This window comes from Gymnoscopelus microlampas (genome assembly GCF_963454915.1).
Source record: "Gymnoscopelus microlampas genome assembly, chromosome: 5".
Classification (NCBI taxonomy): domain Eukaryota; kingdom Metazoa; phylum Chordata; class Actinopteri; order Myctophiformes; family Myctophidae; genus Gymnoscopelus; species Gymnoscopelus microlampas.
This window is the reverse complement of record NC_139942.1, coordinates 35,078,184-35,143,395: the sequence shown is the minus strand read 5'-3', so window position 1 is coordinate 35,143,395 and position 65,212 is coordinate 35,078,184. Positions and strand designations below refer to the sequence as shown.

The window sequence follows — 65,212 nt, the reverse complement described above, 5'->3', positions numbered from 1 at the left end:
GTTAAATTGTACTGTTGTATTAGATAGTTATAAATTACAAAATGACATCCCAGGAGAAGTAACAATAGTCAGGCGTAATAGCAGTAGTCAGTAGCAATATAGAGTAAGTGGTTCACCTTAGACATAAATATTGTGATGTGCATGTTACAGTCTGTAAATATGGAGCGTCCTTGGAGGACTCACAATGCCCCCTCACACACAGCCTGTTAATGTCACAATGGCAGGACTGAGTGTTGGACAAATTGACCTCAGCTGAATGAGCAGGACAGTGGGAGGATGCAGTGCCCAGTATGGGCATCTATACCGCTACCTTTGATGCCACTGGTTTCAGTTGGTGCTGGGTCTCCTCCTGTCTCTGCTTCGACATGCTGTGCATTCCAACCAATTATCGAGCCCAAGGTGGAACAGGTTAACACTTTTAACTTTGATGCCTCCTCCAATGGGATATAGCTGGATTTAAAACAGGGAATAGGGGTGGGGCAACCCCTTAAAAACCTGTATATACAAAGCAGACATGAATCAACTTCAAACTAACCCACTGAGGTAAACAAAAAGTCTTTTTAAGAAATGCTTTTTATCCTCATCATTGTTTCATCTCTCAGCGACATGTATTCACCTACCTGGATACTTGAGATGGGTTTCCATAAGAACACCTCTACATATTTCAGACTGTCCCTTTAGTCGACTTAAATTAAATGGCATCCCTCAAGGGATGTTTAGGAACTCATTTGAAGAACTAGATGTGGTAACCTCACATACTTTGAAAGATGATGAAAGCGATGTTCTATGCAATCTCTCACTCTCGTTTGATTTTCCTTGCTCTCCATGTCACCCTCTTCTTTTCTTTTCTCTTTCTGAAAACAACAAAAACGATGGAGCTTGCAAAGAAACAGATTTCACCCTCTTCTTTATACCTGTAAACCTGTGATGTGACAATAAAGGTGATTAAGAGCTGTCAGAATTGCAGCCGGACCTAATCAATCAGTTGAGTCATAATAGCTTCCTTTTACAGTACCCATATTGTTCTTTGTAATTTACTTGTACATTGAAATTGTATCATGCATTTATTATTATCGTTCATATCGTTCATCATATTTTTCTGTATGTCTAATGCTCCCCCCGCCCCCAAACACATATCACTCTGTTTACACACACATTTGCACTCAACGGATCACAATGGAAATACGCTCCCAGACTTTTTTGTGTTTTGTCCTTTTGACAGATATGTACAAGTATATGATCATATAGAAAAAATATCAATCAATCAATCAATCAATCAATCAATCAATCACCTTGCCAGTACATACTTCTTAAGTTATAACCAGCAATTCCATTTCTTCTAAGCCTGAGCTACACTTAGTTGCAAGCAGTTGTCAATTGTCATGCACCGAAAATAGCCGATCTACTAGCTCATCACAGCGCAGAACGACGCATTGTGAGCTTGTAGATCAGCTATTTTCCATGCACATCATGGTACACAACTAAGTATAAATCAGGCAGTATACTTTGCTATGCACCCCCCCCCCCCCCCCCCCCCCCTTTGAGGAAGTGAGTGCTTCAAGGGCTTGTCTGAACCATCTGTCACGGATATCTGTCCCCAGATATCTCCCAGGACTCCAATGGCCCACACAGATGCTGTCCTCTCCATCAAGGAGCGATAGTGTCATATACAGTCTTTGGCACCATTTAACACTGTGAGGAAAGTGATAGTTCACCTCATTACTTTTGCTTTGATAAATTGTGCCGTCATAATACACGAGAACAGTCTTCATGTAGAGAGGCCTCAATATGCTGTCAAACATTTCCTCATGCGCCCAGGGCGGAGTGCAAAATGTTATGTAAATCCCCTTAACGACCTTTTCAGGCTGCTGACAATCGGCATACAAAGGTGATTGGCAGCCGACACCGTGGTGCACATTTATCCTTTGCCCCAGCCCGTCTTTCTCTAGGGCGCCCCCTACTGTGAGAGGCATGGGGTAGGATGCCCAGTGGCATTCGCTGCCAATGGGTAAAGCCAGCATGGATCCTCTCATGGCAACGATGTGGGTCGTTGTAATAATGTTCGGTTTGTTTCCTCCTGTGCACCGCCTTTGGGAGTTTGCCCGACCCATAATCCAGTACATGAGGCCCAGAGGGAGGCCTCCCATGCCTGTCCATCCGAGTTCCAGCCTCGCCTGGCCCAATCTGGCCTCATTGTGTGTTTCATAGGGCAGCCTATTGGTTGCCTAAGGCCCGTTCCATAACATGTTCTTATTATCATCAGAATTAGGATTATTGTTGTTGAGTAGCCTTGCCAGTGGACTGATGCATTCCATACACAGTATGAACTTAACGAAATTGGAAGCCCATGCAGCTGTACAGATGACAAATCTCCTTGTGCGCGCACACCCCACACCACACACGCACATGCACACACAGGCAAACACGTACACACTCAAACACATTCACACATTCACAGACACGTACAGCAGACAAGGGTTCCCAAGCCCCTTACTGAGTGTTTTTTATCCTTACCAGGCCTCATCTCAGAGGGGAGTAAGGCCCCTACTGTGACCCATGCCCACTTGGGTATGCAGGGGCTGTTTGGACCCTTGGCGGCCTTCCTCCATTCACACACTGCAGACAAGCCTTTCTCACTGCTTGGTCACCAATACATTCACTTTGATTTGGCCATGACTGACTCAGCGACATGAATAATTGGCTGATGACCTAAACCCACAGGTTGCCTATAACAATTCCCAAAGAACATATTTTCACCACTGTAGAGAGGCTTACAGTAATTGCCCAAAACATCACAGGCTTACAGTACCTGTCTGTTTTGAGACACCAGGTGGGCGTAGGGGTCATGGGGACACGGGTGATATGAATAAAGCGACTGCATGAGTGTGTGCATGTGCGCGCATGCGTATTTGTGCTAATATTGTATGTGTGAGAGGATGCTAAGGGTGTACGAAGGGGGAAGCATCCGAATTTGTGTGTGTGTGTGTGTGTGTGTGTGTGTGTGTGTGTGTGTGTGTGTGTGTGTGTGTGTGTGTGTGTGTGTGTGTGTGTGTTCGTTGGGGGGGGGGGGTGCATAATATATACACCCCCTGCTTCCTATCAGTAGCTCTCTGGCCACCCATCACAGCTGTCAGTGTCCAGTGACATAATGAAGCTGAGAGGAACAATCTGTTGAAATGGATACCACCGCTCTATCTGCCTGTGGATTATGGAAAATGGGGATTTAGTAGTACCCTTCAGGAACTTTACTGTACCTTTGGCTGACTGCACGGTATGTACTTTTGTGGCGATAATGTCTCTGAAGCCATTCTAGTTTTGTAAGTGTCCACATACAATGGAAAAGGCTGTTCATCTGTATTCCAAGTATGATATCTGTTGTATTCTAAGTATTGAGAATTGTTGACGTTATTTTGTCAATATACAAGATGTGTTTTTGTAATTTTGTCATTGTAATAATGGACTGGGTCCATCTCTCATGGTTCAGTGCTTCTTATTTCACTGTGTGGCTATTAGTGATGGGGAAGCAAGGTAGCAAGAAAAGGAATGAAGGACTGACAGGATGCAGAGCAGGTGTTTCCCCTAACCCAACCTGCCAAACCCCAAAACCTGCACCTGTGCTTTAGCTCCCTGCATGATAGAGATCTGTGGCGGGGGGGTTGAATCATTTGTTCCTGTTGGAGGCAATATCTCTTCCAATCAAACAGCACTTTGTTGTTAGATCCGCTTCATTTGTCTTGTAAACTGGGCTTACTAAAGTGGCCCTAGGCATGGGCTGAACTGTAGTATCCTCCACTCTGTAAAATCCATAGTGTTATTTTGACTCTGAGAAGGTGTAAATGGATCCGTAGGGGTCAATTTTTACACCCTCATCAGAGTTACTCAGAATTTTGCTGTGCAAGCATAAGCAGTGACGAGTCACAGAGCAGTGCAGTGTCGAGGCCTTTCGTCTGCTGTCTATCACTTTGAGACACTGCATGTGATTCCACTGCACTATGCAAAATAGTATGAAATGTAGTATACAACTACAAGCCATTCCATGTTCTGAATTAAGAGCGTGCAAATCCCTCGGGTGTGGTGAGCTTGCCTCAATACAAGAGCCAAACAGATTGCTTAATTTTTAAATGCTTGTTGCAACATATTTTATGTGTGGTAGTACACATAAGTTAAGATACTTATTGTAAGTTGCTTTGGATAAAAGAGTCTGCTAATGCTAAATGACTGTAATGTAATGTAATACTCAATAGTGCCAGAAAATTGTTGTTTTAGGGTAATCTCTTTTGGCGTTGAACGATCCTTGCCTTGCACTAGAATATATTTACCAAAGTGACTCATTTGAATGTTATGGAATTCATTCAGCTGTTATTTCAACCATTATGTGGACAAAACTGTGTGATTCCAAGCACCATCAAGGTCATCAGTGTGATTTTAGGCAGATATCAAATGAAGGACATCAGTGGGCATGGGCAACTGGGTTCCAGGACTAGATTATGTTTTGTCTCTAGAGCCATTTGTATAAAGTGACTTTCCAAACTCTTCAACACTGTATCCGTTTTGGGGTGCCTTGTCTCTAATTGAAAGAGAGCAGCTAGACACAGCTAGTCACAGCTAGTCACTAACCCTAACCCCCACAGAGCTGGGGAAAGGACACATGAACATGTCTTTCATTTTAAATGGACTCTAATAGTGCAGTGTTTATGATGACAATCACTATGGTTGTTTTTGCAACATGCTTTAGAACCCTGATGTAGATAAAACATAGCTGCAGTTAGATAAAAAACTAATTATTCACCTGAAACTTTCCTGACAAATAGGGCATCGTTGTTTGTAATTGACCCCCCACCCCCATCCAATAATAATGTAAGAGGCAGGGTTGAATGAAAATCTAAGAAACAAAATGACATAAATTCAGTGCATGGCACATAATTTAATTATTAAATTAAAATTTAAAAAATCATCTAAAAGCAAAGGAATTACCTCTCCGAGCAAGCACAAGCTGCACTTGTGTACAAGTGAAGTTGCTGTGAAAATATGCTGAAAGCTTTTCCCCAGGCATTTGGCAGGGCAAAACCACAAATTATGGTTCCACAGTGAGATGGCATTATGAACCTTCACTGTGTGGTCCATTACCCACCATGGACCCTTACTCCTTCCCTGCTGATCCCTCCCTGTCCCTCCTACCCTCCCGCTGCCCCCTCTGCTGGGGGTGGCAGGCATAGTTGACCCTGGTTAAAATTCAACTGACCCAACAATAAGATCCAGTTAGACTTTTCCCTTAATGAACTGGTCATGAATCAAGAGTGGAAGTGAATGCTGAAGGGTTTGAAAAGAGCCGTCTGAATGAATTAAAATAAATTTAAACTGCAGCATTTTTTGTTATTTTGAGAATATCACACACAGTATAAAAGAGCAAATTTGAAATTTCATAGCATAACACTTAAAAAAAATCATAAGCAATTCATTAAACATTGAATTAATTCAAACATTCATCTACAGTGGTTGAAGGTGCTCTCCCTACTCTCCTATTGAGAGATTTAGACCGTAGTGTCAGGTATGACACAATACTGGTTGGCGACTAGCCCTGCCTGAAGCTCATAAGTGCGATATCTCCCCTGGGCAAATGGGGTTTCCATCTAGACTGTTCCATATAGACAAGACAAGCATCGGGTTTTGTTTGTGTATAATTATTTAATTAGATTAAAAACACAGAACAGTTCATCAGATTATTGTGCTTTTATTGTAACCGTTACCCCACCCATTACTACCATTGCCCTTACAACCTCCTGTTAGCTCTGTCTTTGTGAGGAGACGTGTATTTGGGAGACAGCGTTGTGTGAAAAGAACAGGATTGCTGGGTTTCTGCCCTCCTTCCAATGTTGATGGACCATGACAGTAACACCATAGGTCAGGATCTCTCTGGTTGCTATACCAGCATCAGTTGACATGGTCTATGTATAATGGTTATTTTCCTGTCTGAGGAGGCGTAGGCAAATATGCAGATGAAAAGATACAGTCAAAGATGTTATGGCTGTTTGCCCAAACCTAGGTAACTGAGAAGATTAAGTCAGTGTTTGATGCTGGCTGCCATTACCACTGAAAATATGATACGATATTGGATGCGTTTGTGTCTGCAGTGATTGTCATATTTTGCAAACAATGCTACAGTGGCTTGGTTTTATGCTCTGTTGACACAGCCAACCTGACAATTTGTTTGTAGTTTAGTCTTAAAATAGAAATATCCTCAGTGCTGGCAAGTACATTTACTCAAGTACTTTTACTTTACTAAATCCATTTTTCAATACTTTAAACTTCTACTGTCTCCGCTACATCTCAGAGCCAAATGTTGTACTTCGTAGATTTAGATTATTATTGCAAAACATACAGAAACAAATTAAGTCCTATTTTATACTTTGCTTGTAGATCGGCTATTTTCAATATCACTACTTTTGTACATTTTCTCAAGTAACATTTTGAATACATTTATTTTACTTGTAACAGAGTTACTACATTGTGGTATTGGTATTGCTACTTTTACTTAAGTAAAGAATCTGAGTACTAGTTCCACCACTGAGTATCCTCTTCTATAGGAAGGATGATAGAGCCATGGTATCCTCAAACTCTGTCTGTCTGTCTGTCTGTCTGTCTGTCTGTCTGTTTTTCTCTCTGTCTGTTTGTCTGTCTCTGCCTCAGTCTGTCTGTCTGTCTGTCTGTGTCTCCCTCTCTCGCTCTCTTTATGTCTGTCTGTCTGTCTGTCTGTATGTCTTGTGTGTGTGTGTGTGTGTGTGTGTGTGTGTGTGTGTGTGTGTGTGTGCGTGCGTGCGTGCGTGCGTGCGTGCGTGCGTGCGTGCGTGCGCGCGCGTGTGCGTGTCTCTCTCTCTCTCTCTCTCGGTAGACGGTAGAGTGTGGTCATGTTGACTCCTGCCCATAGAGGGCGGTAGCGTCCTAGTAGAGGACCACGGAAGTTCCAGTGGAACGTCTGACGTGTCAAATGATCTCCGTCCATTTTCTTGAGGAAGGAAACGCCTAGAAGAGGAAAAGAAACGACAACAACTTTGTAAGAGAACATTCTTTTATCCATATGTGTTGGTTTAGAGACGCTTTTAGGTGTTAAAACTCGACATACCTCTTATAGAAATAAGAGTGAGTTTAGTGGCATTGCCGGTGAAGGCCAGGCTCTAATAAAACACTTTTATGTCTCAGAGCTAGCGCTAGCATAGCTGGTGGATGAGGCAGACCGGGTTGTTTTCATCTGAACAAACTGCTAATATATAATGCTATTTGAAAGTTAAAGTGCATTAAAGTGGCCGTACTGTGATATGGTACTGTGTTAAATCACTGTGTTTTTCTATGAATTAACGGTTGTTCATCCATCGTTATGAAGAACTCGGCACAACTTGACCACTTTAAACGTTCCATCAAGGTGGATAGCCTTAGCATTAGCGTGTGTGTGTGTCCAGCCACTGATGGGCTGGGCCTGAATGTCACTTTTTAATGTCCAGACAGTGTTGTTGATGGACGTAAAGAACGAGGATATACGCTCCGTGTGGGCGAGGCTTCATGTATCGTATTTAAAAGTACACTTTACATTAGCCCCTACGGAACCTCTCCCTCCGCTATGAGCTACATAGCGGAGGGAGAGGTTCCGTAGGGGCTAACTTTACATTAGACTCGTGTATTAGTCCAGTGGTTCTCAATCTGTGGGTCGGGACCCCCAGGGGGCACCCACATGATTATTTATTCTATTTTATTTTGGGGGCGGGGGTCCCCAGATGACAGTGAAGTGACAATTAAAGGACCTTTAAGACATAAAAGAAAGAAAAGAAAAAGACCATTACTGCATCAAAGGTAATCATCAAACTATACTATTAAAACTGGTAAAACATTGGCCAAATTATCAAATAATATAAGAAAGAGGTAAAAGTTGTGAAAATAGCCGATCTACAAGCTTGCGAGCTGTCACAATATTTATCTGTGGAACTGAGTCAAACTAAACGTAATGCCTCAACTCCTACAATTCCAAGTGCTTGACAGGGTGGGGGGTCCCCAGTTCACAGGATTATTTTGGGGGGTCGCGGTCTGAAAAGGTTGATAACCACTGTATTAGACACTTCAGTTCACAGTGTTGTTAACCTATGCTCCTCCTCATAGGTAGCTCCAATCGGAACCTCACCCTCCGCTGTATAGCTCCGAGATGAGGTTCCATATCGTTCTCTGCCGTTCGGCTGAAAAATGTCCGCACATTTGCCACTTTACATGTTTCTTACCCCTTTCTGCACATCGTATCCAAAAAGTAAAGGTATTCTGAAATGATCACAGATGTTTGAAATTTTAACTCACCATAAAATCTAACAAACGAGTTGAAAAAAGCACTTTATTCGCCTCTCTCCTCCGCCGGTTACATGTTTTTAAGACATTGCGCAAGAGTTGCGCCCATAGAGATAACATTACTGATTCCCCTACTGGTCAAATGTTGAATTGCATCTTCTAATGCATAATATTATTGAACCGGCTGAGGAGAGAGGCGAATAAAGTGCTTTTTTCAACTCGTTTGTTAGATTTTATGGTGAGTTAAAATTTCAAACATCTGTGATCATTTCAGAATACTTTCACTTTTTGGATCGGATGTGCAGAAAGGGGTAAGAAACATGTAAAGTGGCAAATGTGCGGACATTTTTCAGCCGAACGGCAGAGAACGATATAGGACCTCATCTCGGAGCTACATAGCGGAGGGAGAGGTACTATATGGGGCTACCTCATAGGTTGATTCTCAACCTTGTTCATTTCAAGGACCCACAGTTTGATATGTTTTTTAAAAAAAAAGTTATCTCTGGGACCCTGATCCTGTGTTTATTTAACACTGTGTACAATGGAACCAAATGGACCCTTACTGGGTCTGTCATTTAGCTGGGGGGTCCCTGGAACCCACGTTGAGAGCCACCATTTTAAATAATATTTGTTGTGTGTTTTGAAATATCATCGCTGTTGGGCAGAAAGAAACATTGTATGTCCCAAACTGTTACTTTTCAAGAAATTGAAAAATGCCCTGTTGCAATAGATCTAATGTGTTGTTATTAGTTAGACATACGCTCTTTTTTAACACTTTCATTGGTTAAATATTTATAAAATCCACAGACACATTTAACCACCTTCACTTTATAGCAAAAGTAGCTGATCTACAAGCTCACAAACGCGTTGCATCTCGACACGTTGTGAGATTGTAGATCGGCTATTTTCGCTACTTTTGTATGACACTGTAGTATCACGACACGAAGTAGGGCATTCACTTACGAAAAAACAAGGTTTCTGCACAACATCAACAATATGTTATAAATGTCTGCCCACACTCCTCTTGCATGGCTCTCTGGTTGAAACGGCACGTCTGCCTGTGTTTCCCTTGCAGGTTTCTACCAAAGTTGTCTCCTCTCAGTTGCCACCATGGGGAATATTTTTGCAAACCTTTTTAAACTGCTCGCTAAGAAAGAGATGAGGATCCTCATGGTGGGCCTGGATGCTGCTGGAAAGACAACTATTCTGTACAAACTCAAACTTGGAGAGATTGTGACTACGATTCCCACAATAGGTACATTGATCAATGTAAAGTAGAGAAACTGAGAGGACAGAATCATTTGGTTTACATCGGAACGGGTATCTTTGGTAGTAGTGTTGTTTTTGTTTGTTGCAATGTTATAACAGCATGATGTATGTGTTTTGTTATGATTCATATTATTTATTATTTCACTGCAGTGAATGTTATGTTTGTGGTTGTCAGGCATGATATGCAGAGATTTGTCAATCTTGTCTATTCTAAGGATATTGAGCAGCGTATTGAAATGCTTTCCAGGCTTTAATGTGGAGACGGTAGAGTACAAGAACATCAGCTTTACCGTGTGGGATGTTGGCGGTCAAGACAAAATTCGACCGTTGTGGCGTCACTACTTCCAGAACACACAGGGTAAGTTTTGTTACGGTCTGCGGTGACGACTACTGTAAGGTAGTTGTTGCCTTTAGCCCATTAAGACCTGAGGGAGTTCTTAAAAATATTTTCTAAATCCTAACCGTTTTTCAATAAAAAAAAAACGAACAAGATTTTTCAAAAATAGCAGATCTACAAGCTCATAGCGCGGCACTCGGTGCCGCGCTATGAGCTCGTATATCTGCTATTTTTGAATAGCCAAAGCAATCTAAAGTGACACAGATGCGTTCCAGGTCTTAATGGGTTAGATGAGACATACAGTATCACAGCGTTGTACATGTATAGACATTCACACCTTACTTAATTGTTCATTCTTTCTTTCTTTCTTTTTTCTTGCAGGTCTCATCTTTGTTGTGGACAGCAATGACAGAGAGCGAGTTAACGAGGCCCGCGAAGAGCTGATGAGGATGTTGGCAGAGGACGAGCTACGGGAAGCAGTGCTATTAGTGTTTGCTAACAAACAGGTAAGTCATATTTCCTCATGTACTGTAAATCTTTCACCGTGTACAAAGGGCAATCCTGATCATGTTTTGTTCATATTTATATTCTTAGGACCTTCCAAACGCTATGAATGCTGCGGAAATCACGGACAAATTGGCACTTCACTCCCTCCGCCATAGAAACTGGTACATCCAGGCAACCTGTGCCACCAGTGGCGACGGTCTCTATGAAGGACTGGATTGGTTGTCCAATCAGCTCAAAAACGCAAAATAATCACCCACTGTCCTCAAATATTACCCACTATTTTCCCTTGCTCTCTACTCATCTGATGTTGCAAATTGAGCTACTTTGTCCAAAAAAAGTACTGGAAGCTGCTCTCACTTCATCTCTAATTACAACACAAATATAGGCCCAGGGGTAATCTGCTCTTGTAAAGCTGTCAGGTTTCTTATTTAATGTAAATAGACATTTGGTCATTGGGCAGCTTATTGCACACAACACCTAACATGGTTACTTCTCTTGGTGGCCTTTGGGCAGTCATGTGCAGTGTATGAGAAAGGGAGGCAAATAATTTAAATGTACCAGCTAACACGGGCCCTAGACCTCATTGTAACCTGACAACTTCCTTATGTCAGCTTGTATGTAAACTGTTGATTTGTACTGTAAAAGGAGTGTTTTACTTTTGGGGCACAAATTAAGAATTTATTATGACTCTATTTACATAACACTGATGCACTACTTGCAAATACTATGGTTACGTTTAAATGCCACCAGTATCAAGCCCCAAAATACCATTAGCAAACACTGGCATTAACTTGTCATACTATCTGTACTGTGAGATTAGTCAGTCTGATTCAAGAACTCCTGTGAACACTTACCAGCTTTTGTTATACAGTATGTTAGTGGTTAGCTTGAATTGAGAAATGCTGCCATGTTTTCTCATCTACCTGCTTTACGATTTACAGAGAGGCTGTCTGTACAGGCAGCATTCGATTTTTGTGTTCATATGACAGTGTCTCAGGTTAATCGTGTTATGCCTTTGCAATATACCTGCATTAGCAAAGATGCATGATGTGGTCTATTGGTCTTGTCGGACATGCAAATGATTGTCGTCATGGGACTTGCTAAGTGATTGTTTACATCATTAGGCTGCACAAGAACTCTTATTACCCCACTGTTTGTTGGAGAACATTTAAAACTGTGGACATGTGACATTTTAACTGCCCTATACTGTAACCTAATGTATGTACTGTGTGATGCAATTGTAACAAACAGTTGCACGCTGTGATGTCCTAGTGTCCTTACAATAGGCTACATAAAAACATGCCTTTTTATTGAGAACTGACTAATGCAATCCATGTGGAAGAAGGCATTTTGATGGCAATACCAATTCAGTTTTGACCTAAATGTTGAGCGTAGTGCTAGTATTCATAGTTTTGTTGCACATGTCCTTGGGGCAAAAAAGAAGCCATACCTCTGCCTTCTAATCCAAGACACATGTTGCCTATTTGTTTTGTATTTTTATTTTTCAAGCTTCTTATTTCAAGGTGTGTGAGTGTTACTTCACTCTACTGCTCTGAAAATGTCTTAGTGATGCATTAAACACTTTTGATTGATAACTGCCTATATGTTTGTTGAAAACTGTACGTTAATCTTAGCCGACTTTGTCTAAGCATTTTTATGTCAAGTTACCTTAGCCTTTGTTTTGTGAGAAAAGCACTGTAATTAAAGCGATTGGATTTAACCGTTAAGCATTTTTGATTTTCATTTGTTATATTGTATGCAATAAAATGTATTTGTGAATCTCATGTCCTCACTTTGTAAAGCATCTACAACTTGGCTGAAACCTTGACATTAAAAAAAGTAAAATGTGTATTTAATAACTATAGCCCTAAATACTTGCAAATACAAGCTAAAAAATATCTTGGTTTGCAAACAATGCAAACAATCTTTGAAACTCTTGGAAGGGACACCAGGTTGAAAGTTGAATGTGATTTGATGTCTTATGTTGAGCTAGTTGGTAATTGAACAATCTGCCATGACATTTTTTATCATTGCATTAACTGGGGCTGTCACCCTGTGACCTGAGATGAAATTAGTTATCCCAAGGTGAGGGCACTGTATTTGTGTCAAGAATGGTAAATGTGGATCATTCAGCCTGGGTGTAGTCTGGTATAAGCATGCACAGGCGCCAACACAGGAGGTGGGGTTGGGGGTGCAATTGGGGAGCAATCTAGGACAACGTTCTTTCAGGTTAATTAGGCTGCTATGGTTAACGCAGCCAAGCCTATAAAACATGGCGGAAGAGTATGGTGGTCGTGGAAAGGGAGGGGGAAAGAGTCTTGGGTCCCTTACAGGGTGGCTTTGTCTGGTCTTCTCTCCTGCTGGTCCATCAGCCTGGTTTGTGTGTGGCGGTCCTAACAGTACTCGGCCATATAAAAGGACCAGCTTGGTTTTTTGCACTCTTCTTTGTGAATGCCTTGCTCTTTTTTAGTGCACCCCCAGGTGCCAGCCTGCAGAATGCCCTCTTTCAGACCATTTCAAGGCAAATGCAAACACTACACTCCATTATGACGAGTGGAGTGCATTCCAATGGTATCTCACCAGCCAGGGAGCCTAACCTAGAACGGGGAGGGACAAAGGACCACTGGCCTGATAGAGAAAAGAAAAGGGACCAGGAGCTGCAGAGTGGTGTGAGAGGCACAGTGGGAAGGACGAGAGGTGCTAGGATGGAAACCATCAGGGAACATCTGTGAGGATTTTCAACAGATGGCAAAAAAAAAGAACCGTTGTGCATGAGTCCATATGGCTAAAGGTGGTATTATGCAATTAAGGGACGACACCTGAATCGATCAGTACTACTAATCAGTGTGGTTTATGATCTATTCCAAAACAGGTTTTGCTGCACTTAAATGAGATGCTAATAATAGGTGGAATGTAAAGAAATGTCTAAAGAAATGACAAATACTTTGTCCTAAGCAATGGTAATTTACTTGTTTTGCAAAACATAAATGTTGCTCAACTTATCCTTTGATTAACAAACTCAAAACATCTAGCATCATGATACAAAAAACATCAAATTCTCACACCATTTCAGACATATGTGTCCAACGGTAAATAAACAACCAATAAAAACAACCTGCAGTAAAAAAAAAAAAACGGGAGACATCTGTGTGATGCAGTTAAAAACATTTGCTGTTCATACAGATTGTCCCATTTCCATCCAGTCATGTGGGCTGTCCAGGGCAAATGAGGTCCTATGTAGGCCAGTCAGGCTGCTGTGGAGCGCTCCATCCGCGTGTCTCTGATGGGGGGATGGAGGGGAGGGCTAGTCGTCCGAGTCTGTGTCATGGCGCCGCCTGCGGCTTTGTGTGGCAGCAGCAGGGGCTGCCTTGTGGCTGGCACGGTTACGGGGGACAGGGGACCCCCTGTCGGACGAGTCTGTGTCACGCCGCTGCTGGCGACGATCGGAGGGGGAGCGGTGGCGCTCGGCCTTTGCCCCCCCCCTTGAATGGCTGTCATGGGGTCTGGCTCCACTCTGACTGTGGCATGATGGATTATGATGATGGTGGTCCTTTCTATGCCTGGAGAGTAGAAAGAAATAAACCATCAATGATTGGGACCCGGCGGGGGGTCGAGTAAAGTTGGTGGGAGGGCTGTGAGTACGCAGCTTCCTGAGGGACTTGTTGCGACACTCACAGAAATATCAATGGCCGTTGCAGATTAATATGATTCATTTTCCTCCACAGCAAAGTACAGTTAATAAGTAAAGGTTTGGTGAATTGAACATTTCATACACCTAACACCACTGGTGCATATGGCTTCTATAATCACAAAGTCTAGGCTTTATTCACACATACAGCAAACAAAATGAAAAGATTCAACTTGTGTCTCTTCCTGCACAACTTGTGAAAATAGGTTATGGTCTAATAAATTATATGATGCTACAAGTAGTTGTCTGACAGTCTATTGGCGCCCTCTAGTGCTCTTGCGTCATCATGCACCACCAGAAGTTTGGCTTATTTCAAACTCCAGGTTCTTCCAACTGCAATGCAAAGAAATACACCACCTCTTTCTATCGTCATCGGATTCTGAGGAGGAGGAGTCTCTTCTTTGCCTTTTCTTCTTTTTCTCTTTCTTCTTTTTCTCTTTTTTGCTCTTCTTTTCTTTCTTCTTCTTTTTGCTCTCATGCCTGAAGAATACATTTAAATTAAAGAAGCAAGTGCATGTGTTGAGAGTTCAACTGCTCGCCGCAGCCACTCGCCTTATTCAAAATGTTCAAAAATAGCAGATCTACACGCTCACCGTGTTGCGTTGAGCTGGTAGATCAGCTATTCATTTTTAAGGCATTCATTTATGAAACAATATGGATAAAAGGTTTCTGCCAGATAACAACGATATGCAGGTGCCTTATGTGTTCGATATTATTCTGCATGTACTCACCTTTGCTCCATCACCTCTGTTTCAAGACTCTCATCCATTGTTTTGGCTGAAGTTTCTGAGCGACCTTCAGTCTTGTGGTGCTGTGAAGAAAAGCACTCGTTTCAGCTTAGGCTGTCGAATGACTAATTCATGTATAATTATTACTGTGACATTGTGGGAACATTCATAATTAGGGCTGGGCAATATATGTATCTTATACCGATATTCAGGGATATCACAATATCATAATATTGTGATATTAAGTGTGTCTTCCTGATTTTAAAGGCTGCATTAAAGTAAAGTGATGTAAGTTTCTGTCTGTTCCATTATTTGCCTTTCCCACTATTTTATAGGTATTACTATTGATTATCAAAAATGTAACCGTAAATATTTTATGCAAGCACCAATTATGACCCCAATTGGCCTGATGGGGACCCTATAATTAACTCCTACGCTGCGTGTCTGATTTACAAGAAACTTGCAATAGACATCAATCTAGCTTCACAAAACAAATCTGCCTCAAGAACTACTGCATGATGCCATTTTCTGTCTCCTCTTAAACTATGGGTCCTGTTGAAGATAATTTGACAAGCAAAGGTCTTGTTGTAAAACTCTTTTCAGCACCTCAGACAGTGACCAGTGGATCCCTCTTTAGTGGGATTGTGTGCCACGCACAGTTACGTGGGCCAGGAGACCTGCTTTGTGACTTCCCAACCTCCCTTTTCCCCTTAAACTGTTAGAATTAAGGAAATTAAGCTTTTAATTGCAAAGAAAATACAGCTGTCCGTCTACTGGCATTTGCACCACAAAAGGTCCCGCCAATAGAGCTGAATATCATCTACTTGCCAAGTCTTTAGTTGACCATGTTGTAAAATGTTTATCACCTATTTGGAATGTAGACAGTTTCTAGCCCACGGACCTGTAATTTGCATACTTAAATGCAAACAAATTATGCATCCAATATCTGAACAACACTCAGGTATGGGCTTTTAATTTCAACGGACTACCTTCAAACATGAACTATTCCTATAATATACACATAATAATAATGGGTGCCTGGTGACTGAGCCAGTTACCATATGCCTCAAGTGCACTATGCAAGGACCAGGTTTGAATCTGACCCCCAATTTGTCTCGTATTTTCTGAAATTAACCCATTAAGACCTGAGGGAGGTCCTACAAATGCCTTCTAAATCAGTAGGTCTCAAACTTTTTCGAGCCAAGGACCCCCAAAATGATATGTATTTGGCCGCGGACATCCCCATCTGAAAATGTTTTGTGCCGTATATATATAGAATGCAAAATGACAGATGCTTTCCTGGTTTTAATGGGTTAAGCATAGAATAAGGATAAGGATAATTCCTTTTAACAGGTCGTTCATGAAAGTCCTTGCGGTCTTGTTTCCAATGAGAACCTGTGAGCAATTAGGGGTTAAGAGTCTTGCTCAGGGACAAATTTCATTTCATCGACACATATGCTGACCTGGCCTGGAATCGAACCTGGGGCAACCAGGGCCTCTGGCTCCCTAGGCAGGCTCACTATTCCCATTCAGCTATGGCCGCCCCAATGGCTGCCAAAAATATAAACATATAAACATATATATCATAATACATTACATTTTAAATGTCTGAGGACCAAAAACTTACTGTGAAAACTGCCAAGCCAAGTTTAGCAGCCTCCTTCTCTTTTTCCGTGAGCATCATTTTCCGTGACCCTGCACTGTGGACAGAAACATACTTGTAACATAAGTACCCTACAATCATGGTCCATTCAAAGAAAGAACCCCCTTCTCCTCCTCTTGAATTTCAAGACGCTTATTTTTGCTTGACTAAAAAAGAGAACAATAATCAGGGGTTGACACTAAGATCTCAGAGGCACTTGCCTGTCGGGCAAGTACAGGTCATGTTCTACTTGCCCAAAGGTCATCCCGAAAAGTAAATCCTTGCTCTTGTAGAATAAATGTGTTAAATCCAATCGATAACTGCTGAGTGGCGACAGTCACTTTGAAAAACTGAATGAGTGCAAGCTGCTAGTTGTAAAAGGCAGCATTGTCCTTCATGAATAGCCAATAATATTTAATGAAGACCGAATGCACTTGCCTGTCGGGCAACCTGAAAGCAAACTCCACTTGCCCAAACGTTTTATTTAATTGCCACGTGCAGTCGGGCAACCGTTAGTGTCAACCCCTGAATAATTGACAAATGAACCGCTGCTTGTGCATAGTGCATAAGCATTCAAATAATCTCCTCTGATGGAGGTAATTTAAACTATTAAAACATTAGTCTGTGATACTTGAGATTGAGTTATTAGTTAATTTGTAAAGCTCACTTCATACACAGGGGCAATTAAAAGTGCTTTATATACAAAGTTAAAACAGTGGGGGGCCAGGCCTGGGGGACTAGCAATGCAACCAAAATGTCAAAAAATCCTATGAAAAAGTTTTAAAAACAACAATCACCCAGAGCTTCCCAGGCCTGAGATACGGTCCACGTCTCTCTCTTCACCATCAGGCTCTTCCCTCCTACATACATCTGCAAGGTCCTGGTATGGAAAACAGAAAAAGTCAGACTTGGGTGATGGAAAGAAGGGAATTAAAATCAAAGCAAGCATAAATGACAAAAGGGAAATACCTCTTTGGTCAGGCCAGTGGGTTTTCTCCTTACATTCTTGTGCCCTCTAAAGAGAAAGGGGAATATACATAACAGTGATTAATATGTGTGGGTGTACACATTATTACACCTCATTTCTTCAACAATTATTACACGCATAATAGTCATGACACTTACAAGGCAGCCATCAAAGCTTCCTGCTCTTCGGCTTTCACAGCAGCAATCTCCTCTTCTCTGGACAGCTTCTTTACGCCACCTTGTTTATCTCTAGCATACCATGTCAAGTCTTTGCCCTTCTGCCAGCGCCCTACGGGTGCCATTAACGAGTTCCCTAAAAAAGAGATGGCAACACATTATGAGAGGCAAGTGCTTTTGATTAGAAGAAGCATTGTATAGTCCATAATAACCAGAGAGTGCACATTCCCTAAACGCAACCTGTTGAATTCCTCATCACTGTGTTTAAATGCATTGGTTTCTGTTGCACTTTGCCTCAGGTCAAACTTCATAGGGTGCACTGCACATGAACAACAATCATGAATGGGGTGTATGCTCCATTGCTCAATTTGCACCATAGACTGTATAGATTTGCACCCAGTAGTGCATTGGTTCTCAAAGAGGGTCCGGGGACCCCCAGGGGTACTTGAGGGGGTTCCAGGGGGTCCCCAGCTAAATGATGGACAGGAACCAAATGGACCCTTATGGGTCTGTAACTCTGAGAGTGTACAAATGGAACGGGTCCATTTGGTTCCATTTGTACACTCTCAGAGTTAAATTAACATTGGTTTTACAATGTGAATTGGGGTCCCAGAGGTATAAATGCTATTAAATGGGGGTCCGTAGCCTAATGCATGTCAAACTGGGGGTCCTTGAAACTAAAATGGTTGAGAATCACTGCAGTAGTGTATTCACGTATAAACTATTTATTGCGCTCGTGTTTCATAGCTATCTGCGCGTGCACGGAAGTAGTGCTGGTTGGCATGATCAAATGCAAGAGGACCAGGCCAGCTGCTGGTGGTGAGATCTATCGGGTCAGCTTCTATAGATGCCAGTCGTGTCACAGGCAGCAAACTTCATTCAGTCAACAAGTCGTGCAGAGTTTGAGGCCCTAAAATCGTTGTGATGCGTGACTGGTGTACAAACGGCACTGAAGCAGGTAAGACAGATAATGCCTTGTGATGACTGCTCTTACAAATGGAACTATCACTGCCTTTGGTTTGTCTTTCTTTATCTGCCAACAGCTGGCCAGCATTAGCCGGTGCTAGCGAGTTCAGCAGGGCTAAGTGCTAGCCATAGGTGCTAACGTCAACTTCCCATCAAGTTCCACTTACCCAGGTAGTTTTCTCTGTGCTTGTCGACTTTCACGTCGTCCCAGTTGAACTGGTCCTGTCCTCCCCGGACTCCTCCGGACCTCGACGAGCCAAACATGTTCGCGTCGCGTTAGATACCGTTCCTTTACACACGTGTAACCACAGACAGACCGTACTAGGTGCCACAGTGCTAGCCCGCTAGCAGGCCTGCTAAGCTAACTTGTCTTTCTCTCTTCAGTTCATCCGGGAAGGAAGGAATCTCGCGAGTTCCGAGATTATTCGGGATCTAGTCCATGCGTTTCTGCCTGTATTGCCATGTCTGCTTATTATGAGCGACTTTGGGCTTGTTTTTCTGTAAAGGTGCTTGTAAATAAGTATTAGTAGTTGCGGGTTGCGGTCTTTTGGGCTTGTTTCTAAAGTGTAGTTGCTTATTTTGGGCTTAAACCAGTGGTTCTCAAATATTTTCAAATCAAGTACCCCCAAATTAATGTGTTTGTCTCTCATCTGAAAATATTTTGTGCCAGGGACCCCGTACCAGATTTGTCTTGTTATTATAATGTTTCAAAATGTTTCACTTTTCTCAAGAATTTGAAATGGCAGATGATCTACAAGCTCACAACGCGTCGCGCATATCGGCTATTTCCTGCCTTTGTATCTTCTTTTGGGGTTTTCATAGACCCGGTTGCTTATTTCTCTCGCAGAACCTGGTAACAATGGGTGTCTGCGCATGCGCGTCAGAACGATGATGTTTAGTTTAAGTTCTCCTTTACCCACCATATTTAGAAATCTTATTTACCAAACACGTTTACTAAACCGGCTGAGAGCTTATAAAAGCCATGGCAGTCAGTCCCGGTCCAAAACATTAAAACAACTGCAATACAACAACATAGCTAGGTAAAAAATAGAAGAAAACATTTGTTTTAAAAGTTATGTTCTAGTTTCTTTTCCGCTTTCGGCGTTTCTGAAAACCCGCATCATCATCCGCATCCTAGAAATGAATCAAATGCGAGCGTGAATCAATGGTGTTAATAACGATGAAGCCTTGGCGATCAGACCATTTGATCACATGTAGTTTTGGTGGCTTTTGTGTGTTTTCAGTGGATTGTGTACTAATCGGTACTGATGCTGCTGTGGCTCTGATGACGTGATGACGTTAGACTCGGTGTGTAATGTAATGGCTCTCACAAGCGGACTGGGCGCAGGAGAGAGACACACACTCATCTAGGAAAGGAACGCGGCCAAAGCCTTGGATTTATAGAAGCTTTAATGTTCATGTACATGAGATACATTTCCACTCGATTCTTCTCAGGTAGGAACTGTCTGGAAGGCGTTTTAGTTGATGTTATTTTTCCAATTCAACCATCATTGTTATTGTTATTGCAAATACGTAAACTAGCAATTAATTCTGCTGTCTGAGAAGTACTGATTTTTTTAAACTGTTCAATTGATAATATATATATGCCCGATAGGCATGTTTGCCTTTTTTTTTAGCGAATTGTTTGCTTTCTGATTAAATGACAAAAAAGCATCCGAAATAAAACTGTCCGTGTTATTCTTTAGAACTATAAATGGATGATTTGGAGTACATGGCTTAGGTCTCACTATTAGATCTAACTCTGATTATTCTGTCACAACTATCTATTCTATACAATGGAATGGAGAGCTTGTTTTCACAGTTTTTGTTGAGCATATTTTAAGACATTGTCACCTGTATACCTTTTTGTCTTGTGACAAAATTGCATCTGTATGCAACACACTTCATATTAAGTCCTAACAGATTTCACATGAAGTGAATTACAGCAAATTTCTAAATTGGTTACAGCCTAAGATCAGTAGCATACCATTCAGTGCACAGGTTTGGTGTAATGTAAGTCATGTCTTGATTCTAATTGGTACCCATATACATAAACTCATCAGTCACATGTCCCACATTTTCTATAATAGAGCCCTTTGTCAGATTAGAAACGTTGAGACTGACTGTGAAATGTGTGAGAATTAGCAGTAACATTACAGCTGCATTTTTCTGGAGCCGGGTCAGGTCGACGCTTCATGTCAGATTTTTTTAACAGTATGTTATTACCTCTTGGCCTAGCTCATGTTTTCATTAAGCTCAAAATGAATGTGCACTCATAAATCTTTAAGTGCTGCAAAACATAGTTTAGTTATGGTTACTGTAAGTAAAACGATGTTTATGGAATTGCTTGCATGCCATGTGAGCCAGAAGTGTTCAGAAACAAATGCTGTTGCAAATGTCTTGGAGGAATGATGACTTGAGAGAGTGAACCTTATTGGGCATGTGATTAGTGATCACTGATCAATGTGGGACAATGTTGTGGATCCATCCATCCCTCCCTCCCTGAACATCAAGTCTTCCCTTGTGACATCCAAAATCTTGGAAGGGGAAATGAAACCTGGTGTCACAACTATCAAGCCAGTTATAGCTGCCTCCTTCTCTTCATTCACTATGACCCTGCACTGTGTGGAAAGAGCATACTTTACTTGTACTATAAGTGCCCTACCAACAATCATGCTCCATTAGAATTAGGAAGCTCTCTCGTCACTTGAATATCAAGAGGAACATTTTGCTTTAGTAAATAATAGAAGATACAAAGCGGGGCGAATGGAAATAAATCAAGTACCGGCGTCCAAAATAGCAACTGTGATGTGAATTTGAGAATAGTGAAGCAACTTTTCATTCCTCAGATTTCTCTGTAGGGAACACTTTACTTATTGAGGACATCATTTATAATTATAGTGATCAACAGAACAGGGTTCCGTAAAGGATGAAATTGGCTTATTCTGAATGAGGCGATTCCACCCTTATGCACACCCTTATGAACAGGGCCTTATGAAAGGGCTTCACCTTGCTGTTTAGGGTAAACAATCAAGAGGCTTTGGAGAAGAATGACACTGTCACTTGCACCTGCAAAACCTTGCAACCTCACTGCATCTTATCTGTTTTGCTTGGAGGCACAGCATGGTTTTAATGCATTGATTTTTAGAATTGTCTGAGATCATGGCAAATATCATGGAAGCCCATTTGTTAGTAGCAATAGACAGGTTTCCTGTTAGTAAACATGAGAGGATATGACCGCGCAGAGGAGGGGGTAGCCTATAGAGGGCGCCATTACCCGCAGCAGCTCTGGTCAAATGTCCATTCATAAAAGAAATGATCTTCACCGGGTTTAATGAAAGTAGATTAAATTATGCAGTTTGTAATACCTTGTTTACTCAATAAAAATGATTTGTCGGAAGTTGGATCTGTTTGTATATAATAGCAGCATTATGCCTATTATGCCTATAATAGCAGAATTATGGCTATCTAACTCCCGAACACAACAACAGAGTGAACGGCGCAACAATTCGTTTCCCCCGAGCATGCGCAGATTGCGCATTCTGCTCTGTGATGACGTCGCGCGGAAATCCGTCTATTAATAAATCACATTTAAGATTTTATTTTTTTATGTGAAGTGTGGACTAGTCTGAAAATATATCTAAGATTTCTGTCTGATGACATTTCTGTCATGTCATCATCAATTGCTTTATTTTTGGAGCTGCATCCAAAACTCTGATACCGGACTTTTATGTATAGACATAAGTAGTCTTGTATGTTTGACTATAAGGCATAGTATCAGTGTCATTACAGTTCTTATGTATAGGCCTATATAGCTCAGTCGACGCATAGCCTGTTCATTAGATTTATTAATGTTGTGCAATATTATTATATGCACAACTGCAAATCAATAACCTTACTGTCTATTAGCCAATAGAATTTGGTATTTTTAGTCTTCCAGTGTCTTTGGACGGACTATTTAGTTTTATGTTCTCTAAGCACTAGTTTTTATGACATTTAAACACCTTCACAAAGGGCCTTTCTTGTAAAATTGGATAATTATTATTCAATAGCCATGAGAATTTGAGAATTCAGATACATTTGTATTGCCAGGTAGGCTTATATTTTCATTTACAGTATGAGGAATTCTTCTCTGAGGTTGATGCAGTATACTGGATGATTGAATGATAAGAAATATTTACACAAATTCTACAAGTCAAGAAGATAACTGGTGGGAGGGGTCACTTGTATGTAATTATCATCTAGTGTGGGTTGTGGGTTCTCTCTCTCTCTTCGTCTTGTCCCCGCCTACACGGCATGCCACAAAAAGCTAGGTTAAACCCTCCATGTAAACATATACAATTCCCAAGCTCTTGAAAAATACCATCCATACATCTGAGATCTGCCTGCACTTTCACTCACTTCCCTACTGAGTAACGGTAAGGACAATGCCTAGAGAAAACACTTATAACTTAATTCTTCAGGCTACTGAAAAGCTTTAGTGATTTAATTAAGTGATTCAATATTTTGGAGAGGCAAAAGTTGGAAAAAGCAGTACAGACTTATTTTTTGAGAATCTGTTTTGGAAGACAGTTGAATATTTCTAGTAGGGCAAGATACAGTATGTAGGCCTATAGTAAATGGTTTGATATAAAAGTTGCACTGTCAGGTCGGACCCTGAGACTAGTGTGTGTTTATTGATTGTAAGAGGAAGTGCTTTTGTTACTTATATCTGTGTAAGGTTAACAAACTTTTACCTATAAGAAAACAGCTGATGAATTGGCTCTGATTTTCCTAACCTTGCAGTCGTATCTTGGCACCATGCCGGGTTGGGCTGCAAGCCCAATTAAGGGTGTAAGTATTCCATGACAGCACCTTGTTAACAAGAGGACCTGGCTGTGTCTGCTGGTCTTATGGGAAATGATTTCCTGCATCAGTGATTGTTCAGCAGTGCAACCAGTATTTGGAAACTGCTGACCATTTTGTAATGTTGATTGTGTTGATCACACATGATGAATAAGCATAGTCCAAAAAAGACAAGGCCGTCATTGCTTTGTGAATTTGTTCCACCTCTTTTTCCTTCTCAGAGAAAGGGATTGAAAAGTATGCTCCATGACTCATGCTTTTGTGAATATGGTCCAACTCCGCCCACATGTTTTAAGATTCCAGTGTTTGTATTTTTCCTCCCATTGCCCAGATTCACTCTGCTCTCTGCTTACATCCACTTTAACCCAGTGTCTCTCTCTCCTCTCATCAAGCTATGGCTGGTCCCAGGCCTGTGGTGCTCAGTGGCCCGTCAGGGGCAGGGAAAAGCACGCTGGTTAAGAAGCTCATGAAGGAATACAATGGTGTTTTTGGCTTCAGTGTGTCCCGTAAGTGTGCCTGTGTAAACTACGATAGTACTGATGCAGATGGCGATCTGGCCAAGTCATGTTCTTATGAATATATATACAGTACAGTATATATTATTAGCCTGTAGCTTACTTGCCTCGTTGATCAAGATCAAGTCTCTGTTTTTCAGTGAACTCGACTGCCCGGAAAATACATGATTTACAAATGTCAGGATGTTTCCTGTTCAAAACTACGAAAATCTATAAGCCAAATGTATTTTCATTCCTCAGATACAACAAGAAATCCTCGACCCGGCGAAGAGAATGGCAAAGGTACGTTCTCCTTATTCTTCTGTGACTCCTTAACTCCTTTCTAGTCATTCCCCTTTTGGCTCAAGATTTGTGTGTCTTGTCTATTTTGTTCTCATCTCAGATTACCATTACGTTACAAGGGAAGTTATGCAGACTGCAATCGACAACGGGGAGTTCCTTGAGAACGCAGAATTCTCAGGAAACCTGTATGGGACTAGCAAAGCTGCTGTGCAAGATGTCCAGGCCAGGAACCTCATCTGCGTACTGGACATTGACATGCAGGGTGTGAAAAACATCAAGAGGACAGACTTAACACCTATCTATGTGTCCATCCAGCCTCCGTCCATGCCCATCCTGGTAAGGACATGAGGACATGCAGTCTCTGTGGATCCATGTCAGTGATACAAGATGTAGTGTTTCATGTATATAAAAGGATATACAGTAACTGTGTAGGACAGAAGTGGTAGGGTATTGTTACAAGTATTGCAGAGCTGTCATGGATAGCTATTGTTTTCTATGTAGGGGTTGCAACTATAGATTATTTTCCTAGCAATTATTCTATTGATTAGTTTTTCGATTAATAGAATGTTTATATATAGAATGCATTGATTAACCACTCAAAGGGCATTGATTAACCACTCAAAGGGCAAGCACACTTTGGTAGAGGTTTGGGTTGTGTAGTCACCTTGCCATGATGTAACTCCTAAGGTGGGCAATAAATCAAAAATAGTTGCTCCATTGATTAGAAATTGATCATTCTAAATATATTCCTCATTCCCTTAAACATTGTACAGCAAAATGGCTCTCAAAGTCATCCTTTAGCCCGTAAACGAATGCAAACAAAGCTGATTCTGACAATATAGAACTTCTGAAAACCCGGTACTGTTTCTTTTTAGATATATAAAAATGTCAACTTCCTGTTGATTTAGCTATTTTATTCAAATCCATTAGTTTGATTAACTGTTGAACCCCTTTTCTATTGATATGGGAGATTTAAACACAATCCTTCTATTTATTTTCTTCTCAGGAAAAGCGTTTAAGAGACAGAAAAACAGAGTCAGAGGAGAGTCTCCAAAAGCGTTTACATGCAGCTCAGGTGGACATGGAGATAAGTAAGTGCGCAAAAGTTATTTAAGAAATTGATGCGTCAATTGTTAGACTGTGTTACTGAACCATCCTGCCTCTCCTCCCAGGTAAAGAACCTGGCTTATTTGATGTTGTCATTGTCAATGATAACTTGGAGGATGCCTATGGGAAGTTAAAAGATGCTCTTCTTGAGGTAAGTTACCAGTGAGGATAGCCAAAACACATATTTGATTTATTTGATTTGCACAACAGAATATATATATATACATACGGTATGCATACTAGTTCTTTCCTGGGAAAGATGACAGACAGTTGTTGTGCCGGTGAGATAAGAAACCCTAGGAGGGCTTATATTATATTCCAAAACTCATTACTTGAATGAAAATGCAATAAAAATATAATGGCTTATAACATCAATGCGGGATACATGCAGTTTAATGTACAATGAATAGGGCATTTGAGGGATTAGAATTAAGACGAGCCATTATGATGTTATGAGCTACAAGACGGTAGGAATGAAACGGGAAGCTAAATTATGTTTGGTTGCGGTTTAATGAATTGGCAGGAAGTTCTCTCTGCCAAGTCTTGTTATTTTCATTGCCAAGTCTTGTTATTTTCATATTTTGGGACAACTCTCAGTGCATTATCACGCTTAAATCAAGGCCACTTATCAAATAAAAAAAGAGGCCGTTTCTTTTTCTACTTTCGTAATTGAGGGGAGGAAAAAAAGCCTCTGGACAACTACTTTCTACTGCTACAGTTTGCTTCTGTTATGGTTACATGCAGTTTATTATTCCATAAGCATTGATTAAAACTGATTCAAACAGTTGACCAGGATTATGTTTGAGGTGTCCCTAAATCCGATATCAACACACACCTACCAGCCACAGCCAAGCAGAAAATGTGAAACAAAGTTTTATCTCCCCCAGGAAATAACCAACGTCAAGAAGGTCGACATGTCTTCATAGAGAAGCGAGGGTCCTGAGAGTCCTCAACCCTTTTTACGGCTTCTCCTTACAAAACTGCAGCAGGCCTCCATTCCAGCTCTGGACATTCCGTCAGGTGGTGGTCAGTGAAGTTCAGACAGCATCCTCGGCAACACATTTTACAGATTTCAGAAGAAATAATGTAAAATCATAGTGGAACACTTTTTACTGTATCTAGTTCTTTGACTGGTTTGGGTTACAAGGTTCTAATTTTTTTTTTTTTTTTTCACACAAAACTTTAATGATTATTTTATGTGTAACTCAGATGGTCTTTAGGATGTATTGTCTTCATCATTTTGGTCCTGTCAAAGTATGGTGTTGCTAAACTTAAAACGGGTAGTCATGTACTGAAGTCATTCTGTCCATTTGCCGTTCTGGCCTATCTATGGATTTATCACAAGCAGGGGTGCAATGCTCACTGGACGGCCTTGCACGCTGTGCCGGAACCTATTTGACCAGGAGCACACGCAGGCACACGCATAGATTTAAAACTACTTTAAATTCACACCTCAACAAAGTTTTCAAAGGCTCCCGACTCACACCTAGCGAATTAACATAGGAATAAGCCTAGATGCATATCAGGGTTAGGGTTAGTAACCAACAAGTAAGAAGAGGAAACTGTATATCTCACTCCCATCAACTGGATAAACTGGTCTGTTAGGTTAGGTCATAGTTTAGTGACAAAGAGTTGTGCTACTTTAGGTCATAGTTAGTGACAAAGAGTTGTGCTTCTTTAAACATCAGAGCAATTCTGTAATGTATTATCAGTCACATTATGCTGGTGGTGTTGGATTCCATTGTAGTGAATATTACAGGTTGTATTAGCCAGATGACCACAATGGTTTCTGTAGATGGTAATATAGCAGTGAGAATCACGGTTTTGTTTTAGTTGACATTGGATGTTCTTGAGACTCTCACAAATAAACAGGGCTTTTCTACAGTATGTGGGCATTTAAGGCAGCACCGTAATGCAGGGCTTTTTATACTTTTACCGTCCCTTTAGCTGAGTCATCTTAAATTCTAGAGCAAATCTGAAAGATTAATGTATATGATCTCAGGAACATGACTCCTATTTGCTCCCTGAAGGTAGAAGTGTAAGTCTAAATACTGTTGAAATAACTGGATTCCAACTAGTGAATAATCTGTGGTTGTACAGACCTCGTTTATAAATTGTCATAAGATATGTAACTCTTTCCATAATATACTAGTAATGTGGATGTGAGGCTGGCTAAAAACTAAGTGATGATGTGCTGTACTGTAGTAGGATAATATCTAAGACCTACTGTAGGTGATAAAGAGAGAACAAAACTGGGATGTTGAAAATGTAAAACAAATATGTAATGGCCACCAATCTTCAATAGGGATCTACAACATCATATAAATTACATGCCTTTTTTAAGACCAGATGTGAACAGTTTAACTCCATTATTTTATAGTTCAATTGTATATTTGTAAAACTTTTATATTGTATAATTTCTTAAGTTATGTTAAAGTTTAAACTGTACAATGTAATGATATCCAGTGGGTTGTTTTTGAGCACTTGACACAATAAGAAGCTTTTTCAAGAAACCGTGATATATGTAATTATGTATACACACACACATAAAGGTATATGAGAACCGATATACCCTATACATGTATATGAATACCTTATACACACACATGTATAGTTAAATCAAGCACACAAGACAAACGCCACTACTTGAAGTTACACTATACCCTTTAATTTCCCATTGAGGTAAACGCTACTGTCCCTTCAATCTATTAATTTCTTCACCTTTTTGATGGCTTTTATTTTCAGCAACAAATTATTGAGTAGATTTATGTCATTGTCCTGACTGTATTAATTTTACATTTTAATCCATTCATTCCTTTGTGCAAAGATGTCCTTGTTACCCAATGTTAACACCCAACTACTTTCTTATGTAAAGCAGCAAATGAAATGCTTGAACATGGAAATGTTACACCATTATCTTAGGTGCATGTCGTCTTGTTAGATTAACTGTGACTTTCCCAGCTCTTACATTTGTTGTGAACAATGTATGTCATGTTTATCTTTGAAGTGCATTAAAAGTCCAGTAGTAAGACTGTTTATGTATGGTCACTGTAGAAGAAATGGCGCGTGTGTTACGGATCTTCCCTGTCACCTACTGTATGGTGCTTCCCTGTCTCCTATGGTGTTTCTTTCCCTGTCATGTTGCGAGCTTGTAGATCTGCTATTTTTATAAATGAATTTATTAGACTGTGTAATATTGTGTGTGTGTGAGACATGTACCATACCACTGTACCACCGTGGTTCACACTTAATCAGTTCTTATGCACGCTCTTCAGTTAAAGATTAGAGCCAGGTACAAAAAAGCATTGTTGGATTTGAAACAAGACGTTTCTGTTAACAAAGCACTGCATTTTTTCCCATGCTATAGGTACAAAGATGATTCTTGTGACAACTAATTACTTACTTTAATAAGATTTAGATGCAAAGTGAAGATGAGCCAAATGGTGGACTTGGACCAAGTTTCCAGGGACCTTGTGTATCTAGGACACTGCCTTATCTCCAGCACCACAGAGACTTGGAAAATGTTTGTGAAAATGTTCAAAATAGTGGATGCAAACCAAGGACCTTTTTGTTTATAAAAATCGGAAATATCTCTCATGCTAGAAGCATGGGGGCCTATTACACGAAAGGAGAATTAAATGAGCCTGGATTTAAGTCAAATCCTGGTTTGACAAAGTCTGGTCCGTACAGCCTGGTTTATTCCGTTCCATGAACGCCAAGCCAGGCTGAAAAGGAGCGACTTTGTCGAGCTAGGCTGTGTCGAGCCAGGATGGTAAAGCCAGGCTTCACGTATTCCTATAAAAGACCATGAAAGTCGATAGCAGAATTCTTGAACTTGACCAATCATGGAGCCCAAAACCAGAGCGGCGTTCTTCTCTGTGGCTGAACAGCAGCACTGCAGCAGCTCATGGAACAGTGGTGTTCCCAGGAATTACATTTAGGGTATGTAGGGGGGAAGTACTCGGAGAAACATCTCGGGGGAAACAAGTTAACAACACTACACACACTGACTACAAAACATTAATAAAAACAATATGCAAGTATAATCAATCAATCAATTCTTCAGCGGTGGTCTCTTCATGTTGTAGTTTAGTAATGAATGGCTCAAGCTGCTCTCAGAGCCCCTTTTATGCCAGGTGAGTACAGGTGATGGCGTGGCAAAGTATTAAAGTAGTAATATATACAATTTATATTGTCCATAAATATGTAATTCAGTTAGGCTTAAACATGAGGAGTGTATAGTGAATATTGGAATTATCGCCTACTAATCTACAATGCGATAGCCTATTATATGCGCCATGCATCCAACCAATATGTCTGAGTGTGCTCAGGAATGTGTCAAAAACAAAAAAATCTCCATGAATTCAAGGCTTCATGGAGTGTGTAATCGATAGAAAATAAGTATGTATGGGTGAACTATTCTTTTAAGCGTCTTGTTCAGGGACACATTACTGAGGCCTGGGATCGAACCTGGGATTTATGGCTTGACAGGCAGGCTCTCTAACCATTCAGCTATGGCCACGTCATCAGTAGTGATTCTAAGGCAGTTATACTCTGTAACAGTAAAGGGGTTTCAGGGGAAACCAGCAAAATGAGGAATAATATAATAAAAGACTGTCTTGCTAATAAAGCGTCATGTCTTTCATTTTCTACAATGTATTTGATATTACCTTTATATTATTTAATAAATTATGAATTTCATCCTCTATATATTGTCCAGCAACCTTTATGATAAAGGCGAAAAACAATAGTAGACCCGTAGGAGCCAAATTGCTCAGATGTCAAGGATCCTGTACTGGGATTCAATCCCATACCTTGCGGTCTGAAGTCAAGAGCTCTTCCAACAGGGCTAAACAAGCACACTGACCTTCGTACATTGGCATCACATGAACGTGATGGGTCATTCCACCAAATGAATTAAAGCCATTTGGCTCATGCACTTTACAAGTGGGCTTATTGTCAGCAACAGCCAAGAACACAGGAGTCTATCCCTATTACAGCACTAGACCCCAGGGAGACAGACACATGCTGATTTGCCATTTCCAGGATTTTATTTCCAGGATTTGACTCAAGACCCAAAAGAGTCTTGAGTCGAACGCATTAGATCCAATTAGACATCAAATTTCTCTTTTGGGCCCTAAGTCCCAAGACTCAAGGCCCAAAAGAGAAATTTGATGTCTAATTGGATCTAATGCGTTCGCGGGAGTCATTGGTTCGACTCAAGACCTTGAGTCTTGGGACTCAAGGCCCAAAAGAGAAATTTGATGTCTCTTACAGGCTGTAACCATCAAAAAGTCAGACCTCGTCGCAAAAACACGCTGATGGGATTACTGGAAATGTATCAAGAAGACTAAAATGTATTTCAGATGTCCTGGTGGAAAAGTGACGCATGTGCATACTCTCTATTGATTTTATCCAACTGTTAGGGTTGTTTTATATATTTTGTTTAAGACTTACAGTAGGCTACCTTGCCCCACTGGAATACAGTGACTGATATGAATTAATAATACTAGACCATACCCGGTCGGCGCAGCGCATCCGTGGGGGGATATGCGCACATGATCTGGCAACCCGGGAGGCAGTTCGTCCCATAGCTGGGCAGCCCCGTAACCATGGCGACAGTGTTTGACACAAAAACGCTAATAAGAAGCTGAGATTTGATTAAATTGAAAAACGGGCTTCACAGTTGCGTTCAGATGGTAATGGTCAATGGCTGTGTGCAAAATCAGAGCAATCGGTCCAGCCAGTGAGGAGAACCGGGTATCTTCACTCACGTACTCACCACTACTACAGAGGTTACTAGAATTATAGTATGACTAGACCATACCCGGTCGGCGCAGCGCATCCGTGGGGGGATATGCGCACATGATCTGGCAACCCGGGAGGCAGTTCGTCCCATAGCTGGGCAGCCGCAGCTATGGGACGACATTCTTTGACACAAAAACGCTAATAAGAAGCTGAGATTTGATTAAATTGAAAAACGGGCTTCACAGTTGTGTTCAGATGGTAATGGTCAATGGCTGTGTGCAAAATCAGAGCAATTGGTCCAGCCAGTGAGGAGAACCGGGTATCTTCACTCACCACTACAGAGGTTGGCGACAGTGTTTGACACAAAAACGCTAATAAGAAGCTGAGATTTGATTAAATTGAAAAACGGGCTTCACAGTTGCGTTCAGATGGTAATGGTCAATGGCTGTGTGCAAAATCAGAGCAATCGGTCCAGCCAGTGAGGAGAACCGGGTATCTTCACTCACGTACTCACCACTACTACAGAGGTTACTAGAATTATAGTATGATAGTATGATGACTAGACCATACCCGGTCGGCGCAGCGCATCCGTGGGGGGATATGCGCACATGATCTGGCAACCCGGGAGGCAGTTCGTCCCATAGCTGGGCAGCCGCAGCTATGGGACGACATTCTTTGACACAAAAACGCTAATAAGAAGCTGAGATTTGATTAAATTGAAAAACGGGCTTCACAGTTGTGTTCAGATGGTAATGGTCAATGGCTGTGTGCAAAATCAGAGCAATTGGTCCAGCCAGTGAGGAGAACCGGGTATCTTCACTCACCACTACAGAGGTTACTAGAATTATATAGTAAGGATTATATAGTAGGATGACTAGACCATACCCGTCGGCGCAGCGCATCCGTGGGGGGATATGCGCACATGATCTGGCAACCCGGGAGGCAGTTCGTCCAGCTGGGCAGGCCCGTAACCATGGCGACAGTGTTTGACAGAAAAACGCTAATAAGAAGCTGAGATTTGATGAAATTGAAAAACGGGCTTCACAGTTGCGTTCAGATGGTAATGGTCAATGGCTGTGTGCAAAATCAGAGCAATCGGTCCAGCCAGTGAGGAGAACCGGGTATCTTCACTCACGTACTCACCACTACTACAGAGGTTACTAGAATTATAGTATGACTAGACCATACCCGGTCGGCGCAGCGCATCCGTGGGGGGATATGCGCACATGATCTGGCAACCCGGGAGGCAGTTCGTCCCATAGCTGGGCAGCCGCAGCTATGGGACGACATTCTTTGACACAAAAACGCTAATAAGAAGCTGAGATTTGATTAAATTGAAAAACGGGCTTCACAGTTGTGTTCAGATGGTAATGGTCAATGGCTGTGTGCAAAATCAGAGCAATTGGTCCAGCCAGTGAGGAGAACCGGGTATCTTCACTCACCACTACAGAGGTTACTAGAATTATATAGTAAGGATTATATAGTAGGATGACTAGACCATACCCGTCGGCGCAGCGCATCCGTGGGGGGATATGCGCACATGATCTGGCAACCCGGGAGGCAGTTCGTCCAGCTGGGCAGGCCCGTAACCATGGCGACAGTGTTTGACAGAAAAACGCTAATAAGAAGCTGAGATTTGATGAAATTGAAAAACGGGCTTCACAGTTGCGTTCAGATGGTAATGGTCAATGGCTGTGTGCAAAATCAGAGCAATTGGTCCAGCCAGTGAGGAGAACCGGGTGTCTTCACTCACGTACTCACCACCACTACAGAGGTTACTAGAATTATAGTATGATGATACTGGACCATACGTAAAATGAAGAATACGTTGTGATGTCGGTGACATTTTATTACAAATGAAAATAAAAATAAGAAACAGTGCAGTAACAATACGTTTTCGTATAGCAGCAATTTTGCATGTACAATATAAATATAAATGTATGGTCTGTCGGGCGGAAACCTCATTATGGCCAAAACTGTTACTTTTCAGCATAAACATTCTAAAGCAACGAGGTCTACCTCTTCTTGGACGTTGTATGGACGCTCGTCCCAAAAACACACTGCCCCATTGTTTTCGCTGTCCGAGGCCGCCGGTTTAGACCCGGGGCAGGGTGTTTCAGTACGACGGTCTCGCGTAGCTTTCTGCGTGAAGTGGGCGGACGCCTTTTTAGGAGACCGGAAGCAGGTTGGAAAGCTACGCGAGACGCGAGACTATGCAGATACGGGAACTAAACGGGAGATGGTGTGTCTTGCCGATTTTTGGTGGGGAGAGTCTTGTTTTCTTTTCGTTTTTGGCTGAGTGTGTTGTTTTTTGAGTGTGTTCAGGTGCGTTAGCCTGGCTCTACCCCTGAATCGCTAGCCGTCGTACTGAAACACCCTGCCCCGGGTCTAAACCGGCGGCCTCGGACCGCTAAAAAAAATGGGGCAGTGTGTTTTTGGGACGAGCGTCCATACAACGTCCAAGAGAATCATAGACCTCGTTGCTTTAGAATGTTTATGCTGAAAAGTAACAGTTTTGGCCATAATGAGGTTTCCGCAATTCCGCCCGACAGACAATATATTTATTACGGGGCCAGAGCTCAGCTCTGGACCTGTTTTGTTATTGGCAGTATTCTGTCACTTCTTCTGCCACTTTTCGCAGTTCTGGCTGAACCGTGCAGTCGCTTTTTACGAAACTCGGCCATATGGTAGATGGTCATGAAAAACGATCAAGAAATAATTCTCACAATCTTTCGTCCAAAGGTGGCGCTATAGCACTCAATTGAAAATGGCAACTTTGAACAGGTACAACTCATGCCCTGTTTGACCTAGAGCCATGAAACTTGGATACACATATGCGTCTCCTCATGCTGAACAACTTTCACCCTCTGACTTTTGACCTCTGACCCTTAGATCTCCCACCATTTTGAATTATATGAAAAACAGTCATTGGCTCCTAACTTCTGCATTTTTTCACTTATGGAAAATCCGCTCCCTATTTTATGTCAGCAGAGGTCCAAAGTTCAAGTGTTAAACGTTTCGTGCAGATTGCTCCAAAATCCCAGGATTCCATAGATTTTAACTATTGCAGTTTTATGAAAATTATTCATCTGCGCCTAAAACATACATGCAGACTCACATTTCTTTGAAACTTTGCAGAAATGTACAGGGTCATTCCAAATATCACTGAAACCAATCTTACTCCAATTGGCCAAAAGGGGGCGCTATAGCAATTTTTTGAAAAGGCAGACTTTAAACAGGCATAAGTCATGCCTCGTTTGGCCGAAAGTCGTGAAACTTGCTTACACATGTGCCTTGACTCATGAGGAACACACGTATCGATTTGACCATTAAGCTCCGCCCTTAGATTTTCCGCAATTTTGAGCAGTTTGAAAAATACTTGTTTTTGCCAGTTCTGGCTTAACCGTGCATACGCTTTTTACTAGGGTTGTCCGATATTGGCTTTTTTACCGATAACCGATATACCGATATTGTCCAACTCTTAATTACCGATACCGATATCAACCGATACCGATATATGCGGGGATTATTGTGATTAGGGTAAGCTCAAATTTCATATCACACACACCATATACAGTAAGAACTCCTGTAACTTATTTATAAAGCAAGAATTTTTTTTTTTTTTTTTTTTTTTTCAAAAACCAATACCGATATTTTCCCGATATCAATTTTTATGCTAATATCGCCCGATAATATCGGGAGGCCGATAATATCGGACATCCCTACTTTTTACGAAACTCGGCCATATGGTAGATGCTCATGAAAAACTACCAAGAAATAATTCTCACACTCATTCGTCAAAGGGTGGCGCTATAGCACTCAATTGAAAGTGCCAACTTTGAACAGGTACAACTCATGCCCTGTTTGACCTACAACCATGAAACTTCAATACACACATGCGTCTCTTCATGCCCGACAACTTTCGTGGTCTGACTTTTGACCTCTGACCTTTAGATCGCCCACCATTTTGAATTATATGAAAAACAGCCATTGGCTCCTAACTTCTGCATTTTTTCACTTATGGAAAATCCGCTCCCATCATTATGTCGGCAGAGGTCCAAAGTTCAAGTGTTAAACGTTTCGTGCAGATTGCTCCAAAATCCCAGGATTCCATAGATTTTAACTATTGCAGTTTTATGAAAATTATTCATCTGCCCCTAACACATACATGCAAGACTCACATTTCTTTGAAACGTTGCAGTAATGTAGAGAGTCATTCCAAATATCACTGAAACCAATCTCACTCCAATTGGCCAAAGGGGGGCGCTATAGCAATTTTTTGAAAATGCAAACTTTAAACAGGCAAAAGTCATGCCTCGTTTGGCCGAAAGTCGTGAAACTTGCTTACACTTGTGCCTTGACTCATGAGGAACACATCTATCGCTTTGACCAGTAAGCTCCGCCCTTAGATTGTCCGCAATTTTGAGCAGTTTGAAAAACACTTAAACCCAGGATTTTTCAGCTATTTGCGTGAAACTGTATCATCTGTGTCATCTCCTTTTTCACAGTTCCTTGTCTGTTGGTCCAATGGCGTCTCCCTTAAATGAGTGCCTCACAATCTCAAGGTCGTCAGTTCAAGCCTCACTTGCAGACTTCATTTAAGTTGAATTGCAAACAACATGACTGTATCAATGAATACATGTGCAAATGGTAAAGATAACCTGAAATGCATATTTGAGAGTACGTTTTTCAACGTATGACATACTTCATTCTGAAAATAGCCGATCTACAATCTCAATCTATTCCGTTTCTATGGCGCTCTCTCTCTCTCTCTCTCTCTCTCTCTCTCTCTCTCTCTCATCAAACTATTCCGTTTCCATGTCTCTCTCTCTCTCTCTCTCTCTCTCTCTCTCTCTCTCTCTCTCTCTCTCTCTCTCTCTCTCTCTCTCTCTCATCTATTCCGTTTCTATCTCTCTCTCTCTCTCTCTCTCTCTAGTTTCCATGTCTCTCTCTCTCTCTCTCTCATCTATTCCGTTTCTATCTCTCTCTCTCTCTCCAGTTTCCATGTCTCTCTCTCTCTCTCTCTCTCTCTCTCTCTCTCTCTCTCTCTCCAGTTTCCATCTCTCTCTCTCTCTCTCTCTCTCTCTCCAGTATCCATGTCTCTCTCTCTCTCCAGTATCCATCTCTCCAGTATCCATCTCTCTGAAATGCATATTTGAGAGTACGTTTTTCAACGTATGACATACTTCATTCTGAAAATAGCCGATCTACAATCTCAATCTATTCCGTTTCTATGGCGCTCTCTCTCTCTCTCTCTCTCTCTCTCTCTCTCTCTCTCTCTCTCTCTCTCTCATCAAGCTATTCCGTTTCCATGTCTCTCTCTCTCTCTCTCTCTCTCTCTCTCTCTCTCTCTCTCTCATCTATTCCGTTTCTATCTCTCTCTCTCTCTCTCTCTAGTTTCCATGGATCAGTTTTTTTTCCTGAAAAACTTTAGAAAATGACGTAGGCCATTAGTTTAGCAAGGCGACGAAATTCAATGATTTTTCAAAAATAATTTCATGAATGAATAAAAGAAAAAGAGTTAAAGATATAACATAAATTAGAAAACAAATGTTTGAGAAGCAGTGAAAATAGCCCATCTACAAGAGCTTGTAGATCTGCTATTTTCTCTAGCTTGGGTCCTGGGGAGAGATATATCATTTAGGGGCTCGAGATAAAACGTTTGGGAAACACTGGGCTATACACAATACAATATTTATTTATAAAAAGGCACTTTTTTTATTGCCTTAATACCTTACGCACGCACGCACGCACACGCACACACACGCACGCGCGCGCACACACACACACACACACACACACACACACACACACACACACACGCACACACGCGCACACACGCACACCCGCAACCTTGTTGCGATCAGCTGCCTGTGATCAGTGTTGATGATGATTGAAAACTGATTGTGATCAATTGTCTGCCGGATGAAGATCCGGTCAGAAAACGGAAACGGAAACGATGCGTTCATGTATGTACATTGGTTTCAACACACACCGGATCCAGTAGGCGGGGCTCCAGACCGGACGTGAATACGGCTTTAAATAGGACGAACGCGCACAACGGCCGGTTGGTTCAGTTAGGGAGGCATGCGTTAATCCGACAGACCTTTTCTCCGACTATGTCAGGTATTTTACTAATGTTTGATCATTAACACACGTTTTTATCCGCCGATAATTAGCACTATTATTAGTTAAGCATTTGGGGTTTTAAGGCTGTTTGTGTATTATGACACCAAATGGACCAAACATTTGGAATATTCTTGTTTTACAACCGAGGATGAAACGATCATCAAACAAACATTGTTTGATGATCACTGACTAAACCTAACCACACTCACTGATATGTGAGGGGTTTGTAGATCTAACCCTGCCATAGACTCTGTGCATTTATAATCTCACAGTGGTGGGAAAAGTACTCAAATTCCTTACTTAAGTAAAAGTACCAATACTGCAATATAAAAATACTGTTACAAGTAAAAGTCCAGATTTTAAAATTTACTTGAGTAAAAGTACAAAAGTATTGGCATCAAAATGTACTTAAAGTACCAAAAGTACTAAATATTTGAAAATAGCAGATCTACAAGCTCACAATGCATCGCCATGTGTGATGTTGTGAGCTTGTAGATCGGCTATTTTCAAATAGCCTAGGTACAAAATAGGACTAAAGTGGTTAATGTATGTTTCATTATATCATAATTTAAATCTGAAAAGTAACTAGTAACTAAAGTTTTCAAATAATTGTAGTGGAGTAAAAGTACAATATTTGCCAGTCTGAGATGTAGAAGTAAAAGTATTAGAAATTGGAAATACTCAAGTAAAGTACAAATACCTCAAAATTGTACTTAAGTACAGTACTTAAGTAAATGTACTTACTTTCCACTATAAGAAAACTTTAGCCTCGGACCAAGGCGGTCAGGGACTTGATTGATGCTGAGTTCTTTGTAGTTTTTCTTAACGCCCTTACTGCTCCATAAATATACACACTAGCGACACATTAAGTATTTAAACCCGAAGCCACGGTTGTTACCCGACCATACGGGTCGTTTGTGTTCCGTAATATTACGTAAAAGTTTAATAAATACGTTTTTTAATTCCGTCTGTGTCCGAACGCCGTTCTACTTCGATTACATGGAGTGCAATACCTGCGCTCGCCTGCTGCTGCAACAGCAGATATTGAATTGTTTTGCATATATGTTCGTGCGTCTCCATTAATGTATACATTCTTACTATGAAGTGATTATCTTAAAACCCACTGATGTTATCCGTCCATACGGTTTGTTGGTGTTTAGTTGATAATGCGTGTTATTTAATAAATACATGTTTTAATTCCGTCCGTTAATGAACATCATTGTATTTCCTGGTTGACAATGGGGTGTACTACCAGCGTTCACCTGCTGCAGGCGAGCGCAGGTATTGCACTCCATGTAAACGAAGTAGAACGGCGTTCGGACACAGACGGAATTAAAACACTTATTTATTAAACTTTTACGTAATATTACGGAACACAAACGACCCGTATGGTCGGGTAACAACCGTGGCTTTGGGCTTAAATACTTAATGTGTTGCTAGTGTGTATATTTATGGAGCAGTAAGGGCGTTAAGAAAAACTACAAAGAACTCGGCACCCTTTATATTTAGAATTTATACATTTATGTTTGAGATTAACATGGAGTTAATATGCCAAACACTATTTGTGGAGTGTTCAAGAATGTCAAGATGGAGGATAATAATAATGAAACTTTATTAATGAAACTTTATTTGTATAGACCAATTATTTGTTTACTAACATTGAGACTGGACGCACAGGTGATTGTTTCACGCAATCAATTCCCAACCTGTTTCGGGGTGCACTGGTTTCAGCACACCCCAACCCCCTCTTGTGTGTGTTGGCTAGTGAGATGCGTCCTAACGAGACCTGATATAATGGGTTTCGTTGCGCGCATACTGGCTGCGTGCAGACAGTGTGACGTCGTCTGTTAAGGGGTCTATAGCACTTTTCACTTTTCATAAAATATATAAAATAAATGTTTTCGTTTTTTTTTGTTATTTTAAGATCAAAGTGTTCGAAGTGATCAACCTTGCAATAGAATGTATATTTAGAAGCATCTTCCATAAACATGAATGTAAAAAAGCAAAGGATAAAGGGATAGTTCACCCCCAAAATGACTTTTTTTCTATGGACTAGTCACCCCATGGAGACTTGAATTCATGGATATATTTTTGTTTTTGTCTCATTCCTAAGACAATAATTTGATGACCAGCGGACCGGTAGGCAGCGGTAGACCGCTGCGGTCATCAAATTATTGGCTTGGAGAATGAGACAAAAACTAAAAAAATATCCATGAATGAAAGTCTCTATGGGGTGAACTGATCGATAGAAATCCTTGGGGGTGAACTATCCCTTTAAAGCCTCAATCTGTGATTTCTTCAACCGGTCGGCTGTAGAACAGCAGCAACGCGATAATGATAATTCATTACAGTTTCAGTCATGAGATTTTATTTATCTTTATTCCATGTTTGCGCTGCCTTTTGAGCTTGTAGATCTGCTACTTTTGATGCTTTTATGCAGTGGCGTGCACAGACATTTTGAGGGGCAGGTGCTCAAGTAAATTATACTTTTTTTTGTTGACTTGGTATGCTCTTTTTTCCCTCTACACCTATACCTCTTTGCCAAAAATAGCCGATCTACAAGCTCACAACGCCTCGCGCTGCGAGGCGTTGTGAGCTTGTAGATCTGCTATTTTTGGCTAAAGTTCTCCTCAGAAAAGGGATGCTAGGTTTCGAGTGGTTATGGTAAAAAGAAAAATCATATCACATAAAGAATTGGCGGACCCCCTGTAGTAACTCTGAGGACCCCCTAGGGGCCCCGGACCCCTTGTTGAAGACCCCTGCTGTAAACTGAAAAAAAAAAATCTTTTCTTTTTTCAAAAGGGCACTTCTGGTCAAGAGGGCAAAGGGCAGGTACTCTAGCACCACCTAGAGTCTATCTGTGCACGTCCCTGCTTTTATGTGACGCTGTAGTATGATCAAGTAGGGAGTTAATTTATGAAGAAAACACAAGGTTAGAATATGGCGATTACCCTGACGGCAGCGAACGTAACATGTTTGTTGCTATTGTGTGTATCATACTTACATATACAATGTAGATTATTTTATTATTATTGTCAGTTGTTTTGCAGTATTAAAGGAGTAGTTCACCCAAAAAATGACTTAGTTTCTATCAATTGCACACCCCATGAAGCCTTGAATTCATGGATTTTATTTTGTTTTTTTCGTATTTCTAAGCCAATAATTTGATTACCGGTGGAAAGATGCTATGGTATCCGGTAGGAGACACAAAGTAGACTCTTTGTGTCACCTACCGGAAATACACCCGGTCATCAAATTATTGGCCTAGGAATGCGACAAAAAACAAAACAAATCCATGAATTCAAGGCTTCATGGGGTGTGTAATTGATAGAAAATAAGATTTTTTGGGGGGGTGAACTACTCCTTAAGTCTCTATCTCTATCATCACATACATGAAAAATAGTGAGTTTAAAAACGAATTAATAGCAACACAAACTAACATATAACCCCAACAAAACTGGAAACAAAAGAAATGTCGTTTTTGTAGATTTATTTTTTTAAACAATCTTATTTATATTATGAATTCTACCATATATAAAATCTGGGGGAAAAGTGTGTAATGTTGGTGTATATATGTGTGTCTTACAGGTTAATCATTTGACCTTGGCGTCCATGCGGTGACCTCCTGCAGAGTGGACTAAATCTACTTCATACAGCGAGTTTAAAACCCCGAGTCATGACTCCTAGCTATGACTCAGGGTTTGACTCGGTGTATGAGTTCTACAGTGAAGGTCCTGGACGGATGGAGTCATCAGGAGATAGCTGGTAATAGAGTGTCTGTAACTCGGACAAAGGGTTCAGGAAGATGGAACCTCGACGGAGTCGACGCAGCAACGAGCCCTGAGAGCTGAAACGTATAACGGTGCCAACGAACGCTCTCCATTGAGATACAAGGCGTACGGTGCTCGGGACGTGGTGCCATACAACCTACGCGGCTCTATTAATACCAGCTATCTTCAACCGCGCGGTGGAAGGCCCCACACGGTATGTACCTGGATCACACCTGGCCAGTATAAGCTAGGGCTGTGTCACCATTAGAAAAGTTGATGATTAATTGTCACACAAATGATTGCGATTTAAGATTTAATTGTGTTTGACGTTGAACATTGGTACATTATAAATACAAATTTGATCTATTTTTGGCTTCTAGGGCTTCGTAAACAACATTTGCACCAGACAGATATGACAAAAAATATACATAATTTAATTACTTTTATACTTTCAAAAAATAAATTAATAGTGGAATTAGCCGAGTGGAAATGGCCGATCTACAAGCTCAAAACGTGTGGCGATGGGACACATTTTGAGCTCGTAGATCCACTATTTTTGGAAAATATTTGAAAATATATGAACATTTTTAACATGGTAATGATCATGACGATTATGCAAAATACATTTTTAATTCTGATATCGAAAAATAATTGCAATTAGGCATTTACGTAATAATTGTGACGGGTCTAGTATAAACCCTAGGGTTTATACTCATGGTAACTGATGACTGATAAGCTGTGGGGGTTATCAGACCACACTTTGAGAATCACTGGTCAAACGGCTGAGAGGTGAAAGACTGTCTGTGGTTGTTTTCAAGCCAAATTCCAAACCTCGAAATTCTGCCTCCAGTGTTATGGAGAAATTGGTGACCTGACAAAAGATGTGTCCATCTTGTGGACTTAACATAATGTCAAACACACACAGTAAATCACTGCTGTTTATGAACAGTTGCTCGGTTAATAAACAAAACCGTGGTTATTTAGATTTGGACATTGATCTTTATGTGAAGTCCAACGAGATGGTCGCATGTTTTCTGAAGGTCACCAATTTCACTAACACCACCATTGTAGGAGGGGGGGGGGGGGGGGGGCACAAACTGGGAGTTTGCCATATTGGAAATAAATTGGGCTCGCTTCCCTTCACAGGTGTCGCCAATGATGCTAATGAAGGCTCTGTTCCAAACGGCCCACGGGTGTTTAAAGGGATATTTCACTTTCAAAAAAACTTTTGGTCATTTTATTGTCTACTCAGGCTTTTGTGAGCCCCCCAGACCGTTTTTAAGTTGCTTGATTCAGTATTTAGACATTTGATATTCATTTTATCAGACACGACGCCCCCTTCCTATCTAACATGCTAAAAATGGAGTTTGAAGTTAATATGGGTTTGTATAGGAAGGGGGCGTGTCTGATAAAATGAATATCAAATGTCTAAATACTGAATCAAGCAACTTAAAAACGGTGTGGGGGCTCACACAAGCCTGAGTAGACGATAAAATGACCCAACGTTTTTTTGAAAATGAAATATCCCTTTAACTCAGAGTGTACTGTTGATCTCCTTCCCACTTAACCCCCTACCCCTCTTCTTTTTCTCTCTCCCCACTCTTCTTTCTACGGAATTTAACGTTGCGATGGGAGTGTTGTACAAAAACGAATTTCACCCACTTTTTTACCTTGTAAACCTGTGATGTGACAATAAACCTGATTCTGATTCTGTGTACAAATGGAAACAAATTACGGGTCCATTTGGTTCCATCTGTACACTTAATTAGTATCATTTGTAACACCTGTGAAGGAAAGTACGGAAGAGGCCCAATCCTTGGTCAAATGCATTTTCATTTGGGGTCCTTGATATGAAAACATTTGAGAGCCACTGTTTAGTTGTTTCTAAAACTGGATTAAATGCTAAGCATTGTGTATTTACTTGAAAATGGTGTTTGATACAGGAATAGTGGGCACGTCTTTGTTAAATTGGCTATTTTTGTTTCTCAAATGTTAAACAAATTAAGAATTTGCTAAATGGTCTTAAGTGATGTAAAGTATACATGATGTGAACATGTGTACTGTACATCATTATCAGACCTAAACGTACCCTTCAACGTATTGTTTTATGCCCGCAGTGGCTGTAGGCGACAGGTTTTGTGGCAATTGTAGATATGCTACGCGGCCCGAACGTCTAGCGTGACGCGTCGTTCACTTTGCAGTGCCACCTTACAGGCACCTCACAGTGTGAGAGAGTTTTGTGCTCTCCTAAATCCACGGCAGGCTTTGAAAGTACCCACTTCAGAAAGAGGTGACGTGCATCACCTCTCCAATGACCAAAACCCACTATGGAAGCCGTCGAACTGGTGCGATCTGACGGCATCCTAGAATTTATAGGTAGGATGTGATGTCATGCTGTCGTGAGATTACGTCACACTGGCGTTGTGTCCATATTCGGGACGACCGTCTCATCGTGATGTCAGATTACGTCACACTGGCGTGATGTCAGATTCTGTCACACTGGCCACATACAACGTTCGTACATACTGACAACCGACATGGCGCAGGATTCAAATTGTATATATATAGATTATGTCTCTATAAGCCTAACCCACATCGGGTCACGTGACGTCTATTTACGTCCTAGTTTCCATTAGGAGGGGATCAGTCTATTTTCTCCATTGACTTGCATGCATTCTGCTCATCAGACACAAGCCAACTAACGTCTTATTTTGAAAGGTAAAGTTATTCTAATACTGTGTGCTGTATTATTATCTTGTTTTCTTGATGATGTTGTTGTTCTTTTACATCTTACCATTTGGAAATTGACTTTAATAGATCGATTGAGAATGCTAGCAATGTTACCTGCCTGTGTAGAACACATAGGCTTATTTTAGCATTTCCTTTTTATACCAATATATATACTCACCATACAGTGGTGTAAAGTAACCAAGTACATTTACTCAAGTACTGTACTTATGTACGATTTCTTAGGTATTTTTACTTTACTGGAGTATTTACAATTTCCAGTACTTTTACTTCTACTCCACTGCATCTCAGAGGCAAATATTGTACTTTTCACTCAACTATTGCATTGTGAGCTTGTAGATCTGCTATTTTCTTAAGATTTTTTTATACATTTGAAAACTGGGACATTCTACATACGTACATAATGCGTACTTTCTACTTTGGTACCTTAAGTAGCCTACATTAACATTTTGATACCAATACCTTTTACTCGAGTAAATTCTGAATTTCTGACTTTCACTTGTAGCATATGTATGTATGGTCAGAAATTCAGAATGTACTTGAGTAAAAGGTATTGGTATCAAAATGTTAATGTAGGCTACTTAAGGTACCAAAGTAGAATGTACTTGTTATGTAGAATGTCCCAGTTTTCAAATCTATAAAAAAATCTTATGAAAATAGCAGATCTACAAGCTCACAATGCAATAGTGGAGTGAAAAGTACAATATTTGCCTCTGAGATGCAGTGGAGTAGAAGTAAAAGTACTGGAAATTGTAAATACTCCAGTAAAGTAAAACTTGAGTAAATGTACTTGGTTACTTTACGCCACTGTATGGTGATGTGTTCTACACAGGCAGGAAACATTGCTAGAATTCGCAATCTATCTATTGAAGTCAATTTCCAAATGGTAAGATGTAAAAGAACAATAACATCATCAAGAAAACAAGATAATAATACAGCACACAGTATTAGAATAACTTTACCTTTCGAAATAAGACATTAGCTGGCTTGTGTCTGATGAGCAGAATGCATGTAAGTCAAGGGAGAAAATGGACTGATCCCCTCCTAATGGAAACCAGGACGTAAACAGACGTCACGTGACCCGAATGTGAGGAAAATAAATGGCCAATTACACATCGAAGTGCCCACTTTTCCCAGGTGCGCACTCTTCCGGTTACATAATCGCAAATTATTTGAGGTAATTGCAATTATTTTGCATAAAATCGTCATAGTTTCCAATTCATAAAATGGAGGAAATGGCCGATATACAAGCTCACACCGTGCCGTGATCGCGACACGTTGTGAGCTTGTAGATCGCTTTTTCTTTTACATTAGAAAGTCAAGTCAGGTAATATGGAATTCATTTAAGTTTGTCATATCTGCCCTGTTTACGAAGTTTAAAAGCCAGCCATAAATATATTTCTTATGTTCAATGCCAAACAAACACAATTAAATCATTAATTGCAATTATTTGTGACAATTAATGAAGTAAAATGTCATAATGGTGACACAGCCTGTCAGTGACTAGGTTATGACATGTCACTATGGCTTCCAAAATGTCACCCTGTAGGGCCGGCACAACTCAACCTTTTGTTTTCTTTTTCTTGTGTCTTTACAGAACATGAAGTTGACAAGAAGAAGACGTCTGTAGATGGCAGGAAGGTAGGAACCTTCTGATTTCTGCTGCTGCTTGTTAAGGGGGCTACATGCTACCATACCATGTATGTCGTCATTCGCGTCGTCTATCGTATAGTTTCACGTCATTTGCGTTGCCACAAATGACAAACGTCTGTCCACATCACATTTATGTGATTTATTTATCGTTTCACGTAATTGTTCGGCTAAAGCTTTGGTCACGTCGGTCCACATCACATACGACCATATGTGGTCGTAACTTCTCCTCTTTTCCTGTATTCTTTGCTTTAATAAAGCAATAACAAAATGATTTGTTTTTATTCACTTTTGTGTCTGAGTTATTTGATCGATTTTTTATTTTTGTCTTTCTTTCTTTTCACAAACACATTTCTTTCTTCTTGCCTGTCTATTGCACTAGTTCTTCACTAGTAGTTTGTGTGTACAAATGTATGTGATGTGGAGGTATGTGATTTATGTCTGGTATCATTATGGTAGCATGTAGCCCCATTAACACTGTGTTTACATCCATCTGTGCTGTAGGTCTGTGCAAACTAATAGAGAAAGCAAATGATGTCCGATGTGTCATTTGCATCTTTCTTAGTGTTTTTTTTTTTTCATTTGCTGCTGTGTGAGTCGTGGCTGCTGTTGAAGGTAAGTGCTAGTAGTGACACGGTCTATCATTGGTTGTCGGGCAGAAACCTTGTATCTCCATATTTAAACATTATTTTTTGTAAATACATTTCTTTACTTGGTCATACTGCAGTGTCACACACTAAAGCAGTACAAACAGCCGATCTACAAGCTCACAACGCAAAGATCATGATAATTACATTGGATCCATTGGAACACAGTTTATTTTTTGTGTCCATTTTAAAAAGTAACAGTTTTGGACATGAAAGGTTTCTACCTGACCTCCATACTTTAACTTTCCCTCTTTTCTCTTAATTATTTGCTTTAATAAAGTTATTACTTTTTTTCCCCCTAGTGTGTCTTTGTGTGGTTTTTGTGTGTACAAATGGAACCAAATGGACCCGTCACTGGTCCATTTGGTTCCATTTGTAGTACTGACAGTATACATATACTAGGCTGGTTATGTAATGACAGGGTACAGTATATGTAGGCTCACACTAAGCTGTATAATATAGTGACAGGGTACAGTATATGTATACTAGGTTGTATAATATAGTGACAGGGTATAGTATATGTGGCTCTTGGTCACATAGCAAACTCACATAGTTAAACCTATTTGCGCTTTATCTATTTTTGATACAGTTAAAAATATAGCTTTTTTTTTTGCCCTGTCATAGTATCAAGTAAACCTTTTTTAGTTTTAACCGTAAAATGTGCACTATCAGCGTCGTTTGCGTAGCGCCGCTTGCGTTGCGTCATTTAACGGGTGGCGGGCCAGTGGTTTGCGTCGTTTGCGTTCAATGCCCGTCATTCGTGAAGAATAAGTAAGAAGGGACTGGACCAGTGTCTTTTTATTATTGGGTCACGGCCAGCGTTTTGATTTGATTTGCGTCGCGTCTCAGGATTTCACGTCACATCCGTGCAGGTAAGTCATCACGTCAGCCCACATCACATAAGTCCATGGTGTAGTGTAGTGTAGTATGTGATGTGGATTGATGTGATGTATGTGTTGTCATTTCACAACACATGCGGGTAAAAATTACATTTGATTTCACGTCGCTTCCGTCATATGCAGGTAAGTCTTCATCACGTCAGCCCACATCACATATGACCGTACAGGGGGGCCGTATGTGATGTGCATTGATGTGATGTATGTGTTGTGTTGTGTAATTTCACAACATATGCGGGTAAAACATCATCACGTTAGTCCACGTCACATATGAACATATGTGGAGGTATGTGATGCATGTCGTCCTTTACGTCGTGTGTCGTTTCACGTAATATGATTGGCGTTGTACCGTTTAAGGTTATTTGCGAGTAAATCACGTCAGGCCACATCACATTACTGGTCAGTTAATGTGATGTGGATTTATGTGATTTTGTGATTATTTCACGACATTTGCGGATAGCTCGTCATTCACATCGGTCGGCATTTTTTTCTTTTAGGCGAGGTACACGCCGTTGTTTACAGTAGGTCAGAACAGGAAGAGATGTAGGGCCATCATTCATATCATATGCATTTAACCTATTAAGACCTGGAACTGTGTCATTTTTAGATTTGAGCTAAAAAGCTTTATTTTACACTTTGGCTATTCAAAAATAGCAGATATACAAGCTCATAGCGCAGCACCGAGTGCCACGCTATGAGCTTGTAGATCTGTTATTTTTGATTTTTTTTTGGAAAATGTGTGCAAATCTTTGAAATTTGAATATATATATTTTTAAAGCGAATATTTTTTTAACTCAAATCTTTGCTTCTGGGGGGGTCCCTGGAACAAAATATTTTGATGGGTGTCCACGGCCAAATACATATCATTTTGGAGGTCCTTGACATGAAAAAGTTTGAGAACCACTGATATAGAAACTTATGTTTTTCAGAAAACTGTTGGGATTTAGGAGACATGTAGAATCGGCTTCAGGTCTTAAAGGGTTAATGACTTTGGTTATTCCTGTTGCTTGTGTTTTATGTTGTGTATTAATGTTATTCATAGTGTTGTATGTTGTTTACTAATGTCATTCATAGTGTTGTATGTTGTGTACTAATGTCATTCATGCTGTTGCTGTATTGCTGACAAATATTGGCACAATTGATTTTAGGTTGCGTCATTTGCGTTAAAGCTTAATCACGCCAAATCACATCACATATGACCAGTATGTGATGTGAAGGTGTGTGACGGATGTCGGCATGTGCATCACGTGTAGTTACTCGTTATTTGTGCCGTCATTTGCGAGTAAAACTTCATCACGTCAATCCACATCACATAATAATAATAATAATAATATAAACGATACATATGACCAGTATGTGATGTGGACTTCGTTTCACGTTGTTTGCGTACAATGCTCGTCATTTGGCAGGAGAATAATGAAGAAAATGGACTGATGCTGGACTGAGACTGATGCAGAGAACATGAAGCAAAGAATGCTGCTGCCATTGCGTCATATGCGCCTCGTATAATTTATGTCAATCGTGTACAAATGATGTAAATTATACGAGTCTCTATCTCTCTCTCTATCTCTCTATCCCTCTCATCTCTCTATCTCTCCCCCTGGTAAGTATGTTGGTGAATGTAATGCACATTACAAAGTGCTTTGGTTAAAGGTACTATAGATAAATGCACCATTTAAATTGTAAACTTTGAATTGAACTCATAGGCATCCGCTAGCAGCCACTGTGACACTGTGTAAGAGGCAGTTCAGTCACTGTAGACTGTATTACTCCTGGAAAATAAAATAAACATTAGTCATAACTGTGTGATTGCATTCTAAACATTAGTCATAACTGATGTCATTCAAAATGTGTAAGCTCTAATTTAACAGCTACCAGGCATTGTGCCACTGCAGAGGTTCCCAAACCTTTTTGCTCAGGACCCAAACTAGTGAAGATAATAGATTTGCAAGCTCACAACGAGCATGTAAATCTATTTTCACAACCTCTTTTTTTTTTTGTTTCTAATTTATTGCTTAGATTTGTTGTTTTCACGAAATAGCACAATGTTCTATTTTGCTTGCTTCTTATATGTGCTTTTAATTCATTTTAATTTTACTATTTGACCCCAGGAAAAATAGTCACTAATGAATCTGGATCTGAAATTATCAATAAACAAGCGATGGCAAAAACACACTGGAATGTAAACATTTCAGTGTAAAGATTTTCATAACGTTTTAGCTCGAGACCCAAAAGAGAAATGTGTTGTCTCCCTGGGACCTAGTGAGAATAGCAGATCTACAAGCTCGGCTTGTAGATCTGCTATTTTCATTACTCTTATTTTAATATTTTAAATTGAATTTCTTTGATTTTTGTTTTTAAATGTATCGGGTTCTTTTGAAACATAAGAACGTTTTACTACTCTAAATATTTTATTTTCATGTAAAACAAATGTAGGATACTAAAAGGAAAGAGGAATATTTACTGACTGATCTCAAAAACAAATGAAAACTGGCAGAAATAAAGACTTACTCCATAAAAACCTTAAGGAAAACTCCTCAGACAGAGACTAAGAACATATATTTTTATTTTATTTTTTTCTATGTTCATCAAGTTCTCCAAGTGCTCAAAGTGAAAAGTGCAGCAACACACATTTAGGTCGTAGGACCATCGTCAGATGTAATCATTTGCAATTAAAGCTTCATCACGTCAGTCCACATCACATAATGACCGTAATGTAGTGTAGTGTAGTATGTGATGTGGATTTGTGTTGTCATTTGTGGGTAAAGCTTCATTATTCATGCCGGTCAATAGGCGAGGCACTGACGATGGTCCTTTGACCCAAACGTTTGCTGCTGCACTTTTCACTTTTAGCACTTGGAGCTCTTTATGAGCATGAACAAATAAAACGCTAATATATTTTTTTCTGTCTAAGGTGTTTGTCTTAAGGTTTTTGTGGAGTGAGTCTTTTCTTCAACCGGTTTTCCTTTTGTATAAAGATGTTAACATGGCTTCATATTTATGGTCTGTAAATTATTACAAATTTCTAAATGTTTTTGTTTGGAAGAGTCAAGATTGTATTTCACACTTGTAAGTTCTGTGGATATTTTTGCTTTGTTTTTTTGATAAAAATATGATGTATTGTTTACCCAATGATTAAATGCATTATCAGGTTGTCATTTAAAAAAAAAAAGTAAAACAAAAAATCCACAGAGCTTTAAAAAGTGTTGAATAAAATAACCCTTTAAACCCTTTAAAAACATTCTTAATTGTGAAACTTAACTACATTTTGCTCATGTACAGAGCGTTAATCGATAGGGTTATGTTTTGATGTTGTAGATCAGTGCTTCTCAACCTTATTCTGGAAGTGGACAGATGGGTGGGCCTTTTCAGAGCATGCTTTAATGACCAATCAATCCATTGGAACCAACTTATTTAATTGGTATAACTTTTTTATATTAAATCTTTGTTTTTGACAATGACTTGGGTGGAGAATCACTGGTTTAAATTTCATTTATTTACTCATGACCCAAGAAAATTTGTCCACAATTGAGTCCCAACCCCATTTGTTGCCTTAAATCTATGAGGTTCTTTTGAAATATGAGAACTTTTTATTTCTGTAAATGTTTTATTTAAAAAATTGTAGGAAACTAAAAGGTAAAAGAGGAAGATTTTCTAGACAGAGATTAAGAAAATCTATTTTTGTTTTATTTGTTTCATGATCATAAAGTGATCCAAGTGCTCAAAGTGATAAGTGCAGCAACACACATTTAGGTCAGTGCTATATCATCAGATCTAATCATTTGCGGTTAAAGCTTCATTACGTCAGTCCACATCACATATGACCATAGTGTATGTCTGGTGTAGTGTAGTGTAGTATGTGATGTGGATTTATGTGTTGTATCATTTCGCGTAATTTGATTTGCGTCTCGTCTTATCATTTCACGTCACTTATAATTCATTTGCAGGTAAGTCTTCATCACGTCAGTCCACATCACATAATGACCATAGGCGCTGTATGTGATGTGGATTTATGTGTTGTCATTTGCGGGTAAAGCTTCATTGTTCACAGCGGTCAGTAGGCGATGCACTGACGATGGTCCTTTGACCCAAACGTTTGCTGCTGCACTTTTCACTTTTAGCACTTGGAGCTCTTTATGAGCATGAAAAATTAAAACACTAATATATTTACTTAGTCTTTGTCTAAGGAGTTTTCCATAAGGTTTTTGTGGAGTGAGTCTTTTCCAACCGGTTTTTATTTTTTATAAAGAAGTTAACATGGCTACCCATTTATGGTCTGTAAATGATTACATTATTACAATTTTCAAAAATATAAAATTGGTTGGAGGAGTCAAGATTTTATTTCACACTTGTAAGTTTTGTGGACGTTTTAGTTCTTTGATAACAAATATGATCTAAATGACATTTACCCGATTAAAAGCATTATCAGGTTTTTATTAAAACAATGTCCACAGCGTACATGTTGCTCCAACACGGTCTCACTCCGAAAACGTAGCCGGTTGCCTTTTTGTCAGAACCCCGCGACGGAGCCGAATGCCGTCGCTGGACGCCAGCGACGTAATTATGTGCCTTCCACGGTCACTCATAGACATTCATTGAGGTCCAAAGACGACACATTGCGCCGTCACAGGCGGGCCATTGATAATGCATTGGCATTTCAAAACGTGCGCTAAGAAGCTTGTTTGAAATGCACCAGACCACACGCCACCACCCACAAAAACCTGTAAATATTCTGAGTATTTACATACTAGTTTGGTCATTTTTCGATGAGTATTTGTTGAGAACGACACTTTTATTTAACTTTTGTATACCCGTGACGTCACGTCAGATTACTTCCGTATGACTTGATTGACAGTAGTAAAGATCCGATCAAAACTATTTATTTTAATCTAATAGATCTATATAAATGATCTGCTTGTCCACTAATCAATTATTCTGGCACTTAAATGCCTAATGTATGAACAATTCTAGCAATAAATAATTATTTGTAATTTCTTGATTCCTAGCACTCATAAAATCCCGCCTACTGCATCCGGATGTTCACCACGTCCACATACATGAAAACAAACATAACGTTTCCGTATCCGTTCTGAACCGGAAATGTGGTTATAGGCACATTTCACGTTCTGTAAAGGTTCTGGCCTTCTTTTAAAGCTTTTTGAAACAAATAGCAGCAGTCTTTTGCAGTCGCTTAGGAACAAATAGCAGCATTTATTTTTTCTCAAAACGATTTCATGTTTTTTGTAACATTTAGGACGTAAACAATCATATTGAGGGGCAGTTGTGCAGCAAAAACGTCATTACCAGTGTTGCCAGATTTTGTGAGAGAAACAAGCAACCACTGGTCTAGGAAAACAAGCCCAAAAGAAGCAACTATGGGCCACATGACTCATGAGCACTTCAAACATATACGTCAGCTGCTTGAAAATAGTAGATCTACAAGCTCACAACGTGTCGTGATGCGACGCGTTGTGAGCTTGTAGATCTGCTATTTTCAAATTCATTTTTTGGGGAAATTATAATAAGCATACCTGGCAACACTGGTATGCATATGTGCGTCTATGCCTCCCATGATGCATTGCATTGTTTTTCAACTACATCGCGGTAAGTGAAGTCTTGTTACTTTTTCATTTATTTAATAGAAATACATGTTAAATCTGCACCCCCACCACCACTAAATCATAGAACCACAACACAGGGTTGTTGCTAACATGTTAGGGTGTGTACAGTAGCAAGTTGGTTGGTCTGTATAAGTTTAAAACTGTTTTACAGTGGACATATCCCTAAGCTAACAAGCCATAACAAACAAACACAACAACATGAGCTCGGCTATTTGTGTGTGTCCCTCTTCATTTGTGTTTAGTTATGTATTCTATATGCCATGTTTGTTTGCACAACACTAAAGGCAAAACGAAATGTAATCATTGTTTGTGTTTCCCATTCTGAGTGTACAAATGGATGTTTTATTATGAATAGAATACAAAAGGATCCTATTGAGCCATAGTGCTTTCTTGTGGTTTAAATCCTATAGAACTTTACTGTCCTGTACTGCTAATAAAGTATTAAATCAATTAATCAATCAGTACTAGTAGTACAGTCAAATGTTATGCTAAAATATGAACACAATAAGCCCCAGGGGCTTGTTTACATTTTGGTCCATTGTACTCAATTGAACAGTCATATTATATATACCATACAGAGGTGCAATGCAAAACATGTTGGGATAAAGGTCAGTTGAATAAGAGAAGATGGGTGGGGGCGGGGGGCAGAGGATTCAACTATAAAGCTGGTACCAGGAGTTAAATAAAGATTTTTTTAAAACAGGAACTATTTAATCACTTAATTTAAATGTATTATGATGTTAATGTTGTTGTTGTTTGGATATTCGAAAGTAGCTGATCAAAAAGCTCACAAAGCATTGCGATGTGACGTGTTGTGAGCTTATGGATCTATTTCTTAAAACTGATATGTTACATATTAATTTGGGGCGCTTCACATGAAAAGCCAGAACCAGAACCACTGCCATAGTCCATATTCACACGGCGGCCATTTTGGAATTTAACATTGCGTTGCTGTGGCAACTGGGGTGGCATTTCATTGGCAATATGGCCGCTGTGTGGATATGGTCTATAAGGGTCTATTCCAGGGGTCTTCAACAGGGGGTCCTTAGAGCTACTATAGGGGGGTCCGCCAAATCTTTGTGTGATAGGATTTTTTTTTACATTAACCACTTGAACCCTATAATTCCTTTTCTGAGGGGAACATTAGCCGAAAATAGCAGATCTACAAGCTCTCAACGCCTCGCGCTTGAGAGCTTGTAGATCGGCTATTTTTTGGCAAAGAGTCTATATGTATAGAGGGGGAAAAAGCAGACAAAGTAAACCAAAAAAGTTTAATCTGAAACACAATTTTATACAATATAGAGGGGGTCCCTGCTTCATCTCTCTCTCAGCTAGGGGGTCCTTGGCCTGAAAACGTTGAAGACCCCTGTTCTATTCGGTTCTGTACACTCTCAGAGTTTATCTCAGGATTTCAGTGTATGCAGCTATTAAAGGTATCGTGATGTGTTTTTGGGCAAGTATAAGATTCTGTATATCTGGTTTAGGGCTGTTTCTCCTTTTGTTCATTGTAATTCTGAATATGTTGCTTTCTCTTACAGATCCTTCCAACCAAACTCTCCTAAACAAACAAACAAACAAACAAACAACCCAAAAGGCACTTTTAAGAGCCACTCTCTCTCTCTCTCGCACTCTCTCTCTCTCTCTCTCTCGCCCCCCCCCCCCACACCTTTCTCTTAGTGTGTGTGTGTGTGTGTGTGTGTGTGTGTGTGTGTTTACCCTTGTTTGTCTTATCATTGTCTTTGTCTGTTATTTGTTGTTACCCGTCACCATGAGTGATCCAAAAGCCATGGTTACGGAACTTGAAAGGAGTTTAAATGCCGCAAAAGCGGCAGCTGTGGCCAGAAGTCTAAATGCCTTGATTCCTCCAGAGTCACAATGGAGAGCACCACCAACTCCAGCGAAGAAGGCAAAGGCACCTGGACCAACCGTAAGGTGGAAAAAGAGAGACAGCAATAGAAATGTCATCCCTGCCAGGATCAACCAGAAATCAGGGTCAGTATTGTTATACCATTAACTCATTTAGACCTGAGGCCGATTATAAAATCCACTTTAAAATTTCAAAAGCTTTTGCGATCCACCCATCTGACCACTAAACCCGGCAGCCTATCTCAGCTGCCATGTTCAGTGGTCATATGTGTGGATCGCATACATTTTCAGAGCATGTGAAGTGTCCACTTGACTTTGGGCAAGACACTGAACCCCTAACTGCTCCTGATGAGCAGATTGGTGCCTTGCTTTGCCGTCTGTGTTGATGTGTGTGAATGTAATAAACATTGAAAATCACTGTGGATATAACAACATTTAACTTGATAAGGCTTCCTTTAAAAAAGATGTCCTGAGTGCCTTGCCAATGGACAGCTAGACATTTTTTTAAATCAACCTACAGCAATCATTCCTATTTGATTGCAAATTCATAGGCGACTGAACTGTCCACGTTATGGTTTGGGAAAAGTCTAATAGTCCTCATGATAATAACCAGGCTGACACTAGTGTTACAGCAAATAGGATAGTGTAGTTATATAGTTAGTTATAGTTTTTACAATTCATGCATTTAGCAGATGCTCTTAATCCAGAGCGACGTGCCATTTTTGGCTGGTTGAAGACCAATCATGCTGCGGCATTCTAGACAATTTGGAAAGGCTTAAGTGCACATGCCAGGCCAGTGAGTAAATGTTGAGGAGAGAGTAAATGTTGATGACAGTGTTTTTTTTTTCCTGTTGTAGCTGGTCCAAGTCGGAAGGCTCATCCAGGTGGTTGTGGTCAGAAACCTGTTCCTCCCAACGATTTTCCTGACACTAATGCTGAGGTCTCCTTTGCTCCAAATGCCGTTGGTGTGTATTTCATTAGTGCAAAGCAATATGTTCATGATATATTCTAATAATCTGTCAATGAGTTTGAATGTTAATTATATGTTTGTATTGCACATTTACCAGAATAAATGTGCAACTAACCTTTTCACAGCCATTATTATACTTTTTATATTGTAAATGTAAAACATAACCTAATGTTGTTTTTCAATATCCCATACTATCTTAACAGAGCGTTTCATACAAGAGCTCCAGCACTCCCTGAGCGTTGCATCGGCTGACATCGAGGAAGCACCAACCCCAGCTCCTCTCCAGGCTTCCTCCGACTGGAGTACGCGGAACCACTCTCTTTTAGAGAGATGGCGGGCAGAGAGACCCTGGCTGATTAACCGCGTTGCAGCGAGGGCACATGTAGGCACACACATGTGCCAACAGTGTGCCATCAGTCCAGCTGCTGTCTGCTGTCATGGCTCTGAACCACGGCCATTCCTGTGTGCCGAATGTGACATCAAAACGCACACAGACACTAGAAACGTGATGCACAACAGGGATGCCATGAATGCAGGGTTCTTCCAGCCTTTGCCTCCAACCACCTGCATTGTAGATGAGGCTCATTGCCGTTGTGGTAAGTTCTTGTTTGTGAGTACACCATATCATATCCTCTCTGACTCATTAATCTCATTACTTTGACCACTAAACAATGCATTTTTTTGTCCTGTCTTACGGTCATGGAATCTTTTTAACCTTTCTCACTCTTCTTTCAGTCTCTTCAAGTGGTTCCAGCAATCGTAATGTTCTATTTCCTATTGGACACAAATGATCTTTTTCAGAGTGCTTTGTACCTGTGCGGATACCTGCAAATATCTGTGGTTGTGCATCGGAGGCATTGAGGGTCAACCCAGGAAAGGCTGTTGCTGTGATCACAATGGATGGTAAGGATTTTTTTTTTTTTTAAAGCATCTTAAAAATATATTTTTACTTGGTATTTTTACTTACCCACAAGGCTTGTCATAGGTGTATTTATGAAATCAAACGTATGCCTATTGACTAATTTATGCCATGCTAGGTTTTACATTACAGTGTGCGTGTCTTTGATTTTCTAGGGCGATATGATCTCAGCATGCCTGACCTGAGTTGCGAGTCATGCCAAGCCACTTGGACTGCTGGAGTGGACGATCTCATTTGCAGTAACTGCTGGCCTGCTACACTTAATTTCGCAACAGTTTATGCCACAGATATATTTTTCTCATTTGAGAAAATGAAGATGGCTGCACCAGGACTGTCCTGCCAGGCATTTTTAAGAATGCTTGATCAGCGAACTGTTCACTTTGGCCGTGTGAGTATTTAATTTAGTTAGCTAACAGTATATATTTTTTCTTTTTGTCATGTGCATTGAATTTGTTTCTTATTTATTGCCTGCCCATTATAAACTGTTGATATCCTTATTTTGAAATAGACAGGGAAGATCTCAACAGATGCCTTCCAGAAGAGCTACTTTCAGTGGGAAGTTGTACAGTTTGAGCCACATCGCTGTCTCGCCAATATCAGAAGGTAATGATATCAGTGATGTTCTTTAAGATTTTTAATATTACATGTGGCAGTATTTTACGTGTATGAGACAACATTTGTTTTCTTGTCTTTGATTCTTTGTCATTGTAGGCCGTTAAAGGTCTTCAAAGCCAACAGCAGAACCTGGAATCCCTAAAGGTGGAATTAGCAGTGTCAGAGAGCCAGTTGGAGGATTGGGTGAAGGAGTGGGCAGAAGGTGAGGAATTGATTATTGTTAATGCACATATTATTTGCTCACAGCTTTAAAAGTTATAAGTCAAAACTTAAAATCGAACGGGTAACCAGTGAAGACAGCTAAGATGGGGGTGATATGGTCACGTTACCTGGAGTTCACTGACATTGGGTTCCTAATCCTTGTGTCTTATACTGTGGTTTTGTACCCACCTATTTCCTCTCTTCTGCAGCACCAACAACTACTGCTGATGAGCCTGATGCCTTGGCCAATAGGATAGAGATGCTGGTGCTTGGGCTCAAAAGGAGGTCTCAGCGTCTGCATAAAGACACTGACGGAACAAAAGCTCGTGCCAGGATCCTTCGACAGATGAGGAAGGAGAAGGAGATCCTAGCTTCTGTTGTAGAACAGTACAACAGGTTGGTTCCTAGCGCAGAACACCTGAGCATGGAAACCATCATATCTGTTGATACAGCATGGCCATGGCAGCTTCATCACAGTGGTATGTACACTAGTCTGTTGACTGCTTCCAACAAATCTGACCCATAATTCCACATAATATACACACTTGCTTGTTGAGTTTGGGAGAGGCAACTTTGAGTGGTGTGTTTACAAGTGTCTAAGTGGCTAACACTGCTCATTTTCCCTGTGAATCTTTGTCATAAATGCATTCCAGATTCTGTCGATCTCAGAACAAAGAGACGGGCGTTATGACGTCATCATGGCAGGAAGGCGACTCACAGAGGAGAAGAAAATCCTGGTGACTGAGATGGAACATCACTGGAAAAGTCTTTCAGCGTATGACCATGACCTGAAGGAGCTGTCGTGCAGTTTTTCTTCTGGGCCAATGAGTATGTATTTGCAATAAATTATTTTTGTAACAACTGCTATGCATTCCATGTCTATAATTCATTATAAACATACTTCTAATATATTCTAATCTGCGTATAACACTGTATAATTATAATAATAAACACCCACAAAATAATCTTAATGCATTTTAACAGTTATCATAACACAAATAGCATTACATGATGACTTGGGGCTGATGCATATTCCACTTTTAGAGCCGAGTTTAAATCGGTTCGTTTCGGGTGTCACAACATCTCGGCAGCACCCTTCGAACCTCTGAATGACGTTGTTTGGACAGAGCCAAACCGATTTTAACTCTGCTCTAAAAGTGGAGTACGCATCGGCCCTTATAAGGTGACTTAAGGTCAAGTATTATAGGTCTCTATGATCTTGCATAGACAGTTATGACAGTATAATGGATTTTAACAAATATTATAATGCATTATAAGCGTGATTATAAAGCATTACTACTATGAGAATTAAGATGGGATTCTTAGGAAGTGTCATCATACAATGGTTTATGATTGCAGTTATGATTGCTTATAACTGTAACTATAGTTTTAGAAGCTTACTCCAATTAATTTTACATGGCCTTATACGTCATTATACAAATCTCTAATGTGTTATTGTTATTGTTATAAGGCATTATTCATGAGTGCTATACTTACAACTGTATAAGTATGTTTATAACACATTATAGGCATGGGATGCATAGCAAGTGTTACAATATTTCATGAATATAATACATACCACTGATGACTGTTACTAACACAGGTTTTGTCTTGTGTTCTACCCCAAGGCTCACCGTGGAAACTAAGTTTCGAGGGTCTGAAAGGACTGCAGTGCATAATCCTCCGTAAGCAGTGGGAAAACCGAAAAGGGATGATGCTGGCATGGGAACATTACATGCAAGTTGATGAACTGATGCAGAGAACGTCACCTTTTTGGACAACACAGATGATGCTGATGATGATGACAGTGACTCAGACATGTCTGAGGACGAATTGGAATAGGCAACCATTGCGGACCATTTCATTTGGCTCTCCTCTGGTCATGTCTATCTCGCTCTCTCTCAACCACTCCTACCTACAGGCCTTTTTTTACAGCCACACTGGACCACTTTGATGGACTACTTTCCCAATGTTGGATTACCACGATTTGTGTGGATTGTTCCCCTTTGCGGACTACTAAACTGCCCCTGGCAGGTAAATAAAACTTTCTGTCAGGTGGAGTTTGCTTTCAGGTTGCCCGACTGGGGACAGCAGGGCTGTGTTGTGTCAGATGGAGCATGGGGTAGGAGAAGGAGAGAGGAGGCCATTGACTCTGGCCCTCAGCAAGGAACACAATCCAACCATTTATGAAGAACGTATGAGGATGCAGAGAGCACGTCCCCTCTCCGCTGTTTGAGAGCGGACGCCAACGGAATCATCACAATATCTGCCTAAACACCTGAACGTGGCCAGAGCACTCTTTCTTCTGGTCTGTGGAATGTAAAATAAGAGCACTGTTTGCCTATAATGTGCTGTTCTCACTGTTGCTACACTTAAAAATATAAAATGGCAAGTGTGAACCCATAGTCATAGCTATGTATGTATTTTGCTTAAAGATTGAGGTATGACATTTGTTATCGCACAGCCCCAGAAAGTAAAAAATGAACGGTAATCAAAATGTTACGTATCATTCCATAATGACCTTTGGGAAAGTAGAACATGACCTGTCCTTGCCCGACAGGCAAATGCCTCTGACACCTTAGTGTCAACCCCTGAAATAAGATATATATTTCAAGAGCATGATATCATAGTAAACATCCATCTAAACCAGTGATATAGACGGATTTCCGCGCGACGTCATCACAGAGCAGAATGCGCAATCTGCGCATGCCTGGGGGAAAGGCGCGTTCGAAAATACAGCCCTGAGCGGCAGTGAGCGCACTGGCCAATACAAACTAATAGGCGAGTGTGCTCCGGTGCGTAATTTCCAAACGCACCCATAGGCTTACCCCCTCCTCTGCGCGGTCATATCCTCTCAATGTTTACAAACATGAAACCCGTCTATAGAACTGGAGTCCTGTGGGCCAAATGTGTAGTTTTCTTGTGGCCCTGGAACACATTCCATATACCCAAAATATATTTTGGATGGTTGGTTGTACAGGATGACAACGTTTTTTTGCTTTCCGTAACCGTTCACCAAAACTTGTTACATCAGCTTGCATGCTGACCACTGACCAGTGTTTTGTGCTATAGTACAAACGTATGTCGATTGCACAGTGTGTGCTGCAGGTAGGCCACTATATGACCATAATGGACATGGTTACATCCTGACTGCTTCATACATTTACGCATTTGATGTTTGAGAGGATAATGTCTGTGCCAGACCTTTTTAGTGCACAGGCTTAGAATTTGAGAAAATGGGAAGTATGCATTTGAATGTGTTCTGTGTGCGGGTCCCTTTGTGTCTTTGTGAGAACAGTAGCGGGGGCAGGTGAAATGCTTCTGAAGTGTTTGTATGTTTGTATGAATGGGTGAAGTGGTCCCTTTTCCTGTTAATACTTTTAACAGTACAGGCAGTACAGTACGTTTATGCTAATGTAATGACAAAAAAATAAAATAAAAAGGCCCAGGGGCTTCTTTTCCATTGTGCGAATGTGATCTGTGTTTTGCAGGGTACATGTTTGTATATATTGTATACTGTTTATTATTGATGGTACTTCTGGACCATATGAAGGTGTGATTCACACGGAAATGCTGTCTGATATATAGTTCTCTGCACCTTAATAAAAGGCAGTTAAACCTTCCTTGTTATTCCATTGCCTCCTCCTTATATTGGTCCTTCTGGAATGTATTCATCTCTATTGCTGTATCTGACAGTCCTTGTTGTGTATCTGTCATCTTGTAACTGCTGGCTGACTGTGCTGCCTCTGGGCAACTGACGTAATGATGTAACTGATGTAATGTGCCAATAACACTGATTCTGATTAAAAGATAGTTAAAGCTACTTATAGAACACCAGGAAATGCCTTCGTGTATTGTTTGTATTCTATGCAAGTAATACATTTTTCAGTAAATGTCCGTTGAATGTTCTTATGAAGCATTTTGTTCACAGAACATTTTTGTTCATACAAAACCGCAAGTCATGCTTTCATTCCCACTAGCTGAAGGACAAAATGTGTGGACATTCAAGGTGGAGAGTTGGGACATTTCTGGAGCACAATAAACATATTTTATGTGAATCATTGTAGACCAGCCTATTACCACATGATGCCAAAATATTACATTTAAAGGTGATTACTGGCTTTAGCTGGCAGTGGGAATATACTACAACAATACATTCCATGAATCTGTAATAGTACAGTGTAATAGTATAGTAGCACTCATAAGCAGATTATAATGCATTATAACTATGCTTATAAGACAGGGGTCTTATAAAGGGGCCCGGGACCCCTAGTGTGTACTCAGAGTTACTCCAGGGGGTCCGGCAAATCTTTGTGATAGGATCTTTTTTTTTTACATTAATAACCTGAACCCTAGCATCTCTATTCTTATGAACATTAGCTGAAAATAGCAGATCTACATGCTCACAACGCCTCACGCTGCAAGGCGTTGTGAGCTTGTAGATCGGCTATTTTCGGCAAAGTGGTTTGGTGTCGAGGGCAAAAGAAGCAAATCAAGTACCAAGTATTGAATGTTTAAGTGGTTAAATGTATGAAATGAACCAAAAATATTAATTTACACAGCACTGATGATAGTCAATGAAGCTATCTATGAAATCTATGAAAACGTTTAATCTGCAACACAATTGTATGCAATGTATGGAGGTCCCTGCTTCATCTCTCTCTCAGCTAGGGGGTCCTTGGGATGAAAACGTTGAAGACCCCTGTTATAAGACATTATGCATAGCAAGTGTTACCAAGGTGGGTGTATATGAAAGTAATGAGTATCAGAAAGCTGGCCACATGGGGCCTGGGAATGTCAAAATACAGCTCTGTGTCAAACATGACACCAAGGTTAGTGTAATAGTGTAATAGTGTAGTAGTGTAATAGTGTAATAGACTAATAAAGTAATAGAGGGTATGGGGTGCGTGCTGGCTTAGCGGTCCAGGTGCATACCACATAGGCTCTGATGCCTGGCAGCGTGTCGCGGGTTGGAGTCCCGATCCTGGCGGCCTTTGCTGTGTGTCGCCCCCCATCTCTCTCCCCATTTCCTGTCAGCCTATACTGTCCTATCAATAAAGGCATAAAAGCCCAAAAACAAATAATTTTTAAAAAAGTAATAAAGGGTAGGCATCATATGCCACTCATCTACACTGAGTGCCAAAACATAAAGCATCATGAAGCATTGGAGTTTGGAAGAGCTCATTGGGAAACTCCTACTGACGCTGTATTTTGCCACTCAATAGACGTTCATGCATAACTTCCAGGTACAATGATGTCACAAGCATACCCTTGACCTGCACCTTAACCCTTAACCTCAGTAAGACTATGCCTAAACCTTACCATAACCCTAACCTCAGTACAACTAGGCCTGCCAAGGAGCCAATCAAGACACAGGTGAGGCGGGTCTATCCTATAACGTTGATGGGATCCATAATAACACATAGGACTGTGCCTGAAATAACCGATTCACACAAGCTCAAATGAGTAGCATCGGCAACCCGTTGTGATCTTGTAGATCGTCTATTGCCCTTTGAACAATGTTCAAAGGGCACCTGTGATGAGCAGGAACAACCCATAATATTTACAATGAAATATGTTTCTATGTAGGGCAAGGCCTTTCAAATTATGGATTTGCTGTTGACCTATGACAAAGTTTAATGTCCATCTCCTTCCAAGCTATGAGTCTAACAGTCATACATTCTCAGACCATTTCAGAGCCATCCTAGATAAAATCAGTCAAACAGATGTTTCAGGAATTATTTAGTAACCAAATGTGTTTGAGATATTGATGTGTGCCTTACTTACATAGTCATCCATTACAATTAGGAAAACTACATGTTGGAGCTGATACGTAGTTTAGGGTTAGGTTAGGGTTACCTAAGCCTAAGCCTCATTCCCCTGGCTAGCATGATGCAACTCCTTGCAACCAAACGGTTTCATGCAACTACTTGCAACTGCTCGCAACCATTATCCCCAATGGCAGTTCCAAGGAGTTGCATTGGTGTGACATGTCCATAAAACTGTTTAGTTGCAAGGAGTTGCATCGCAAATCATTGGTGTGGTTTGGGCTTTAAAATGACAATCATTTTACCTTTTATCAAAAAGGTCCGAACACCTCTCAGTCTGTTCCTTGTTTGTTTGTGGGCTATGATGCAAAACAAATCTGTCAAACAGGTCATTCTCTGTAACACTTGTTGAGGCATCTTCAACTTCTCCAGGCTTCAAATCCTGGATCCCATTCAGTTTATTGTCTACACGTTAACCCCTCAGGAATATAGAAATAACATTGATTTTCATGCATGGCTAGCAGTCTACACACAAAAGAGGGTATGAGGAGTCAGTAGGAGTGAGGAGTTAGGAGGATTTTCCAAACAAGCGCTTCCAAACTCCAGCTTCATGATGCTTTGTTTTGCCACAGTCTAGATGAGTGGCATATGATGCATAGCCTCTTATAGATAACTATCATCATTGTCTGAACCATTAAGTTATTGGGTGTATGGCTTTAAATTCTCATTGTTTCCATGGTTGGCAAATGATGTATTATCAAAAGTGTGTATCTCCTTGCATCACCTTCATTTCATTTTGTAAAACATATGTTTTCTTGGATAATGAGTCTGAATAAACAACTGTCCATACAGTTGTATAGTCTATCTGCAGCTGACACTGTATTGCCTACATACAGTATCTGGCTCATATCCAGTATATCTAGGATACATTCATTCATTGACAAAAGACAGTTAATATCACTGTTGATTGGTATAGATTGACATCTTGGAAGAAACAACATTCAAAGTGCAAAAGGCTTTTAATGACACCAAAGAAAGAAACAAAGAAAACATATTGCACAAAACAAAATAGGCAGTGGAAGAACTCACGTTTCACTTAAGTAAAAGAATCAATACAGCAATGTAGAAATATACTCTGTTAAATGTGACTTGAGTAATAGTGCAAAAGCATTGGCATGTATTCCAAAGTATTCCAAAACTAAAAGTGCTCATCTTGCAGAATGTCCCATTTCAAGTTTCCAAATGTAATATGAAAATAGCAGATCTACAAGACAGATCACAATGTGTCGCATCGCAACCCATTGTGAGCTTGTAGATCGACTATTTTCAAATGGCCGAAATAAGGCTGAAGTGGTTAATGTATGTTTTCTAATAATAAACAAAATCTCCAAAATAAATATTAACACAAAGTAAAAGTACAATATTGTCCTCTGAGATGTAGTGGTTTCAAAGTATGGCGTAGATGCTGGTTTTCCACCTCTGTCCAATCGGGTGAGACGAAGGCGGATACGGGGAGGGTTATCAGCTGGCAGCCATACTTTCATCGGACCGTACCCTTTAGGCGTGAGGTTACTGGTTGGCCCTGTCCTCTGGAAACTTCTTGGCTGGTTCCCATGTGTCTTCCCAGATTTTGTCACTGTAAAGTATAAATACATTATTTAGAGAAATTCATTTATCCCATGGGTCTTCAAAAGGGGCACTGGGACACCTTTTATTTTTATATTAACCACCTGAAACATTCTAAGAGAAGATCTACAACCTCACAATGCCTCGCACTGAGACGTGACGTGAGTTTGTAGATTATCAATTTTTGGTGACGAGATTTGGTGTCGAGGGGAAAAAGTGTTTGCATCAGTATCATGCAGCCCTAATGCACATGTATGTCTATTGCCTAATGCCTACATGTAAAAAAGATAAGACAAGAAGCATAGCGGCCAACATTCCACTTCTGGTAATTTCATTATTTTGATTTTGACTGATGTGAATTTAGATTAGTTCCTCATAAAACAATTTACTCTAGTACTGGTGACAGACAGTCCATATCTGAAGTCTGAAAGAGAAGTCATTAACAACATTAGTCGACTAACAGTCATTAATTACTAGAATCCAACAATGTGAATTTTGTAACCTTCCTGTACATTCAAGCTGTACAAGCAAATTACACAGAAGCTTCCAATTCAACTGCTGAGGCCGGTGGACTGCAGCTGCCAATCAAGCCCATACGCTGAGCTAGAGCTTTAATCGGGCCTAAATATGTGAGCCCAGCCCAACCCAGCCCGACAGAAACGATACATAATTGACAATTGGAGCCCA

General features: G+C 40.4%; 5 protein-coding genes and 1 long non-coding RNA gene across 7 annotated transcripts in view; 4 read left to right on the top strand and 2 right to left on the bottom strand.

Annotated features, from left to right (window-relative positions):
- The first annotated feature begins 6,951 nt into the window (after positions 1-6,951).
- arf1 (ADP-ribosylation factor 1) lies at positions 6,952-12,214 on the top strand. Of its 2 annotated transcripts, none has more exons than XM_084056414.1 (5): positions 6,952-7,051; positions 9,398-9,577; positions 9,839-9,949; positions 10,310-10,434; positions 10,523-12,214. In XM_084056414.1, the coding sequence occupies exons 2-5, from the start codon at positions 9,433-9,435 to the stop codon at positions 10,682-10,684; spliced, it is 543 nt and encodes a 180-aa protein (XP_083912540.1). In that variant the 5' UTR covers positions 6,952-7,051; positions 9,398-9,432; the 3' UTR covers positions 10,685-12,214. The 2 variants fall into 2 exon arrangements, with proteins under 2 accessions (XP_083912540.1, XP_083912541.1); XM_084056415.1 differs by lacking the exon at positions 6,952-7,051 and adding an exon at positions 7,188-7,417.
- A 192-nt stretch (positions 12,215-12,406) lies between these two features.
- cUnh1orf35 (chromosome Un C1orf35 homolog) lies at positions 12,407-18,989 on the bottom strand. The gene is made up of 8 exons (XM_084056416.1): positions 18,770-18,989; positions 17,619-17,772; positions 17,463-17,508; positions 17,291-17,373; positions 16,479-16,551; positions 14,855-14,934; positions 14,481-14,603; positions 12,407-13,995 (listed from the first exon to the last, which is right to left on the bottom strand). The coding sequence occupies exons 1-8, from the start codon at positions 18,864-18,866 to the stop codon at positions 13,740-13,742; spliced, it is 912 nt and encodes a 303-aa protein (XP_083912542.1). The 5' UTR covers positions 18,867-18,989; the 3' UTR covers positions 12,407-13,739.
- Positions 18,990-19,649: 660 nt separating this feature from the next.
- On the top strand, positions 19,650-28,382 carry guk1a (guanylate kinase 1a). Its single transcript, XM_084056417.1, has 7 exons — positions 19,650-20,057; positions 23,840-23,953; positions 24,203-24,244; positions 24,345-24,580; positions 25,251-25,335; positions 25,417-25,502; positions 26,239-28,382. Exons 1-7 carry the CDS (start codon positions 20,015-20,017, stop codon positions 26,275-26,277), a joined length of 645 nt encoding a protein of 214 aa, XP_083912543.1. The 5' UTR covers positions 19,650-20,014; the 3' UTR covers positions 26,278-28,382.
- Positions 28,383-54,273: 25,891 nt separating this feature from the next.
- On the top strand, positions 54,274-55,822 carry LOC311045829. The gene is made up of 3 exons (XR_014600814.1): positions 54,274-54,552; positions 55,284-55,391; positions 55,600-55,822. It is a non-coding gene; the product is annotated as an uncharacterized lncRNA (long non-coding RNA).
- Positions 55,823-55,901: 79 nt separating this feature from the next.
- On the top strand, positions 55,902-60,947 carry LOC311045796 (uncharacterized protein). The gene is made up of 8 exons (XM_084057854.1): positions 55,902-55,992; positions 56,198-56,299; positions 56,471-56,703; positions 56,824-56,918; positions 57,027-57,132; positions 57,341-57,610; positions 57,785-57,959; positions 58,760-60,947. Exons 1-5 carry the CDS (start codon positions 55,905-55,907, stop codon positions 57,070-57,072), a joined length of 564 nt encoding a protein of 187 aa, XP_083913980.1. The 5' UTR covers positions 55,902-55,904; the 3' UTR covers positions 57,073-57,132; positions 57,341-57,610; positions 57,785-57,959; positions 58,760-60,947.
- Positions 60,948-63,976: 3,029 nt separating this feature from the next.
- Positions 63,977-65,212, bottom strand: part of LOC311045458 (uncharacterized protein) — an 8,395-nt gene continuing 7,159 nt past the window's right edge. Inside the window, exon 6 of the mRNA XM_084057334.1 lies at positions 63,977-64,535. Within this exon, the coding sequence (XP_083913460.1) occupies positions 64,469-64,535 (67 nt within the window). The 3' untranslated portion in view covers positions 63,977-64,468. The remainder of the gene's footprint in view (positions 64,536-65,212) is intronic.

Bases quoted from the DNA above. Each gene is read 5' to 3' on its own strand.
- cUnh1orf35 (XM_084056416.1), bottom strand. From the start codon at position 18,866: ATGTTTGGCTCGTCGAGGTCCGGAGGAGTCCGGGGAGGACAGGACCAG. The intron at 17,509-17,618 runs GTAAGTGTCATG...CTTTCTCTTTAG, and splicing joins GAAGCTTTGATGGCTGCCTT to AGGGCACAAGAATGTAAGGA. The intron at 17,374-17,462 runs GTATTTCCCTTT...TTTCCATACCAG, and splicing joins CCACTGGCCTGACCAAAGAG to GACCTTGCAGATGTATGTAG.
- arf1 (XM_084056414.1), top strand. From the start codon at position 9,433: ATGGGGAATATTTTTGCAAACCTTTTTAAACTGCTCGCTAAGAAAGAG. The intron at 9,950-10,309 runs GTAAGTTTTGTT...TTTTTCTTGCAG, and splicing joins CTACTTCCAGAACACACAGG to GTCTCATCTTTGTTGTGGAC. The intron at 10,435-10,522 runs GTAAGTCATATT...TTATATTCTTAG, and splicing joins TAGTGTTTGCTAACAAACAG to GACCTTCCAAACGCTATGAA.
- guk1a (XM_084056417.1), top strand. From the start codon at position 20,015: ATGTTCATGTACATGAGATACATTTCCACTCGATTCTTCTCAG. The intron at 23,954-24,202 runs GTAAGTGTGCCT...TTCATTCCTCAG, and splicing joins TTTTGGCTTCAGTGTGTCCC to ATACAACAAGAAATCCTCGA. The intron at 24,581-25,250 runs GTAAGGACATGA...TTTTCTTCTCAG, and splicing joins CTCCGTCCATGCCCATCCTG to GAAAAGCGTTTAAGAGACAG.
- LOC311045796 (XM_084057854.1), top strand. From the start codon at position 55,905: ATGCACAACAGGGATGCCATGAATGCAGGGTTCTTCCAGCCTTTGCCT. The intron at 55,993-56,197 runs GTAAGTTCTTGT...GATCTTTTTCAG, and splicing joins TGAGGCTCATTGCCGTTGTG to AGTGCTTTGTACCTGTGCGG. The intron at 56,919-57,026 runs GTAATGATATCA...TTGTCATTGTAG, and splicing joins TGTCTCGCCAATATCAGAAG to GCCGTTAAAGGTCTTCAAAG.